General features: G+C 34.2%; 5 protein-coding genes across 5 annotated transcripts in view; 3 read left to right on the top strand and 2 right to left on the bottom strand.

Annotated features, from left to right (window-relative positions):
• LOC113769098 (probable serine/threonine-protein kinase PIX13) overlaps positions 1-10,208 on the top strand; it is an 11,131-nt gene extending 923 nt beyond the window's left edge. The window contains exons 2-7 of the mRNA XM_027313576.1: positions 2,595-3,014; positions 3,867-4,192; positions 8,670-8,805; positions 8,909-9,051; positions 9,588-9,711; positions 9,892-10,208. Coding sequence (XP_027169377.1) covers positions 2,595-3,014; positions 3,867-4,192; positions 8,670-8,805; positions 8,909-9,051; positions 9,588-9,711; positions 9,892-10,208 — 1,466 coding nt within the window. The remainder of the gene's footprint in view (positions 1-2,594; positions 3,015-3,866; positions 4,193-8,669; positions 8,806-8,908; positions 9,052-9,587; positions 9,712-9,891) is intronic.
• A 1,424-nt stretch (positions 10,209-11,632) lies between these two features.
• On the top strand, positions 11,633-19,554 carry LOC113767606 (protein EXECUTER 2, chloroplastic). The gene is made up of 11 exons (XM_027311759.1): positions 11,633-12,106; positions 14,808-14,924; positions 15,004-15,069; positions 15,826-15,932; positions 16,025-16,106; positions 16,636-17,337; positions 17,639-17,765; positions 17,906-18,072; positions 18,152-18,226; positions 19,046-19,138; positions 19,266-19,554. The coding sequence occupies exons 1-11, from the start codon at positions 11,717-11,719 to the stop codon at positions 19,365-19,367; spliced, it is 2,028 nt and encodes a 675-aa protein (XP_027167560.1). The 5' UTR covers positions 11,633-11,716; the 3' UTR covers positions 19,368-19,554.
• A 7,071-nt stretch (positions 19,555-26,625) lies between these two features.
• Positions 26,626-29,470, top strand: LOC113768848 (CASP-like protein 4A3). The gene is made up of 3 exons (XM_027313355.1): positions 26,626-27,479; positions 27,711-27,846; positions 28,838-29,470. Exons 1-3 carry the CDS (start codon positions 26,788-26,790, stop codon positions 29,030-29,032), a joined length of 1,023 nt encoding a protein of 340 aa, XP_027169156.1. The 5' UTR covers positions 26,626-26,787; the 3' UTR covers positions 29,033-29,470.
• Positions 29,471-43,405: 13,935 nt separating this feature from the next.
• LOC113769097 (putative disease resistance RPP13-like protein 3) lies at positions 43,406-45,693 on the bottom strand. The gene is made up of 5 exons (XM_027313575.1): positions 45,660-45,693; positions 44,813-45,460; positions 44,481-44,706; positions 44,271-44,369; positions 43,406-43,625 (listed from the first exon to the last, which is right to left on the bottom strand). The coding sequence occupies exons 1-5, from the start codon at positions 45,691-45,693 to the stop codon at positions 43,406-43,408; spliced, it is 1,227 nt and encodes a 408-aa protein (XP_027169376.1).
• A 6,287-nt stretch (positions 45,694-51,980) lies between these two features.
• Positions 51,981-52,846, bottom strand: LOC113769096. Its single transcript, XM_027313574.1, has 3 exons — positions 52,823-52,846; positions 52,648-52,726; positions 51,981-52,507 (listed from the first exon to the last, which is right to left on the bottom strand). Exons 1-3 carry the CDS (start codon positions 52,844-52,846, stop codon positions 51,981-51,983), a joined length of 630 nt encoding a protein of 209 aa, XP_027169375.1.
• Between the last annotated feature and the right edge of the window lie 19,243 nt (positions 52,847-72,089).

The following is a 72,089-nucleotide window of genomic DNA, read 5'->3' as shown; positions in this document are numbered from 1 at the left end:
AATTATTTCTTTTTGTTCTTCTTTTACTTTTTTATGTGTCATTTTTTAACTCTTGACCGTTCCATGATGGGATTGACTTGTCATTTGGCATGATTCTGTTGTCGGACTCGTTCAAGAAATGTTGAAGCTCGCAGTATACTCATTGATGAAAACTTTGAAGCGCGGTTAGGGAGGCTTTCTGAGGTCTGTACTGAGAAAAAGGAAAAATATCAGAACATGATTTCAAGGTTATTGCAGTTGCAAAAGTAAGTATTTTGTCTTGTGGTGAAACTTCTGATTACTTGATGTTTTTGTCATAGTTCTAATGCCCGAGAAATGCAATTTTGATTTTAATGTTTGGCCTATCTGCTAAATTGGTCTCTAATGTTTCACTCAAAATAAATTTGGTAAAGGTAATTTATGAAATTTCCTTTTTTTTTTTTTCTTGTTTCTCCTTTCTATTCAAACTTAATGTTCCCACGATAAAGATTTAAAGTAACTATTTTAATATTTATGTATGTCGATAGATTTATTGAATATTTCAAATAATTTTATAATATACCTATTTCATTTGAAACTTAATATATAACGAATTGCAATCCAAAAAATAAAATTTATTAGATTGTCAACTTAATTTCCAGTATATACTATATTGCTTATAAACTTTAGGGGACATTTAATTACGTGTTCAATAATCAATATAAGCGAAAAGTGGTGGAACCCGTAATTAAGTTGAACACGTAATTAAATGTCCAATTTGAACCAACCATACAGGCGTAAGGAAGATGTGAGAAACTAGTGGTATGAATAGATAAAATCAAGAAACTAAAGAAAAGGAAGGAAAAATAAGTTTAATTAAATTTTTTAGTACACAATTAAAGCAATTTCAATCTAATTCGTTATCACATTTCATTCTAAAACCTCAATATCTTGAAAGTTAAGAAACTACATAATATTTCAAACTGCAATTAGTGGTGGGAAAAAAAATTGTAAAGTAAAAAATGTTGACTAACGGCAAATTAGCCACTGAAGGCTTGGTACAGTATTATATTTTTCCCTTCAAACTCAGAGGAGAACATGTACATTGACACTTTTTCGAACCAGAGATGCTCAATAAATTCATTTATCTAACCCTAAAAGGAAACTAGTGATGTTACTGGCATCAGATTCTTTATTCAAATGAACAAACTCAGCATTATGTTAATATATCTATCATGCCCTACAATCTTATGTATCCTTATCGAATATATTGCATATCTGAGTTTTATTACACTACTCTTTCTTCTATTCATGCAGGAGCTCTGAAGGGGGCGCTTCTGGTATGCAAAATTGATTTCAGTATAGTTCAGTTTTTTTTTTTTTTCAAATTTTCCGTATAGTTCACCACCATCAGCCCAAATGGATGCTTAAATTTTTTAAGAAACCCTAAATTTTTAGAATATAAATAATGGGATTTGATCATTTAACCTATATCCAAGTAGAGTTTTAAATCTTTGTTGATGGCCAACTACCAAGTAGTTGGTTGATCTTTCTTTATACTTTCTTACTTGAAGGTGTAGGTAAACGCACTGATTTCAAAGTCAATCTCCCTTAATGCGCTATAATTCAGGGAAGGAAAGAAGCATAAGATAGTTTGTGGACCATTAAGATTTAAATTCACTTTGCACTTTGCATCCTCAATTTTAAGTATCGACATATAGCACTCTAATCTTTTATATCTATCCCATTTTAATCCAACGATTAACCGTGTTAAGAGAATTATAGGAATTTTTGTCCGTGCACATCAAAAACCTATCAGTTAAGCCAGTTAAATTTCACTTTGCACTTACAAACTTTTCTATTTTGCTATTTTGTACTTTTTTATTATTGGCTTCTATTTTGTACTTCCAAACTTTTCTGACTTTGTTTTCTTCCATGGTTACAATTTTTATTTTATTTTATGTGCAATAGGCATACATAGATTTTTATATGATGTCTCACGCCTTATCACCATCAAATTTATAAATTTACTCTTGCAAACCATTTTTCATATGTGTGTCTATCTATAATGGCCACAATATTTCCATAATCATGAAAAATAAATTTATCATTTTGACTGAGGCAAACTATGTCAAATATCAGGTAAAAGTCTACGTACATCTTTTGCAGATTTAAAAGGTCTATAAGAATATATTTAAACCAAATTGAGGGTGCAATTTGTCAAAAAAGCAAAGCAATATTGGGTAATAAACTAGGAATACAAAGTAGAATTTGAGAGGCTGGTGCGTGTGAACATTGATAGTAAGGGAGCAAATTAATTACCTATGATTAGTTAGGGGTGTGCAAAAGTAGCATGAGTCCTAAAGTTGAACCATGAACCGCAAGAACAACGTTGAACCAAAAAGAAGAAAAGATTAGTGGAGTAATGCAAGAAAATTTAAAACCTTAGAATATATAATCCGTCCTTTACAGAGCACTATCACCAGTTAGCTTTATCACTTTTAGGCTCAAAATTCTGCATTTGCTTAACCCCACCTATCATGCTTCACAAGAAAAGTTTTCTAAACGTTAAATAACATAAAGAAAAGCATAACATTAGCGATACTTTTTGTCTAAATCTTCTCTTAAATGACCAGGTGCAACGAATGCGATGTGTGCCTATGATGTTTATTGCTTTGGAAAGGTTTTGCTTGAACTAGTCACAGGTAACCCTGGTTTGGGCGATGGCTATGATTCCAGGATCAAGGAATGGATGGAAAACGTACTTCCTTACATCACTACATATGATAAAGAACTCTTATTGAACATTATGGATCCATGTTTAGTTGTCGATGAGCATGTTTTGATTGAAGTGTGGGCAGTGGCAGTAGTTGCAAAAGCCTGTCTCAGTCCCAAGCCTTTGGAGCGCCCTCAAATGGCATGTATACTCAAGGCTTTGGAAGATCCTATGTCGGTAAGGTTATCTACTTATGAAACCCTTAGGATCGATGCTCAACTTGGCTTGGTATGTTCGGCTCTGGTGAGCACAAGAATGACCGAGGGAGTATCTGTATTAGGTAGGTTGATTGAAGATTGAACTAGATCTTGAGATTCATGCAGTTTCTGTTTCTGACCAGACCTGAATCTGTTTTTAATTCATGCCAATGCCTGCTTGATGAAACTATTCTTTGTGATCAAGACTGGAGACCATTGGGCTTTTCTATTTTTTTTCATGAATAGTATTCACTGTGGTCTTCATGTGTTTACCGCAATTCTTTGAACATATATGTGAAAATTATCAGCAATAGTCAACATTTTTTGCTGCGTACATGTCTTAGCATGTTTCATACTGCTGCTTTGATCGAAGTTCAGTTATTTTTTTGCTTAGTCTCTTGCCTTTTTCTTCTTCCTGTTTCAAGAGCCTAATCATGATTTTCAGATGATCTTTTTTTTTTTAAGTTACAATAGATGATAAAACATAACTAGATGAGGATTCAAACCAGCCCGGTCGCTCAAACCCTCCCATAAACTAGCATAATCAAACCAAACACTCTTGTATTCAAACTTGTTTGTTTGTTTGACGAACTTAAATTGTGTTTAACTTTGACTTTTTTTAATTTGTATTATTTATTTATCCAAACGAAATAAAAACGAGTTTTTATTGAGTCGAACTCAAGTAATATAAACTCTGTATGTACAAATTTCAAATAATATGCTAATAACTTGAACTAAATTTGAAAGTTAATGGAACACAAAATAATGTTCATGTTTAGTTTGATTAGTTAGCAAACTAAATTCAAACGAATTTTAATCAAACTAAGTATCAAGTAACTTGATTCGCCTTTCAATCCTACCCCACTTCCAAAATTGCAAAGATAGCATCATTGGTCCATGAGAAAGGCCAATAAACTAAGTATATTTTGGAGCAGGTACATCACAGGCAAACGCAAATAGAACATCTTCAAACAACAACATTGTGGTATCTAACAGCCGAAGTTCAGCAGCTGGTGGAACTGAGGAGACTAATCCACACGGAGTTATCTGGGACCTGCCTAACTTAAGGATTTACTCTCTCTCAGAGCTCAAGGCTGCAACCAACAATTTCAGAAGTGATAGAGTGCTCGGAGAAAGTGAATTTGGAAGAGTATACAAAGGTTGGCTTCATGAGAAGTCCACATCAAAGACTGGCAGTCAATCTCTTGTTGCAGTTCAAAAGTTGAAAGCTGAAAGTCTGCAAGGATTTGTAGAGTGGAAGGTAATACAAACTCGGCTCCTAACTAATCCTTTAAAGTCTTTCGGATTAGTTTAGCATGGTCTTTCTTGTTCCTTCGCAGATAACGATCCAGTCACGTGAAAAAAAAAAAAATTTGGAACATAAAAGGCTGGAGCATTGCTTTTCCTTCTTGTGATGCCATCTCTCTTGAAATAATTCATTTTAGGACAAGCTTTCGGTGTATCATTTCCAAAAGGTCAAAATAAAAGGATAAATTATATTTTACCCCCCTGTGATTTAGTATTTTTCTACATAACCCCCCTATGATTTCAAAAGTTATACATAACTTTCTCATAGTTTGGATTAAAGTGTCAAAGTAACGGAAATGATCATTCATAATGGAACCTTTAAAAATGTTAAAATTACCCTTATAAATACATGACACACTTATCCCGTATGGCTTTATGTTTTACCATATAACCCCTTATGGTTTAATATTTTACCATATAACCCCTTTATGATTTTCAAAATATACACATAATCTCCCTTGGTTAATAAATAATTTTCAATTTTACATAAGGGTATTTTTGATATTTTATATGACTCCATTACAAATTATCATTTCCGTCACTTTGACGCTTTAATCCAAACTATGAGGGGATTATGTATAATTTTTTAAACCCATAGGGGGATTATGTAGAAAAATACTAAATCACAAGGGAATAAAATGTAATTTACTCAAAATAAAAAGATTTGGATGTTTATATATAGGAATTCATGGAAACCCAAAATTTACTGTATTCTTGTCACAGAACTCATGAAAGTCTGGATTTATTTATAGAGGCAACTATGAATCCACCATTCAAGGGTCCTTACCTTCAATTATCAATCATAGGGAGAAAAAAAATATGTATGATTATAACTTAAAAATGTGATTTAGGTGTTAATAAATATCTATTAGAAAAATTCTTATTAATCTACTACAAGAAACTTTACTCATCTATTAATATAAGGATAAATTTTTTATATATTAGCACTATATACATTAGGAGTGTGCAAAATCAAAACATTTCGATTTAGCGACCAAATTCGAATTGAATTTGGAATTTCGAATTCAGTAATTCGGTAATTTGGAATGGATATTGGAATATTCGATTTAGAATTAGATGAAATCGGGTTTAATTCGGTAATAGGATTTTTCAAATAGGAAATTCTAATTTCGAATTGTGAATTCGAAATTGAAATCAAAATCGGAATTCAAAATTCTTATTTCGATTTCAAATCCGTTTTTCATATATATATATATATATAATATTTTTATATATATGTAATATAACATTTATATCATAATAATAATTTTTATATTCTTGAATTTGGTAATTCAGAATTTCTATTTCGATTTCAAATTCGTTTTCATATATATATATATCTATAATATTCTTATATATATGTAATATAACATTTATGTAATAATAATAATTTTTATATTCATAAATTCAGTGAAATCAGAATTTACCGAATTCCGAATTGAATTCGAAATGAATTCGAATTCGGAGTTGGTGAATTCCAAATCGAATTCGGTCGAAAATTCTGATACAAAAATTCTGATTTTAAAGTTTCGAATTACCGATTTCGATTCCGATTCACACCCCTGATATACATTAATGAATTTAAATACATTTTACATGTAGAAAAAATTAATTCTTAATATAATGCAAAAAACTTTACCGCTTAAGGTCCCCCCTAAAGTTTTTTATCGGTAAAGTTTATTTATCGGTAAAGTTTATTTATGCAAAAAACTTTAGGGGGGACCTTAAGCGGTAAAGTTTTTATTCCCAAATACTTAATACTAGACTTCTTTATTTATCGGGACTGATTGTCAAGGGCAAACCCGAATCCGAACATATCCACTTGCACATGATTCGGACAGCATTATGGGTGGGACCAAATGCGATGTCTGCCATTCCCACTATCACATTACAAACTTCCTCGGTCATGGAAATTTTTTTTTAAGTACGAGGCTTAAATTTAAAATTTTCCACTTACACTTTATTTCTGAATCATTCAATTCATCATTATCAAACTATGCATTTAAGTCAAATGAATAGTGTGACAGTTGATTTCACCAGGTTTCAGGAGCATTATACGAGAAACTAGTCAAGGCTAGCATGTGGCCTCTTCATTGAGAGAACAGTCTGCGACTAGTGAATTTATTTGATCATACTAGGACTAAGCGTCTCTGATGCTTGAAGCATAACATAAATTTCTTCTGCAACATATTCATAATCATGTTATTTATGTCAAAGTTGGTTAACCTGTTAATAAATGAGTATGGTATGAAGTCATGATGCAAATGGTTTTCCTTTGTCCTAACGTCTATAAGGTTTAATTTTTTTTTTCCAACAAACTAAAGGACCTGGCCCCACTTCAGACCCCAATTCTTATTCGGGATGTTGGGTTATTCCTCATTTTTGTGACAAGACTCGAACACTGGATCTCGAGTGTACTAACCCTTAGTGAGACCAACTCGGCTCCCTTGGAAGGGCCTATAAGAATTAATTAACTACTTTCTAGTGATGCTTCCTAATGTCAATATTTTGAAATTCGGACCGGTAAGTGAATGGGCCGACTATTCGGTTCCAATCTTGATCGGGGTTTCGACCACTTTCAAGCTTTCTCATTCAATCAGATTGGACCATGGACAGTTCATGATTGAATAGGTAGAACCAGTCGATCCGATCCATTTTTCAAAACACTGCATGAGGTTGAATTAGTTATAACCATCACTGACACAACAAAAGTAGCTTAGTATTCCCTCCGTCCCACTTTAATAGTCCTGTTTCTTTTTTCACACAGTTTAAGAAAAAGTAGTTAACTTTGTTGGAAAAGTAAATTTAGATTGTTATTTTCTTAAAATACCTTCACATTAAATATGGTACAACTTTATGGGAACTTGAATTGATGGTAAAAAAAGAATCAACTCTTATTAAATGGGATAGGTTTATAGTAAGAACTACTTATATTGAATAAGGGTATTTTAGGAAAATTAAAATACAACTACATTCTTCAATTGGAAAGTGGACTACAATTTGGGACAGATGAAAAAAGAATACATGACTATCAAAGTGGGACGGAGGGAGTATTAATTTGTCATTTCATGCATGGCACAACTAAAAGTTATAAAGGGCATAAAGTAGTTAGTAGTATGGAGTAGGCCTGTCAACGGGTCGGGTCTAGACCCGGATCCGGACCGGATCCGTGAAATTATTGCGGGTATGGGTAGGGATTTAATTCCGTTTCCCGGATCCGGATCCGGATCCGTTTTGTCAAACAAAAAAACGGGTTGGATACGGAATATAGTATTCCGACCCGTATTAGATCCGGATCCGGATATAAATGAATTAATAATTTAAAAAATATATATTTATCAATATAATTTGATTAGGGTGATGTATTTGAATAAAGTCAATTTGATTTCTTTTCTTAGTTGGTTTTTCCTTTGCATTAGTTAGAAATTAGTTTACAAATATATTTTTGTCTCATTTTTATTAGAAATTATAAATTTTGCTAAATTTGTTCGGGTAGACCTGACCCGGATCCGAGACCCGCCGGATCCGGATCCGGAACATAGAATAAAAGACCCGTCGGGTAAACGGGTCGGATCCGGGTCCGGTATAGTAATTCGGGCCCGGATCCGGAATAATGAATTCCGGCCCGAACCCGACCCGTTGACAGCCCTAGTATGGAGTCCTTAAATTATTTCAATTGTCAACCTTTTGGCTATCATATCATATATTTCAAATCTCAAATTGGTTCCTAAATAATAAGAAATATCAAATTTGATTAATCTTCAATTCATTTTTGCTGATAGATGTGTCAAATTTTATTCTTAGATCCATCAGTTTTAATGGTGAAAATAGTTTGAAGGATCAAATTTTAACACTTTAATTTTGAGAGGTTAATTTGAGACTTGAAATAATTGCGAGGCCAAAAGTTGACAGCTAAAGTAGTTTAAGGGCTAACTAGGTAGTTTACCCTTTGCCCTATATCGTTTTGGATCCACACGGTGAGAAAAGCAGGAACAACTTTACTCAACTCGTTGCTTGTATTATGAATTACACACCTTGTGACATTATAAGTGTCCCACGGATTAATTTTTCTCTAACGTACAAGATCAATTGCATTTGAAATTTTGCAGGCATTTCCCACATCATAAGGCTACATAAAGTTCAAATTCGTGGATTAATTTCAAATAAATAAAATAAAGTAGCATGCCAAGTTCAGTTTTAGAACCAGGAAGTTGGTGGATTCAATGCTTGGTTTTTCCTGAAGAAATAGAAGTTTGCTACCATATCTTCTGCACTTCTACTTAATAGAGGAAAGAAGAAAGATGCATGGTTGAGTTTGTCTGAGATATGCATATGACTCCTCCTACACATGATTCCTGATGAAATTTCATAGGGTTTCTGTTTTAAGACTTTCTCTAAGTTGTTTCAAAAGTTTCTTCACATTTTTGCAGACAGAGATATGCATGCTTGGAACGCTTTCTCATCCTAACCTTATTAAGCTCCTCGGTTATTGCTGGAAGGGTAAAGATATGCTCCTTGTCTATGAGTATATGCAAAAGGGCAGCTTTGACAACCACTTATTTGGAAGTGAGATTTTTACCCTCCTTTAATCTTGGAACAGCATAGCGTCATATCTGAGGTAAAAATCTGCCATTCCAATAATTTCTAGCTGTTGGTTTTCTGTCTTTAGGGGGTTCTTCTATTCAACCACTTCAATGGGATGCAAGGCTTAAAATATTAATTGGAGCGGCTCGTGCTCTGGCATTCTTGCATGCAGTAAAGAAACAAGTTATCTACAGAGTCTTCAAGGCCTCAAACATATTACTTGATGCTGTAAGTCACACTATTATAACACGTCAAATTTTCTTAACTTATTTAGTAAAACTTGGAATTTAATTAATATCGATATACTATAAAAATTGGAATTGAGACAGGTACGATCAAGTAGTGTTGTTATATTTACGCGATTGAATTGGTGTGCATGAATAAACTTTACAAGTATAACAAAGTTATATATCATATTGTTCAAAAAGTATAATAACTTGACAACCGAACGAAAATCCCAACGGCACCTATCCTTACTCCCTAAAAACTTTACTTGCCAAATTAGGGTTCCGTTTGGCAAGTGAATTTTTTGGGTATTTGTCTAAAATTTTACTGTAACTTACTGTAGAAGTTTTTAAAAATTTTTTTGAAGTGTATAGTTTAAAAACTTTGAGAAGTTTTTTGAGATTACTGTAGTTAAAGTTTTTAAAAAACTTGTAGCAGACAAACTTGACAAAAAACTTGTCTGCCAAGACTTTGAGGTTACACCCTAAGAAGCCTCATTCCTTTTTTTTTTTAACGTGGAACAATCTTTTTCTTTTCAGTCTTACAATGCCAAACTATCAAATTTTGGCCTGGCAAAGATTGGTCCCTTGAACGGTCAATTAAATGTAACAATACAAGCAGGGCGAACACTTGGTTATGCTGCTCCCGAGTACATTCGAACAGGTAAAATCACTCTTAACTCCTAAGTAGACCTCTTGAGCCTTCAAGCTATTCATACGGCAGTAGTAAAATTGCTGGCAGTAACTGAGCTAAAAGTTTTGAGTAAGCTGGCGGCTTAGACTGTCTGAGCAAAGATGCCAACTGAATGATCATAACACAATATTCCTCATTCTTGTGTCCCAGGGCAGCTGTGTGTGAAGAGCGATGTGTATGGTTTTGGTGTTGTATTGGCCGAAGTGTTAACAGGTTTAAGGGCTCTGGACACTTGTCGTCCGAAGGGGAAACACTACTTGTTTAACTGGATCAAGTGTCAGTTATTTGACAAAACGAAGATAGAGGGCGTAATGGATTCTCGGTTAGAAGGCAAATACCCAATAAAAGCAGCCGTTGGCGTGGCTAAGCTTGCTCAGAATTGTCTTGCTTTTGATCCTAAAGCCAGACCATCAATGAAGCAAGTTGTGGATGCACTAGAACACATTATTGCATCTGTTAATTATTAGCCAAAAGAACTGAAAGGTCAAGCACCTTATCTAGTATAGTTACAGAAACAAGGACTTCTGGGCTGATCTCTTAATTATCAGTAAATTTTTGGAGATGAAAATGAGTCGCTTGTGCTCATGTTTCTGTAAAATGTTGAGAAGATTTCAACTGTTTGATTGGTTACTGCACATTTGCACCTGCTATTTAGCACTGGGATGAGGATCGATGATGCTTTCAACAGTTTACATAAATAAGATTTCAATTATTCTAATTGTACTTTGGTAAATCGAAAATGCCTCTACCTTGAGAAAAGTTTACATGAAGATAACTTGATGAACCTTGAACCTGCTAAAATTGGTTATATACATGCATGCCATATGCAAAAAAGTGAGAACTTTTTTAGTTTAGATTACAAATGCAGTAATTTGGATATCACAAGAACGAAGGGGAACAGCATTGATGTGGTAAAATTACTCGAGGAAAGAACGTAGAGAAGCCTGCAAATTGACTCCCACCATGGAAATTACTGGTCCTTAGTTTTGGTCCTTTTGGATCTATACAAATTACAAAGACGAAAGGTACTGGAAAAATTTAAAAAAAAAAAGAAAAAAATGCCCATGCCAGCTTATTTATTTATTTGGAATACTATTTGAACCTCATTGAACCCTCTGGAAACTCCTTAATTGTTTTACTAGTAAAAAAACCTAAGTTGCTCAAACATGAAGCTTATGTTCCAAGTTTATTTTCTATAAAAGGAAATCCCTTTTCTAATTACATGGTGAAGAAATATAAAGTTGCTTGATATTTATTGTAGTTGTCTTTGGTGCTTTTCATCTTAGTTTCCTGCAATAACTAAAATTAGTCAAAGGGTGAGCAATGTCGTAAATTCTTTTTCTACCACCCAAAAATTTATAAAAAAAAAGAACATCTGAAATTGTTTCAATTTAATTGCACAATTTTATTAGGGCGAAATTCAGGGATTGGTATTTAGAAAATACAATTTTTTTGACAAAAAATTCAAAGGTTACAAACAACTCGTGATTGAAATTAATGATAACATCTGAATGATATGTGCATGTATATATGTATGGAAGAAAAAAATGTTGATTTAGCTTCTTCTAAACCTCAATCTTTGAAACTGAAACAAAAAAAGAGTTTTAGCTCCTCGTAAAATTCTTTTGCTATTAAAAGTATTTACTACTATATTTCATCATTGTATGAAAGAATCCATAATAATTAGAAATTAAAAGAAAAAAAATGAAGAATAGAGACAAACTATAGAACCACCGCAAAAATATCCATTGCGACCCATAAACAAATCTAAGGCCTCCTGATTCCTGATCCTGACCCTTGCTCACAGATTGGACCACATGAACAAAGAATTATCCCAAAATTTTATCCTTAATTCCATGCCATAAAATCCATAAAACCCGCAAGAAACTTCCCTCATTCTCCCATTTTTACACACACAACACACAGTGGCACACACACAGATATCAAGTGCTGAAAACCTCATCCAGAAACAGAGATGGCTGTGGCCAACACTTGGGCCACAGGGCATTCTTCCACTGTCCCAATTCATCAATTAAGGCCAACCCTTAATTCTTCTTCTTCATCCTCATCATCTTTGTCAGAGCAGTTGATATTTGCCAAGAATAATAAGAAGTCTATTAGCAGTCTTAATTTTTCAAGAAAAGGGTGGTTGTTCATTGGGAAGAACAATAAGAAGTCAAGGCTTTATTGCCTTAGCAGCAACAATAATGATGAGGGTTCTTCTTCTTCTTTGGCCTCCTATACTGGATTTGATGATGAAAACAGCAATAATTCTCCTCCTCCAGCATCAGAATGGGATTGGAATTTGTGGGTTCGCCATATTTCAGAGATTGAGCAAGCAGAGAGCTATGCTTCTGTGTTAAAGGTTGGATTTTTCTTCAAATGGTTGTACCCGATATCTTTACTCTTTGGGTTTTTCATATCATTTTTTTGTAAAACTTTAATTTTTGTTTAGTGGTTTGTAGGTGGATTTTAAATTTGTAGTAACAACAATTATAGGTTTATTATTATTTTTAGTATTTGATGTCTATTTGTTCATACTAGCTGTTGAGAGTTTGGGGAAAGCTGTTACTGTTTGATGGTAGTGACCAATGTTCAGTGTTTTGATGGCTAAAGTTTTGTTCTTTTGCGAAATGAAAAGGGGAAGTTATAGGAAGTTATATTTGTAATTAGGATTTTGGTTGTTCTGTTTGGGAAGATGTTTTATGTCTCTTTTCGTACAATTATGGAAGATAGTGAACTATTGAAAATGATAGAACTGACTATAGATTTAGACCACTTGAATGAGAGCTGCTGAGATGTTGTAGTTGAAAGGTTGTTTTTACAAGTAGTTCCTTAGTGGAGTTGGAAGCTCAGGTTTCTTATACAGGTAGAATATTACAGAGCCCATGGCTTGCATTCGGGAGGACTTCTGGAAAGCAACATAATTTTCTGGTTTAATGTTTTCATGGCTGTGGCTGAAAGCAGTCTTGTTGAGAATTGGTCTGATTAGTTTCGCTATGTTTATTAGTTTAAAAATGTGGAGAGAGAGAGAGAGAGAGAGAGAGAGAGAGGACTTAAAAGTTCATTCAGATTGAATGTAGGGAAGAGAGAGTTATTTTCTTCTCTTTCTTTTTTGTTTTGTCCAATGAAGAAAAGGAACAAAAAATAAAATTGTACAGGATGTTCTATATAAAATCTGATTGCCACAGATTCTTTCCTCAATTACTTTCCAGTTTTGGAAGGATAAAATGCGGTCTTGAAGATTAAGTCTCATGCTCCCTTCTCTCCTCTCTTCTCTCCGCTTTAACATCAAGTGCAGTCTGTTCTCTCCTCTCTTTCGCCCTTTCTTTGTAATTGGTTTGTCATATTTTAGACGAGAAATCTATGGGGTGCAAGGAAAAGATCTTGAGTAATAGCTAAGGATAATGTGCTGATGCTTACATTCTTGGACTTGAATCTTCATGCTACATTTATATTTTGGATAAAGCTTGTGTGGAATTAAGCAGTTGTTTTGTTTGACTCAATGTTAAGGAATCATCGCTGACAAGTCTTGGCTTTTGGAGAGCATGCTGTTCCATACAGCTTCTTTAATCAAATTGGAAAGCAAAATATTTGTTTTATGCTAGAATTCATTTGTTGTTTGGCTTCGACTTCGAGAATGTTGCATAAAGGATGGTATGATCTAGCTTGTTTAGCTGAAAAGAGAGAATTTTGCACCTGCTGAAGTTTGGTTTTCTGGCACATTGTGTTCTTAACATCTCATGTGATCGCCAGTTCATAAACATGTCCAGTATCTTGGTAATGAAGTGCAACTTTCATAATTTCACTGAGTCAATAAGATGGAAAAAATTGGAATAGAAGAACTCAGAAAACTCCTACTTTAATTTGGCAGAGAACTCCATCTACATAAGGCGTACTGAGCAACTTTTAAGTTTCTTTCTCATGTATAAAGTGGTAGGGGTGCAGGATGAGAAAAAGGCTTAAGGGACGAAGCATTACTTGTAAAGTTGGATGCCCTCTTCTTTTGAAGTCCAAATATGTATGAATAGACTAATAGTTTATGAGTTGAAAAGCGCCTGATATTCTTTTCTTTCGAATCCTGTACCAAGATATACTGTGAAAAGGGGTTATGTGTCCATCTCTTTAATCCTCTTTCTGAGCTAACTTTTTAGAGTCTAAAATCTGTAGCTCACAATTCATATTGATTCTTAGTTTAAAATATAATGCACCATTGAATAAAGGAAGCTTCTAGAAGTCATAGCCGCATCATGGTAGAGTCATTAGATGGCTCAACCTTTTGTCCTTGACAAAAATGCTATTGTCCTACAAAATTGGACTGTTGCACTTCTAGTATTAGTTATTACTTTTTAATAGAAAATGATGTGTCTTCAATAAAGTGGCTATTCATTTGTTCAGCTGTGACATTAAACAGAACTAAATATTACAGCATTTCTATTGTTCTTGACATATCTGTGCAATAAACTAGCTTTTGCTATAGATGAAATAATGTTTTAGAAAATTTTAAATTCAGTCACTTATCAGTGGATACCACAACACTATATTAAAATGAAGATGTTTTATCAATCATCCCACTCTGACTCCCTGCCTCCATATCTAACCCCCAGAATGTGTTCCAGGTCGTTGGTTTAGCAGCCAGAGTTCTGGCTCTACGGTAGCTTTTTCGAGTCCACTTTTCTTTTTTGTGATTTCTGTTTGTGCTTGATCATTCTAAACTTTCCTGTTTCCATTTAGAAATAATATACTTGAGTTAGTTTCCTACCGCATTTCTTTTGTCTAACTGTGCAACTTTGTGCTGATGTTTTACATTCTAACTGTAGCAAAAGGTTTGGAAGCCTTCTAGTGAATCTGTTTGTTGCTGATAATAGTTCTTAAACAAGAGCAGTGCCGCATGGGATTGCAACATGTAAACATGGTCATTACCATCTACTTGATCTAGATATTCATCTAATAGGCATGAAATCAGAGAGGCAAATCAGAATTGAGGCATGAATTACTGACATAGCAACTATTTGTGGTAACTGATACTTGAAAGTTAATTGCTCTGCATCGTTGTATATTCGCAGTTCCAACTAGAAGATGCAATAGAGAGGGAGGACTTTCAAGAAGCTGCAAAGTTGAAAACAGCCATTCGAGAAGCAACATTGAAGGATAGCATTGCTGAAATTATGTCAGAATTGAAGGTAAAAGAGTAGTTTAAGCTCAATTGTCAGTCATGCAGAGAATTGGATATGAATCTTTTTGCTTTCTGTTCCTGTATAGAATGCAGTAGATGAAGAGCGCTACCACGATGCTTCGAGATTGTGTCGTACTACGGGAAGTGGACTGGTAATTCATTTGTCCAACAACCTCTTTTTAGCCCCCATTGTAGCCTCAATTGTCGCTTCTCAATTTTCTTTCTGTATATGGGCATGCTGTGTACTTGCTTCTTAGTTTTTCTTTTTCCTTCTTCTGATTTCCTTATTTTGGTTCAAAAGTTTTTACTTTTGCCATTGATTTTTTTTCCTTTTAATTGTTTACTGTTCAAAATCTTTAGTAATTGGCCAGTAAATATACTCATGGAGATGGCTTAACTAGGATTTTGCATCTGATTCATTTGTTTGAGGATATTGACACAGGGATGTTGTTACAAGAGGTGAACTGGGGTATTATTGACTATCGGAAGATCAATAGTAAATCTTTCTGGTCCCAATTTCAGATTATTATTCCTTTGGATGAACTCAGGATAGGCAATTGTCATTGAGATTGAAAGATAAATCTCAGGAATTGCTTCTTAGGGGGATATTGGTATAATATATGAACCATGGAATTCTTATGGTGATATCTTGTTGCTGTCTCTTCCTCCACAGAAATGTTGGGATTTTTGTTTTCTCCATACACTTGAAGCAATATCGCAATTGACAGAGAAAAATTGGTCCAGAATTGCTTGCAATTTGTTTCTCTCTCTCTCTCTCTCCCCCCCCCCCCCCCTCCTAATTCCTAGATGGGATTGGGTTGAAATCGAGAAATAAATTATTAGGAACCTGAATTATTCCTATTTATTACATTCTTTTCTTCGGAATATTCTTATCCTTCCATTTTCAGGTTGGTTGGTGGGTTGGCTATCCAAAGGATTCTGATGATCCCTTTGGCAGACTGATTCGTATAACTCCTGGAATGGGCAGATTTCTTGGAAGATGTTATAGTCCAAGGTAACATCATTGAAGAATGGTTAAGGCTGCAAAATTTTCCTTCTCATTTTTATCTTATTTGCTGAGAGACTAGTGATAATTGGTGGCTGCAGACAACTTATCAATGCATCTCCTGGAACACCTTTATTTGAGATTTATGTAGTGAAAGATGTGAATAACACATACAAGATGCAGGTAATTTGCTTTGTCTGTCATTCTTGTGATAAGAATTCTCTGCCATTAAATTATCCATTCAAACTGTTGCTTTGAGTTGAAGATGTCTATGTCTGGTCGGTTCTTAATGGTCTTATATTTTATCAAGTTGACCCTGTCATAACCTAGTTTTATCATCATGCATTATGTTAAACGTAAACCTAAACCTGGCAATCTGATGTCCTTTTCATGATGTTTGCAGGCTATACATGAGATTAGAGTTTAATAGTTTGCACTGATCTTCTGCTTCATGTCATTGAATGCTTTATTTTTAATTTTTTAACAGAATTTTTAAGTGCAGGAATTAGTGTGCTTTTGAATTTTGATATATTACAAGTATGGGGGTGTCCTGCTCAATATTTCTGAAAATTTTTTCTATGAAGGGGAAAATGAAATTGGGTTGGTGCTTGGCAATGCCAAGGAATTGTTTATTGTCCTTAAGCCTCGGACTGCGTATTTGCTGATATAGTCATTTACTATGTACCCCTTGCAATATTTTGCATCTCCACAGGTAGTATTCCTGCAACGAGTCAAGGGAAGTGGAGCAAATTCAAGTTCATCATCTGATTCTAAATCCACTAAGGGTCTCTCAGCTGCTGAAATTGAGAATGCATCAGTTGTTGATGTTGAAGCGAATGAGAAGGAAGCTGAAAAAGTTGATGAAAAGAGCATAGAAGTTGAGGAAGCTGCTGAGGAAGGAATACGAAGTGTGATAAATTTTCTCAAAGACAAAATTCCGGAACTGAAAGTGAAAGTGATGAAAATAAATGTCTCAGAAGAGGTAACAGAGGATGGTGATGTCAAGCGGTTGATGGAAGAAGACAATGAAAATGCAATTTCAGCTGAAAATTCTGAAGAGGAAGCTAGTGATTTGGGTGGTGTACAACCGGATCAAGTTGCTGCTGGAGAAAATAGTGACACAGTTGATGAAGGAAAAGATTTAGATTCAAAGCTTTTCATTGGAGGAGTTTTACACAATAAAGAAGACATCTCTACCAAGGATGAGTATGTTCGTGTACCAGCTGAAATTAAAGACATGGAAAAAGATTCTTTTATGCTACATATTTCCAATAGACATCAGGATGATGATACAGAAGAAAATATTGCCTCCAAGGTCAAATTAGCTGCTGTTGCTGCAGCACAAGATGTTTCCAAACTTATGCCTCCAGAAGTGGCTAAGGCATTTTGGAGTTCTGATAAATTTTCTTCCAAGGTACAAATGGAAAAGGTTGAAAAAAATCCTTTCATTTCCAAGATTGAGAAACTGATTTAGCCAAAATTATGTTGTAGTTTCTGCTAGAGGTCCTAATGTCATTTAGTTGAGAAGATCTGGATCTTGTCCTTCAAAAACTTTAAAAGTGTCCATTTGTTTTTACTTTTTTCTTTTGATAATGGTTTGCCCAAAGTGCACTTGTATTGGAATCAAGAAAATTTCGTTTTGGTGCTTATTGGGTGAATTCAATGCCAAAACTACTTCTCTGTTGATAACGTTGACCAAATTGTTGTTTTTGTAGATTTCAAGAGATGTACGTGAAATAGTCAAGCTTGCTGTCAGTCAGGCACAGAAGAGGACTAGATTATCAGAGTACACAAACTTCAGTCGAGTTACCACCTCTAAAGGTGATCTAGATCCATTTGATGGTGAGTCTCTCTCTCTCTCTCTCTCTCTCTCTCTCTCTCTCGGCATGAGTGTATGAATGCTCTTTTCTTGTTTTCCTTGGGGAGGGGGGTTGGGGGATAAAGTTCATCCAACATAATCCCCAATTGTTCTTTCTGTGCAGGTCTATATGTTGGTGCTTTTGGACCATATGGTACTGAGGTGGTTCAATTAAGGCGTAAGTATGGTAATTGGAATGCCACTAGCACTAAAGAATCTTCGGATATGGAGTTCTTTGAATATGTTGAGGCAGTAAAGCTAACGGGGGATCTGAATGTTCCTGCTGGCCAGGTATACGCATTTCACATTTGTTCCTGTTTATGTTTTATCAGCTGGATTGCCACTAATTGCGAATCTCCTTATTCCTTAGGTCACATTTCGTGCTAGGATTGGGAAAGCAAGTCGCATTTCTAATAGAGGAATGTATCCCGATGAATTAGGTGTGGTAAGTGTTTGTTGCTAACAATCTCATTGTCTTTTCTTCTTTTTTTTTCTTCCTTTTTTCTTTTTTTCTTTTTTCTTCATTACTGCACCTGGGTATGAGAATAATGTGCACGCTTTGATGGTTTCCTTGGCTGTTTGTTTTCTTTTGCCTGATTTATCCGGGTACCATGCACGAGTGTTGGAATTTTTTTACTTTTACTTCTCTCTAGTTACCTGTTTATTGAATGTGGAGTTATGGTGGTTTTATCCAGCTCTTGAACTGATTATTTGATAAAGTTTATCTTTTTATTTGTTGGTCTTTACATTATTCGTCTCTATATCAATTTGAAATTCAACTTTGTATCTATGATCACCAATTCTTTTAGACACTGGTAGATACTACTATGTTGTTACTTGCTGGGAGGATTTGGCACTCCTGTACTAATTTTATTCATTAGATAAGGCTCTTATTGAGAATGTTGCTCCCAGTCTGAACGTTTTGAGCGCATATCTGGTTCTTGGCATTTTTTTCACTAGAATGCTACTATCTTAAGCAAATCATCCCCACCTCCACCCACACACTCCAACCGTACCCCTCCCCTCCAAAAAAAAAAAAAAGGAATAAGGGATCTGTGGTTTTTCACCATTTTGGAAGGAAAAATGACCTCGGAGGTTTGATTTAGATGTATTTCTAGAATTAGTTGCGTGACATTGTAAGGCACTACCAAATACATGCAAAGTCTAGTATTAAGGTTGGGGTGCTTTAAATCTGAATTATTTGAATCTTTGTTCATATAGGTTCCTGATAAGACTAAATTAATTGACTCTACTATCTATCTAGGTGGCCAGTTACAAAGGTCAAGGAAGGATAGCTGAATTCGGGTTCCGAAATCCGAAGTGGGTTGAGGGGGAGCTTTTACAACTCAATGGCAAGGTAAGGATGACTGGTTTACTTTGTAAATTATTGTTTTGCTTATTCTTCATGTCCTTCTTATTTTTAGCAGCTTGATGGGATTCGTGTACTTTTTGATACAACTAGTTTTGTTCCTTCCTTTGTATAGGGCATGGGGCCATATATTAAAGGTGCAGATCTTGGTTTCCTCTATGTTGTTCCAGAGCAAAGTTTTCTTGTACTTTTCAGTCGCTTGAAATTGCCCGATTGAGTCATAATCATGGGGCTTAGTAGTACTACCACTTGATACAGAAAAACTCCGAGAAGAGTTTCCTTCTTTCTTGGCTTTTGTTGAGATGTTGAGACTTCACTTTACCCTGTGAGTTTCTCTGAGAGCATTTTCCGAAGCTCTCTAGCACTTGGGATTTATTATAATGTCCCCTCCTCTTCCTTCCTAATTCTGGTTAATTTTCTGTGGTTTTTGATCGATGGTCGGTCGGGTTAAAATAAAAAGGTGGATGATAACTTAGACAATAGTAGAAGAATGGTAAAAATTGTTTTCCCTCTTTTTTTGTTGCAAAAGGTCCAATTGTCTGGAATACTTTAGTGTTGATGAGTGATTCCTAGTGTCTAAGGGATGTTCTTAGATGAAGTGGATTATGCTAAAGCATGCAAATTTCAATAAGAAGATTTGTTCTGGAGGTGAAAAGCCCACTTTTCAAGCTGTTTCTCTTAGGGCTTTGTTGGCAGCTTTTCAAGCATATAAAATCTCTTTGGAGTCTAATATGAAAAGTTAAGATGGCAATGACATTAAGTATGATTGTTCATGCTAGCCACTAGGCCTTTGGCCTGGTGGTGGTGGTGGTGGTCTCACCAATTTGCCACTATATGTGGCGGCCTTAATTGGTCTTTTTCGATGGAGTTTGTACTCACATCGAGTCCCCCATCCCCATCTCCTAGACTAGGCTAGATTAGATTATAGAAATCCTATTGTTGCGAGAAAAAAAATTGATTGTTCATGCTAAAAAAGATTTTGTTTTAGATTTTTCAAAATGATGAAAATGATATTCGAATTTACGTTACATCGGGAAAACTTTATGAGAAATTTTGAAGGCTTGCAGATTCTGGGATTTAAAATCTTGTGAAATTTCAGATTCTAGATTTTGATGTAAAAGTATGGATATGAAACTTCATAATTTTTGGAATTGTTAGTAAATATAAATCATATCACAAAGTCACACCTGTTATGCAAGTTCTTTCTAACATGTGAAGGTGGGAATAAGTTTTTGCCTCATTTTGACGCAATTCTTTGTTTCAAGAATTCTTGATCTGCTGCAGAAGCATAACTGCACGATACTCTAAAGCCCACCACTCTTTTACCTCACACCTAAAGGAAATATGGACCACTTTTAACACATGAAAAAATTGTCAAGGAGTGGAATACATGCTTTTAAATTTTTTAAAGGCTTTTATATAAAAAGTAGAAACTTTTAAAGATTTAATATAACAACTAGAGAGATGGAGAAAATGGTAGTAAAGTTACTCAAACATAGAGGCTTTTGATGCATGGATTGTTATAAACAATATATTGAAAGCATTTCTAGAAATCTTTTGATGCCTCAATCTTTTCTAGATAGTGCCTTTTGTTTTTCTTTTCAATTTTTCTATTTAGTTCTCCCGCTCTTTTCAAAGGTTTAATAGTTAAGAATGCTTATTTTTGCAATATATATCTCTTGCATACTAACGCTGGATTAGCAAATATTTGATGTACTTTATCTGGCTGGCATGCTGAGAAAATTGTATCATAAGGTTTAATTTCAGGCAAACAAAAGGAAGCGTTTGCATCCCGAAAGGAATTTTTTTTTATGGAACAAAGTTTGGGTGAATTCGACTCCTGTCACCATTATAAGTTAGGGCATGTTTCTAGAACCATAAGTCACTTTCAACGGTTCTTACAAATCGTCCACCAACACAGTCTTCACATTGGCAGCGTAATTCGAATACATGCATATTTTCTGTGAAAAAATGACTCATTCTTATCAATCAAACTAACTTGTGTTGTCCAAAAAGAAAAGATGCCAAAAGTGATTCCGTCTTGCTTTAAGGCTTTTTCTTTCTTTCTTTTTGCACTTTTTTGCGTCTTTCTTTTTTGTGTCTTTATCTGACTTCCATCCATGGGCCCTCAAATGCATTTTGCTAACTTACTATCTTGAAAAATGGGTAAACTCAAATGACAACAACAAAACTTACAACAAAAAATGCTTCGAAAAAAAAATTAGATTTATGAGGTTAAAATGATTGAAACTCCATCAAGTTTACATCCTATAAGATTAATCTGTACAACTTGCATAGCTGAGAGGAATTATATCTGCTATATTAATTGAATTTGTGCAGCACACTTAAACATTAGAAAGCATACATTTGTGTTCCAAAAGCTCATTTTGCAATTTCAGAGCCCGATTTGTATTTTCGTATGATGTACTCTAATAAATAATTTTCTGGCAAGATAATATGACACCATTGCTGTATTATATTAAATATTTTGTCAAGTCCAAAAATACGTAAATTTCAAATAACTTTATAAAGTACGAGGTTTATTACAATGGGAATTTAATCAATCACCACCACTTGACACTCACAATCATTTTATATTTGTGTAATAAATCTAACTTAATTGTATCATAACCAGCTAATGAAGTTGTATCTGTCATAAAAGAAATAAGTACCCCACAAAGTATAATTAGGAAAAAATCACAAGAAAAAAAAAGAGAGAAAAGGGGAATTCAAATTATAGAAAGACATAGCAATTTGTCTGGTTTGGATATATATCCTTTGTGCTTGATTGTGACCTAAAAGAAAAGCATTGTTTGAGGATGAACAGCACTTTCTGGGCTCCTCAAAAGATTTTGAGCATAGGATTAAGCAATCAAAAGCTTACTTTTTCTTTTGGGGTGGGCTGGTTAGCTAAGCTTGACAAGGTAATATACCTACTTCAATTATTCCAAGTCAAAAGCTGTGTCCACAAAGTATTTTTAACTTTACAAGCTTTCTTGCTTAGGTTGTTTCTCTTAGTGCAGTTCCTTTTTTCCACCAAGCATTATTGATCATACTTCTCTGGTAAAAACTAGCACAAGATCCAAAATCATTAATTATTAAATCACAATGACATTGACCTCACTAAGAAAATGGGATGCAAGTAAGATAAAGAAAGATCCAAGCTGTGTAGGTTTTGAAAATGACAATTGTTGTATAATTTAGGTATTCAATTATGACGGCATGATTCAAGAAATATTTGTGATCAATATCTAGCGAGTTTATTCGTTCTCTTATTTGGGTAAGTCCTAAGATATAGTCCTTCAAAAGTAATATTTAGAAGGATAATTTTATACTAATCGACACACAACTTAAGCGATGGATGTAAATTAAAAGACAGTCCACGCATTTTCGATTATAGAAACTTCTTTATTTGTGTTTATCACTTAGAAACGCCGTGAATTTCAATCACTCTAGATAAGTGGACTCTATTTAAAATACCCATTTATTTCATTTACTCAAACATTGTAGATGGAAATCTCAAAGTGTTGCAAAGTAAATTTTGGAGAATTGAATAAGCATTTAACACTTAGAAATGTTAAAAATACATCCATTCATATACTAAGTTCAAATAAGTTTTTGGAGAATATAAGTCATTGTTGCATCAAACGTGTGAATTTAAAATGAAAGAGTGATAATGTAATATTCCTATAATGGAAGATATTTTTATTGAAGAATTTATATGTTATTCGTCTAGCATATCCTTAATTATTTTGGAAATAGTACGGGAGTAGCATGGTTTCACTAGGGTATAATTTTATGAACTTTCTCTAATAAAATTATCTATGTTTTCTATTAAACAAAGATCCTGCAATTAAAATTTTGAATCTATGACTAATGAGTTTGGGACACCATGCTTAATTCCATCCCACTCCTGTCTTTTATTTCGTTACACAAAATGGCACAAATATCGAAAATTTAAAATTCTTTTGTAACAATTTAAATGCCAAAAATACATGGGAATGAAACAAAATAATTTCAATAATCAAGTGGTTACTTTTTAATTGATACACATAACTACTCGTATGTGGTTTTCTAGTTATGAAATTAAAAAAAAAATGCAAAGCTATCAAATACTCAGACTATGGGTCGGGAGTTTTTTTTTCATTTCATTATTTAGGACAAATGTCTTAGCTTTTACGGAAGAAGTATACCATGCAATCAACAAATATAAAGACGTAGTACAACAACAATTTCTTGTCAGTGTTTTTTTTAAAACAGCTTGATGACAAGTGCTAGTATAAAAAAAAATAAAATGTGAAAGACATTTGAGGACCATTTTCCCCCTCTTATATTAAAAAAACAAAAAAAAAAATTTAGCTCCTCATGTATAAAATGGTCCAAAGAGATCCCTCAAGATATGGTAAATGTCCAAATTTGGCCTGATTAACTATGTTAAAATAAATTTCTAGCTAAAAAATGCATGTCCATGTTACGTGCTCATACTTTCAAGGTCAAAATCGGAGCAAAAATAATATGTTTTTCTGGAAAAAGCACCCTTACCACCCCCTTTCTCTCTTTTCCCCAAAAGTGGTAGTGGGAAGGTTTTTTTGAAAGCAAATATTATTATTTTTGTTCCAGTTTTGCTCCTTAAAGAACGAGACACTTGGGCGTGCATTTTTTGGTTTAAAAATGTAAAAAGGTAATTGAAAAATATATTTGTAACAGATCAATTTTAAATCATGATGGACCATTTTGGTCATTCTCTCTATTCAAAATATGCACTTATATCTTTGCTCCCAAATTCTTAGTAAATTGTTCTCAATGTTCGAATAACAACAAAACTCTATGCTAATGACAGGGAAAAAATCATTGGCATATTTTCACAAGGGATGTTCAATTTTTTTTTTTTTTTTTGTTTGCAGAAGATCATTGAGTGGTTTAAAGTGAACAATAACTCTATAGAAATTTTTTCCTATACCCTTATTGATAGTCAAAAGATTTTTAATACTAGAACAGTTGAATGCATAACAAAATATTTCTCTATTAATATAAAATGTGTTTCATACACACCTGACTTGCATTCAAACTCATTAAAGTTAAAAAAAAAAAAAAATCTTAGATAAGATTGATCCCTACTCTATTACTAGCTTCGTTAGGACTTATTCCCAAATATGTATTCTTGAAGATTTTTGGGTATTATTCTTTTCTCCGTGGCAAATAATGGTACCACCAGATGGCAGTTCATCCAAGTTATTTACAAGGGAAAAGCAAAAGAACCTTCGACGATTCCGGACCGAGGACAAAAGCATAACAAAGTCATCCTTATTCATTAACCTATACAAAGAAAAGAATCCGCACTTCCACGAAATTCAATAGGAATCTGGGCCAGCTGCTATCCTGTAAAGACGGATCCACTCTACCATCCTAAACTGCCCAATGACTCTCAACCACATCAGTAACACCCATGTCGCTACAAATTTACAATTACCCTTTGGTTTACTCTTTTTAAGATGTTTTCATAGAAAAATAATCACTATAGCATTTTTAATGATGTAATGTATGTGAAATAAAATGGTTAAAAATATTAAAAGCTCGATTGAAAATTGTATTTGTAAGGTAAATAAAATAATATTTGGGATCCAATGTTTTTTGTATATGATGGATACATGATAAATACATGATTGAAAAGATAAAATGATAGTTCAATAATATATTTAATGAATATTTGAAAACTTTATTATCTTTTTTTAATATATAGACAAAAACTTGATTCTAAATGAAATAAATTTTTTTTTTACTTGTTTGTTCTAGTTCTTCATATCATGCACCATTAGAATTATACAACATTTGATAAAATTGAATTTTGAAAACTGAAATCTGAAGTGTAAAATCCGAAATCTGAATTTATTAAGTTATTGAATTGTTAAGTACTAAATTTGAGGGGAGAGGGATGGGTTGGGTGATTTAGGTAGAGGGAGTGTAAGTGAGAAGTTTCAAATCTTAATTTTGATATATTTGAGTGTATATCATATTATATAATAAATGAATAACTTATCATTTATTTTTTGGAGGAAGTTCTGTTTAGAAAATTCAATGCTACTTAATTAATTTAAATATTTTAGTTTCGATTATCAAAAGCATATAAACACGTTAAAATCTAAACCTATTAAATTTAAGCAAACACCGGCCGACTTTTTGTCATGCATTAAGATTTGCAATCCCATTATTACTAAAGAAAGATTAATATAGAATTCGCACAGGCCATAAATTTCTTTATATTACAAAACAAATCACATATCCATCGTTTATTTCCCAAAAAAAAAATCCTCGATTTTGAAGCTTGACTTGTTGAGGTCTCGATCCAATTTGAAGATTTTCTTTGAAGTAATGTTAAAATATGATTTTCTCTGAAGTAATGTTAAAATATGATTTTTCCTGTCATGAAAGTAAAACAAAATTCCACATCCAACGGCCGGTTTCAAATTTGCAAGACTTTGTAGTCAGATGGGTCTTACTCAATGGTCAAAGTCAACCAGTTCCCGCACCTAATAAACCCTCAAATTTGATTTGCTGGCGAGGGAATTTTTCACCATTGGCCTCAACTTAATATCAATTGTAGTTTATCCCCAAATTTTACTCAAAACAAATTTATTTTCTTAAAACGAGAACTTAATTCTACTTTGCCCCCATAGTCATGTATTTTGGGATCCAGATTTCAGATTTCACTGCATTAGTTTCCAAATTTCACTTTTTCTCTTACTTTGCAAATATTAACGAAGCCATTTGATTTGTGATAACTCACGTTCATAATCTATTTTAAACAATTTACGTTTTATCTTTCTTTGGAAATATCAGCGAAGCCATTTAAATTGTGGTAACTAATACTCATAATCTATTTCAAACAATTTACTTTTTCTCTTTCTATGTAAATATCAATAGAGCCATTTGATTTGTGTTGACTCTTGCTCATAGACTATTTTGAACAATTTAGACAGCATTAATTGCCCCCTTTTTTCTTTCTTATCAAAACATTAACGGGACTATTTTTAATTCGTACGATCATTAATTTTCATTAGAAATCTATCCTTTGTCAAGTGTGTCAAAATAAAAAGAAAAAATTACAAGATTTAACATTGTGAACTAACATATATTAAAACATCATATCATCTTCACAAGTGATTTTACTTTTCAAAAAACACTTGTTTAGATTATAGTTTATTTGCTTGTATCATCAACACATCTTCCAATTAACTTTTTATCTCACATACATTATATACAGTATTTTTTTAAAAAAAAATTTATCTCAAATAATCTACTATTTAAAAGTTTCTATAATTACATTTAACTATTAATCGAACTGGGGTACTAAATTGAAACAAGTACATAATTCAAGGGACAAACTAGTCTTCTCATTACTTTTGAAACTTCCCCAAGGCTTCCACAAAGTGCACAACCCCACACTTTGCTCTGCCACTTTCTTTTCCAAAGTTCCCACAAACTCAAAAGAAGAACCCCACCTCCCAACCCAAAAAAAAGGCTTTCATTTACTTCTTCTCTTTCTTCCCAGTTCCCACTTCTGAAATTCTTAACCAACTTTTGAAATTTCCCCGTCAAAAACAGAACAATTCATCGAAATAACTAAATAAAGAAAAAAAATGGAAAATCCAAGTCCTAGTCCAAATCCAAGTTCAACCCCTCCAACCGCCGCCAACCACCAGCACCAGCACCAGCACCAGCACACCAATTCCTCCTCCACCGCCACGCCCAGAAAAAACTTCAAGAGTGACAGTCACAAGAGCACTAGATCAACATCAATGTCGGATACCGAATCTCAAGTCGACTCGTTCCACTCCCCACTCCGATCAATCTCGCCACTCCACTCCGACGACCCTGTTTTCAAATCCCCTTCCGATTCTAAAGCAATTGTTTCGGTTGATAAGTACTTCTCCCCTCTCCGGTCACCGAAAAAGCCATGGTCGGAGAATTCGAGTTTTCCGGCGACTCCCTTGACGGCGGACGGAGGAGGGAAGGACGGGACTGGGAATCCGTCGCAGGGGATGATGATGTTTAACCGGTCGGTGAGAGATGGAGTGCAGCCGGGAGTGGAGAAGTTGGAGATGGGGCTCGGTCGGAGAGGCGAACGTGATGAGGTCGGCGGAGAGCGTCCGTCCAGGGCGGCGGTTGATTCGATTTTGCGGAGGTCGAATAGGGATGTGATGGTGAAGAAATCGGCGTTAGGGTTTAGGATTTGTGAGGTGATTTTGTGCTTGATTGCTTTTTCAGTTATGGCTGCTGATAAAACTCAGGGTTGGAGTGGTGATTCTTTTGATCGCTATAAAGAATATAGGTTCCATTTCTTTCTCTATTTCTCCGCTATTTGTGAATCGATTCTACTGTATAAATTGTTTATTCAAATAAGAAAAAAAAAGAATGAATGGAGGAAGAATTTGCCATGAGTTATACTTACATTACCATCAAACGTTAACTGTAAAAAATTCTGTGCTCAAGCAAGCATGTAAGCACCTGGTAGATTTTATTAAGTTTATTTTACAGTAAAGATCAAATTTTTTTGGCACAGGTACTTGGTTGGGGTAAATGTGATTGGATTTGTATATTCCGGGTTCCAAGCTTGTTGTTTGGCTTATTATTTGGCTACTGGAAATCATGTCATTTCAAGCCCACTGCGTTACTTCTTTGATTTCTTCATGGATCAGGCAAGTAATGTTCATGTACTGTTCTTCACAATGTTCATATGGTGATTTTCTCTTCACCCCTTTTCATGAGTAAATGTTTGCTCTTTATGATGTAATTACAGGTGATCTTGTGTGTTCTCTTCTTTGTTTGTTTGTTTGGATTGTTAATTTGCATGTTTGTTACTAGTTGAATAAAGGCTGGTATAGGAAAGGATTGACCGAGCTATTGTCTGCTTGAGCTAAATTATAAGTGATCTGACTAATATTTGGTTCAGAGTAAGATCAATGTCACCTACTTGCTAGAGTGTTGGGGAGTGCTATTTTTCTGCTTCTCACTTATATCTTACCGCTGAAAATGTATGATTTCTCGAATGATGAAAAATATCCAGAATAAAACTTCTTTTGTTCCTGTAGTTGCATCATTCTGTCCATTTTTGAGGGCTGATTCTGCTGTTCTGGAACAAACAAATTTTGAGGTCTGATTTTTGGTCTGTTCAGATGAGGCTGTTTTTGGCATTCAGTGCTTCAATTTTATTTTAGTCAAAGCAAGTTCAAAAGGAGCGATATACGTAAATTTCAGCAGGAAAAAGACCTGTTTAGTAGTTCGATTGCTAGCAATTATCTTTCCAAATGTGCCTTCAAGAATGTTTGTAAATTTCCTCCGTTTGGATTGGCCATTTTTTCAATAACAAGTTTTTCAAATACAATGCTATAGTAATATACAATAACTCAAAAAAGATCTCATCCATACAATATTTCAAAAAAATTTTATAGTAAAAATTTTTCATATACACTGTTACAGTAAAATTTTTCAAAAACACCTAATCCAAATGGCAAACTTTTGTTGGGCATGCCTCAAACACCTGACTTGTACACATTAATTTGTTGAGGCTCCTTTATACAAGTATTGTCAACCTCTACTTAATGCTGCTATCTATGGTTGCTGCATATTTGGGATAATTATACATGCTTCCTTTGCTTTCTGAAAGGATTTTATCCATTTCACTCGCAGATACTTGCATATCTTATAATGTCAGCATCATCCTCATCAGCAACCAGGGTGGATGACTGGGTGTCAAATTGGGGTAAAGATGAGTTCACAGAGATGGCTGCTGCATCTATTAGCATATCCTTCCTGGCATTTTTTGCATTTGCCTTCAACTCTCTCATATGTGGTTACAGTTTATGCAACCGTGACTCCAGTTGATCTTCATATCGATTGGTACTTTCCTTTCCTGCAAATAACTCTGAAGCTGTACAGCCCTAGTGGTATAATCAAGATTAAATTTTCCTTCTTGCTGTAGATAAAAGGAATTTGTAAAAATAGATGTTAGGTGAAATGGATTTCGACTCTATTCAACAAAGATGCCTAATTACACCTCGCATGCTTGGGGTATGTATTTATTTTTCAATGTTTTCCCAATCTAGGATACTGATATAGCCAGGTATCTTTTTGATGTCTATGGGCATGAGCATTTTGCTCAAGTGACAGAGGAATTCATGTTTGCTTCTTGCAAGTTTAGGATTTGTTCAGGAATATCCGCTCCCAAAACCAAATTGCTTGATATTTGAAAGAGCTGGAAATTTTCCATGTAGAACAGAATTACCAATGAGCTAGCTACTCAGGGTGCTATCTTCTCTTGTTTCTTTGAAGCTTAATCATCTCTTGACGGTTGATCTCGTTAATCCTGGCTTCTCCAGAGGAAAAACAGTGGAAAGAAGAGGTGTGAAGAGAATCAGTTTTCTAAGACATAAATTAATTGGATCCTGTAATAATTGGTGTATAATCTGGGATGGAATTTGGACAACTCCATTTAAATTCCCCTGATCCCCACCTTGGGCTTTCTGGTTTTCTGGATGGTCTGCTATCACGATTTTGATATTTTGACATCATTCCTCTGAATGTGGTAAACGCTTTTTTTTTTTCCTTTCTAATAAAAATATAATGAAACATGGCAAGATCAATTAAATCCAATCTTTTTCCATCAGTACATAATGATGAACGATAATACAAAGGTTCCTGAGGGTTCTATTTAAATTGCATTGTTTGGATGAGATTTTAGAAAGAGTGTATGCGTAATCAAAAAGAAGATGGAAACATGTTAAAAGAACTTTTCCCAAAAATCAAAAGGGATTCATATGGATAAAGTGTGATTAAAATATTGTTTGGAACAGCTTTATTGAATATTTCGAAAGTATTTTTGAGTTTATTGCCAAAATAACTCTTCTTTTGAAACATATACCCAAAGTAATCTAATTTCAAAATTTATTACCTTTATAATTCTTTTTTTTTCCACATAGGTTGCATATATGGTAGGATAGAGATAGAGGCACATACTATCTCTTTTTCCTAATTAATATCTTCCTTGATTCTCTCTCTGAACCTACCCACTTTTTTTTCCTTTATTATTTTTTGTCCTTTCGTTATTTTTCCTTGTCAAATGCAATTGTTAAAAGTCAATATTTATATTAACAACATCTAAAACTTCATTATCATTCCTAATATTGTATCTGTAGATGAAAATATTCTCCTCGAATTGATAATTTCAAGGTAAATGAAGATTATTCTTTTGTCTTTTCTGTTGTGCAGTTTTTGGAACATTCCTATGGCCTTCAAAAAATTTTGAATACTAATTGCTTTAACAAATGATTTCTCACACCGTGTGCTTGATAAAATGTCTAAGAGGAAAACTACGTAACAACATAAATTCATACTCAACATAAACATGTTCATTTGTAGTGCCTCTCTATCACATAATCAAATAATCTCTATATTTGAAGTATTTTTGCACATTTATTCAACATCAATTAATGGCTCGTGTTACTTTTGAGAAACTTTAGCATTATCTTAATTGCAATAGTTTGATTACTTTTTGTAAAAGTACTTTTCAAGGAGTAGAAAACATAACGTAAACAAATATGATAATCTTGAAGTTTTTTAACTTTTTCTTATTATTGCTTATAATGTTCATTGCAATTTTTGTATTTTGCAAATTTATTTTTGAAAAAATATATGCAATAAGTTTGATACATTTAAAAAAATTGCAGAGAGCAATAATAGCAAGATCAATAATGGTAAAATTTATTTTAAATAATTATAAGGAAATTATCAAAGTTATGAAATTTTCTTGTGCCTCTATAATAAAACAGTTTAAATTTTTAGTTTTTATTGGAAACTATAAACTAGATAAAAACTTTCCTTTCTTGTTATCCTACATTGCAATCAGGGTAATTAGGTGGCAACAATAACATTGATTTGAGAATAAAATTTGAAAGTGAATCACATTGGAAATATTTTTTAGAAAGAGTGTTATTTTGGCAAAAAACTCAGTATTTTTTATAATGGGCGTTTATTTCACGTACATGAGTTTATTGCCAAACTAACTTTTTTTTTTGAAACATATTCCCAAAGTAACCTAATTTTAAATTTTTTTACCTTTCTAATTCTTTTTTTGCCACATAGGTTGCATATGTGGCAGGATAGAGATAAAGGCACATTCCATCTCTCTTTCCCAACTAATATCTTTCCAACTCTCTTTCCCAACTAATATCCTCCCCAATTCTCTCTCTGAACCTTCTTTTTTTTTGGGATAATTTCAGATACCTCCCCTGAAGTTTCTGACAGTCTCACTCCCCTCTCCTGTGGTTTCAAAAATACCACAAACTTTCCCTAAAACTAAATAGGCAGTCTCAAAGTAGACCCAATTCAAAAATACAAACAATAAAAAATGGAGAGTTGGAGAGAGAAACAACTATATACCACAAATGCCCTGATATTCACTGAATATTTCGTAAGTATTTTTTATAATGGGCGTTTATTTCACGTACATCATGTTGTAGTGAAAAATGTTTTAAAGAAACAATAATTCAAAAAATGTTATTCTCCTATTAATTTACTGTCCATTCTTGGTTCAGTTTGCAGTTTGCGTTTGTGCTCCTTTAGTAGGTAAATTAAAATTTTAGGCACATCGGGCCTCCCCTGCAACCATATTAGTTCAGCCCAATTGAAATGATCCAGGTTGGATACTCTAGACAGCAGCCCAACTGTTACATCAGTGACAGATATATTGGATTGGACCACAATGGATTGATTTCGGAGGTGCGATTTATTTCACTTTGTACTGACAGCAGAACGAAAATTTAATTAGTGCATATACTGTTGGTGTATATAAAATTAATTCTTTAGTTATACTATGTCAAAAGTATCAACAAATACTATATCAAAAGCATCAATATAATTTATTGATTTAGTTTTTCTTTCCATTAATATCCTTAACATAAGATAATAAGACTATGGCACGCATGCATATTTGAATGCCTGTTTTAACATTATTGAAGGTAATTGTGTAATATCAATTGAATTATATCTCCTTATGAAGTAGAATTATATTTGTATTGAAATTACTCGAATTTTAATTTCTAAAGAGAAAAGGAACACAAACAAGAAAACGAACAAAATAAATCCAAGTGAAATCTAGAAACAATGAGCAAAAAACAGAGATGCAGGAATTACATTTAGATTTTGAATCAAGTTACACAAGACTATCATACGTAAGTTAATTGTAGAATATGAATAGCTAGTAGTCAGTTCTTATTGCGGGCTTTCTTTGATAATTAATTCGTTCCTATTGGCAATTGGATTCCGTCCTGTTTTCTTTTGAACGTCTGTTTTGTTTTGTAGTTCAGCTGGAACAAGGTTCATCGGTACTCGAATATTATTTAATACTCGAATTGAATTATTTTTAAGTTAATCGATTTTTATACTATAACTTAGGGGAGATAAGGGACTGTACAATTTTTTCCTAACTTAGGTTTTCCAATTAAGAGGCGTTAGCAAGGATGAGAAGAATGTACAAATGGTGCCAAAATATCGCAACCCTGGGCACTTTCTGACCCATCAACATTCATTAAGGAAGAAGAAGGGTACATAGGTCAATATAGTCAAGTAGAATCCTTTTAATAGCAACACATAAGTCATTAAAATAAATAATTTCTTCTAGAAGCTTATATTACATAATTAAAAGATTAAATAGTGAGCTAAGACAATCAGATGGGAGGATTTTAAAAAAGAGAACATTTGGCCATATTGCCAAATTGTCCTGTAATCACCAAATTTAGATATATACTGTGAAACCCATAATTTAGATTTTACTAAATTATGCAAATAAATTGAGAAAATATGTGTTCGTACTTTTTATTGACAGAGTTTATCCTAATCGATTTTTAGAAATTTTCCTTATTTTTCGTCTCACTCAATTGACTTGTAAGACCAATTTGTTCAATCCAAAAGAGCTCAAGTTGACCTCTCCTTCAATTTTTTGGGCCTAAATGCATAGTTTGAAACTTTGATGACAATATTCTAATTTACCCCAAGCTAAAATTCAATGTTCAATGTTTTGAGAGGGGCCCGTTTTACCATTTTTACCCCAATACTCAGACTTTCTGCCTAAATTGAGAATTAAGTACAAGTGTGGGGTACAATTAGTAATTGGACAAGTAATTGGAGGGCCAAAGTGCAAGAAAAGTTCTTGATATCTACCCAGATGTTGTTGCTACCATTCTTTCTTCTGTTATCAAACTTGAATGAACAGAATCAGGAACCGTGAGGAAAGACACAGAGCACAGCTCGGTATCATCAAACTTTCAAGAACCTTAAGGAAAGATTCAAAGATATTTCCAACGATATAAAATTCCAGCTCTGGTTCATTTTCTATAGACACCAGAAAATCGCAAATTTGGCTGGAAATCATGACCTGCACAGCTAATGACTGGAAAATTGTAGTCACTTGTCGCTTAATCTAGACTAGCTTATAATCTGAATTGAAAAATGATGCCTTCTGGAGATTTGTAGCACTTGGAGTCTAATTCCTAGCGGCACTAATTTTACAGCTTTTCGACAAATTTAACTTGGGCTATGTTGATTTATTGAAGTACTGCTGTGCTGCTACTGTTGCAATTTTGATGCTCCAAAAATTAATGGAAAAACTGGTAAGATATTAAGATGCAGGGATGAAGGAGCATGTTATTCTCAGACTACAATCTTGAAAATTATGTGTATAGAATCGGACTAGGAAAGAGAATAACAAGGAGAGCAAGCTAGGAGTTGATGGAGTTGCGGATAGCTTCGGAACCGTGAGGAGACTTCTCAAATTGAGGTGAGCAGTTTCTCGCTAATTTATCATGTAACTGGTCTATTGTTCTTTAAAAGTTTTTATACATGAGTTCTTGATGAAATGTCATGAAAATTTTAAGTGAAACAACATTTGAAATTCGTGACCAAAACTTCGAATTTGGAACCCGTAATCGCAGGAGTGGCAGTCAGCTTTGAGCAGTCTTGGGAGATAGACTGTAACATAGTGTAGAAATATCGGAATCATTCACCTTTTGTTTTGAATGAAACTAGAGTCATGGATCTTTCTGTCAATATAAAAGTTCTCACTAGTTCTATGCATAAAGAATTTGGTGCAGCTCCAAAATTAGCTGAAAATCAGCTCTGCTTGGTGGTGAACGGCTCCTGAATTGATGATGCTCTGTCCTCAGTCAATTTCGAATAGGTTCTAATTAAAATTTTGGTTGAACTGTTTGAGAGATGTTTAGTTGTCTGCTTCTAGTTTCCAGCTGTATAAATATCATAGCTATATCAGTTCTATTACTCAAGCTATAGGGGCTTAAACAGCAGACTTTGATCAGCCTGGTATGGTTTTGACAGAAAGTCGTCCCAAATTTACGTGTGATTTCAAGTGAGTTAAGTTCTTGATTGCACCTTGGTTGCTTCATGAGAGTTTAAGGACTCTGAGTCTAATTTCTGAATCTTTAAAAATCATAGGCATACGACCTTTACATCTCTGGAATTTGACAATGACGTTCAAAATGATAGTATAAATTTGTAGTGTGTTTCAGGCCCTTTGGGATGTTAATTAGACTGCCCCATGACATACTTAATACATTAGCTGCAGTTTCCATTGCTACAAGTTTCATAGCTATACAATTTTTGCAAATCGAGTTCTGATAACTTGAAAAGAAAAACCAGACCAGCCTGATTATCTGTGAAAGAAAGTTACAGTAAATTTAGGGGCAAATATGACGAAGATATGAATTGAATCAGTCCATGGTCACTTCATGAAAGTTATATTATTCTGAGTCTAGTTTCCAATGATAAAAGATTCATATTCATCCGACTTATATATCTCAAGTTGTGATCACTTTAGTACCACCTAGCAGTTGTAGAATTCTGCTCTAGTTTTTCTTTGGAGGAATGGGTCGAACTATTCTTTCTCGCATTTGCTTAAGAGCTTTCCCATCCTAAACCTTTGAATCAACGAGTTAAAAAATTGAAACATTGTTCCAGCAAGCTATGCTAATTAGCAATGTGCAAGCTTAGAAACTTAGCTTGGACTTGACATTGCACGGTAGCATTTTAAGTTAATTATAGATAACAACCTTCAATCTCGAATGGAGGTGTTTTAAAATAAACCTATGTAACTTTCAAATTTTAGGCTGGAATCAGACAAAGGAACTTGTTACCGTCTGAAACATGTTTATGGTAATACTATCATCTGTTCATTGAGTTTGGTTAATTAGTAAAATATTTCCATATTAAGTACTGATAATTTGTGATGATACTTTAGGTTCACGTTATTGGTTATTATATCTACCTATTATATAAGAAAGAAGTGAGATTACTGTAGCAGTCTCTATGACTGCCAAGTGGCTCCCATCTAGTTTGACATGTGGCTCATTAATCCTTTGAGGAAGCTATCTATATTTTTTTTCCTTTTTCTTTTGGTTTTCTTTTTTCCCCTCATTTCCTCTTTCCTTTTTGGCAAAAGACAACAACCACAAGAACCTTCATCCTCATCTACACTATCACTTGCACGTTCAATTTTCACTCTGTACTCTTTTCATTTTTTCCCCTTTATTTTGCTTCACCCTAATCGTTTACTCTGCTTTTGTTTTTTCTATTGAATTAGTTGATGCATTTTTTTTTCAAAATTTCCATAATTAACTAAATGAATGGTTTTTGTTGTTGGAGTGGATGAGGGAAGCTAGCAATTTTTGTTGAGGGAAGATAACAATTTTTCCTCAATTGAAATTCATTCCAATTTTAGTTTTCATTTATTAAAATTGCTATTTGATAATAGGCTGATAGTGCTGGAATGAAGGAGGAAGAATTTGACAAGTGAAGATCCAAGATGAATGATGACTAGGAAGGAAATAGAGAGGTCTATTGAATTTAAAATTAATCAAAGTCTCTTAATTTATAGATAGATAATTATATTTCCATATTTTGATTTATTTAAAATTTCTTCATAGCGACAAATGGTTATTTACTAGATGAGAATGATGATATGTAAAGGAATTGTTGGGGCTACCAACTTAGGATATGAATAAAATATTTCGTATAATCTCTTCATTTTGGGTTATTGACTTGTATCCATGATAGGTGGTTTATTTTCATGGTATGATAGTTGAGAAGACAAGAAGTGCAGAATTAGATTTTAAAATCATTTGCTTAAGTTGGTTCTATGAATTTGTTTTTTTTTTTATCACTTTTATTGTCCTAATGATAATATAAGCTAGATGTGGAACTGGATATATCATGACTATTTGGCTGAAGGAGTTGATAATTTTTTATAAACTCAAGTAGCTGAATTGATTGCTGTTGTTAAGGAATTGCAATTGGTGGTGGAAGTCAAAATTGAGACTTTTAACCTAGAGAGTGATTTGACAAAAAAATTGTTAAAAAATTCAATCTTGATTAAGAAGATATTTTTGCGATCAAACAAATGGTTGGTTTCGAATTTGTACATGTATATTTGCAAACATGGCAGTTCATATTTTTATCTAATTTTGCTATTTGTATTCTCAAACTGTTTGGCAGATAATGTTATCACCTGTTTGTAATGCTATTAAAGAGGATTTAAATGGATGGATTAACAACTCGCTTTTTCTCTGAAAAAGACAAAAAAACAATGTGTAGGTTTGTATGTTTTGAAAAGGATAGAAAAATGTGCAAATTTGTATGTTTTATTGATGTTGAAAATTGTGACAGATCTTGGCAATTTTCTAAACTTTTTCTAATTATTAAACTGCTAGAAGTATTATGACTACTTTTGGTTTAGTCACAATTAAAGTTATGCTGCCATTAAATTGGCAATGTAGTGTACTTATTATCTCTCCTTTTTTGGTATTATTATACACACATAGAATTGGTTCAAAAATCTTTGTCCAAATCACGATAAATAGCGGACTAACTTCATAAACGGAATTTCTCTTCATAGCAAATTTTGATTGTTTTGATGCTCAAAATTTCTCCTGTATTTACCAAAAAGATTTATTGCTCTATGTTTAACTAAACTTCAAAGGGGCACAACACGGCCAAGATACATCTAGTCTACGTATTATATAAGACAGAAGTGAGATTACTGTAGCAATCTCTATGGCTGCCAAGTGGCTCTCATCTACTTTGACACATGGCTCATTAATCCTTTCAGTAAGCTATCTTTATTTTTTTTCCCTTTTCTTTTGGCTTTCATTTTTCCCCTCATTTCTTCTTTCCTTTTTGGCAAAAGACAACCACAAGAACCCTCATCCTTATCTACACTATCACTTGCATGCTCAATTTTCACTCTGTACTCTTTTCATTTTTTTTCTCTTTTTTTTTTTCCTTCACCTTAATCATTTACTCTATTTTTTTTCTATTGAATTAGTTGATGCATTTTTTTTTCAATTTTTCTATAATTAACTAAATGAATGGTTTTTGTTGTTGGAGTGGATGAGGGAAGATAGCAATTTTTGTTGAGGGAAGATAACAATTTTTCCTCAACTTATTTTCATTCCAATTTTATTATTCATTTATTAAAATTGTTATTTGAAAGTAGGTTGATTGTGCTGGGATGGAGGAGGGAGAATTTGACAAGTGAAGATCCAAGGTGAATGATGACTGGGAAGGAAATAGAGAAATTAATCAAAATCTCTTAATTTATAGATAGATAATTATATTTCCATATTTTGATTTATTTAAAGTTTCTTAATGGCGAAAAATGGTTATTTATTAGACGAGAAAGATGATATGTAAAGGAATTGTTGGGGCTAGCAATTTAGGATATGAATAAAATATTTTGTATAATCTCTTCATTTTAGGTTACTGAATTGTATCCATGATAGGTGGTTTATTTTCATGGTATGATAGTTTGAGAAGAAAAGAAGTGTAAAACTAGATTTTAAAATCATTTGCTTAAGTTGGTTCTATGAATTTGTATTTTTATATAAGCTAGATATGGAGCTAGATATATCATGACTATTTGGCTAAAGGAGTTGATAAATTTTTATAAACTCAAGTAGCTGAATTGATTACTGTTGTTAAGGAATTGCAATTGGTGGTGGAAGTCAAAATTGAGACTTTTAGCCTAGAGTGTAGTTCGACAAAAAAAATTGTTAAAAAATTCAATCTTGATTAAGAAGACATTTTTGTGATGAAACAAATGGTTGGTTTCAAATTTGTACATGTACATTTGCAAACATGGCAGTACATATTTTTATCTAATATTGTTTTTTGTATCCTCAAGTTTTTTGGCAGATAATGTTATCACTTGTTTGTAATGCTATTAAAAAGGATTTAAATGGATGGATTAACAACTCGCTTTTTCTTTGAAAAAGAAAAAAAAAACCAATGTGTAGGTTTGTATGTTTTGAAAAGGATAGAAAAATGTGCAAGTTTGTATGTTTTATTGATGTTGAAAATTGTGACAGATTTTGGCAACTTTCTAAACTTTTTCTAATTATTAAACTGCTAGAAGTATTATGACTACTTTTGGTTTAGTCACAATTAAAGTTATGCTGCTATTAAATTGACAATGTAGTGTACTTATTATCTCTCCTTTTTTTGGTATTATTATGCACGCATGGTATTGGTTCAAAAATCTTTGTCCAAATCACGATAAATAGGGGACTAATTTCATAAACGGAATTTCTCTTCATAGCAAATTTTAATTGTTTTGATGCTCAAATTTTCTCCTATATTTAACAAAAAGATTTATTGCTCTATGTTTAACTAAACTTCTAAGGGGCACAGAGCACGGCCAAGATGCCTCTAGTGCCATGTTATATTTGGGTGAGTTTTACCCCTTGGCAAGACTTGTCCACTTTTTGAACCCTTAATTTCTCTCTGTGTAAATTAATAGCTGCCAGCAGAAGCGTTCCCAATCTTGATATTATCCATAAATGTGTACTTTGGAAGTTCATGCATGGGTTTAAAGTAAGATCCTTAGCCATAATGTTATCTCCAATAACTGGGGTAATCTCTTAATATGCTAAATTGTGATTTTAGCCTTGGTAAAATATTTGATTAATTTACCTTCATTTGATATTAAGTGACATTTACCACAATTCATTCTTCGTAAAAGAAAGTCCGTGGAGAGTCTACATGTGTCTCCTCCTTTAACCTATTTATTTTCTCAATTTACTTGTAAATTTTATCTGTGAATGCTGATGAAACCCATAGTGTACTTTATCACATGGGGGGATGTTATTCAAAACATTGATGTGATTGAACTTCTTCTTATCATAATATAGTACTTATGTGTTTGGATTGCTGAATTATTTAACATAATATTTCACTTGTATCATAAACACATTTTTCAATCCACTTTATTATATTTCTAACTACTTTTTTTATCTCACATACATCACATCACAAAAAGTACTATAGTAATAATTATTGCAAATAATATTTCAACTAATACTCTATCCAAATATCATTGGAAAGTTGAATCATACCTGAAGTTACATGTGCATACTTGTAAATTCGGTTATGTACTTTACCACATCGGGGAGAACTGGGCCTGCTATGTGCCAGTATTAGGCTTGGTCGAAACACTTTCGTTACCATGGTTTCGCTACCCACTTGTTAGTCAGGATGCTTGGGGGCTTATGGGTGTGCAGAGTGTTATTTGGGCATCTCGAGATAACTTCCTCTTGTTATGGTTGGAGTTGGAGACTGTTATATTTTTTGGAGTTGGAATTGCTTGTGGAGTTGAATACTGTGCGGGACTAAGTGCTATATTTGAAAATGGACAAGAACCACCTTTAGAGCCTGTATCAGTTCATGTTTTTCATTGGAAGTTAAATACTGAGTGGGGCTAAGTAATATGTTTGAAAAGTGGGAGCCACTTATAGAACCTGTATCAATACTTCTCATGTGTTAAATTGTATGACTCTTTTTGTGTAATTTTGTTGTTTGTTGAAACTCAACGTGTATCAATTGAATGTATTGTGAAATTCTTGTTCCCTTGGTATATATTATTGAGAAGTGCTTTTACAAGTAATTTTTGGAGGTTCAAATGTTTTAAAACCTAAAACTTCAATGAGGATAAGCTCATGTTATTCTTTTTCATTTGTTTTCCTTAGGTGAGGGAAATTAAGGGTCAGTTTTAGAATATGATAGTTAAGATATATTGAGAGTTTTGTATCACATGCTAAAGTGTAATTTGTAATAATGCAATTTTTTAAAGTTTGAAGGTTTTAATTTTATCATTAGCCTTGGCTAGAGCAACACATATACTAACAGTGTATCTAGAAGATTAATCTACAAGAATTAATCTTATATAAGGGGGGAGGGGTGGTAAGGTGGAAGAGATTATAAGTATCACATGCTAAAGTGTAATTTGTAATAATGCAATTTTTTTAAAGTTTGAAGGTTTTAATTTTATCATTGGCCTTGGCTAGAGTAACACATATACTAAGGTTCCGTTTGATAAAACTGAATCTGAATTTTGAAGTTTGAATTCTGAAATCTGAATACTGAAACAATTAATTTGCTGAATTTTAAGCATTGAAAAAAAATGTGAATGTCTGAATTTTAATGCTAAACCTATTTATACTGTTTGATAAATATTTATAGCTGAATGCTTAATAAGTTTAATTTGACAATTTTGCCCTTATATCCTTTCATTCAAAAAAGAAATAGAATCTATGATTTGATTAGTTTAAAATTGTTAGGTATGAAAATGACAATATTTATTTTTAAATCAAATTAATATAAAAGATGAAATATATTATATGAGGAATATGGAGAAGATGTGAAAGTCATTAAAAAGGGAGAAAAGAGAAACTAAAAATCGTTAGATAGAGAATATTAGGTTGTTTAATTAGATAAGAATTTTGAATATAATTAACAAACAAGGGTAGATTTGGTAGATAAGATAAGGTAGTTGAAGTAATTCTATTGATTCTTATCAGAATTAAGCATTCAGTTAGGATTCTTGTGCTGAAAAAAATACACACAGGTTCAGCACTGCTTAATAAGTTCAGCAAATAGATTTTCATTTATCAAACACTTAAAACATCTGAATGTCTGAAAAAATTCAGATTCAGTACTTTTTTATGTTATCAAACAGACCCTAACAGTGTATATAGAAGATTAATCTACAAGAGTTAATCTTATATAAGGAGGGAGGGGTGGTAAGGTGGAAGAGATTATAAGTAGGAGATTCTCGGTTCAAAACATCCTACTTATAAAAAAAAGAGTTAATCTTATATATCTACTGTCAGTTTATACACTATCACTGTTGGATTTATGACACATATGCAAAAGTTGAATTTTAAATTTAAGTTTTGCATAATTGTTATTCATCTAAAATTAACGGTGTCTACACTATTTGTATATAGAAAATTAATCCATAGGAGTTAATTATATACATACAGACAGTGTATACATCATCACTATTGGATTCATGACATATATGCAAAAATTAAATTTAAAATTTAAATAATTATCATTCATTCAAAACTGACAATGTATACACTATTAGTATATAGAAGATTAATCCAATAATTTATCAAGTCATGTGATTATAGGTAGAAAGAAGATTTGATCAGGCATTTTAATGAACATACAACATATATTTTTCTTCCTTTATATATATATATATATATTTACAAAATTTAGTGTTTTCCCAGTTAAATTAATAACATGCATGATAATTTTGGGTAGCAAAATTAGGATTTCAAATTATTTTATCCAAAAAGTTCAAAAAATTATTCTTTAGTAAAAATAATATCTTGTAATTTGAACTTCTAAGGAATCTTGGGGTTTTTATGCATAAACCATGCAGAAGAGCATTTTTGTTAACTCAACTATTTTACTAGTTAATTCGACGAGTTGGAGTGAAATAGGAGGTAATTTTTGGGGTTAAACTGCAACTTTGACCAACCTCTAAGGGCAGTTTTGTAATTAGCCCTTGTTTTATGAAGTTCTTTTGAGTCCAACAATTAAAATAAAATAAAATAAAAATTTTTATACGCAAAATTATGCTTCCTTTTTTCGTGAACTATGAACATTTCCTTCAAGGCAATACATAACATGTTATTGAATCGAAAAACCAGTAATCAAGAAGAGTTAAAAGGGATTGTCGAACTTGTAAACAGTGAACAATCTTGGACTATTTATTGCATATAGAGGTGGCAATTTGTCCCAAGTCTCAATGGGCTACCCATGCCCAAAAGGACTTTAGGCGGGATGGGTATTGTAATTTGGTATTGGATTTAAAATGGGATGCATCCTAATTGTACCCATTATTTGATGGGAAATGTTGAAAAATACTTGGGTACCCATTGGGCCCAAATATCTTCCAAAAAATTTTCATTTATCCAAAAATTCATCTTTGATTTTTTTTTTTTTTTTGCAAAAATCTGATTTTTTTTCACTTCCATTTTCTTTCTTTTCCTTTCTTCACTTTCCTACAAAAGAAAACCAGTTAAGTAAAAATGATTTCATTTAAACAACTTTAAAAAAATAAAGATAACAATAAAAATAAAATGAATTGGTAAAATTTTGGTGTCTACAAGAATCAATGCTTTACTAACTGTTGGCACCATTTACGTTGATTTTATGCTAATTGTTGAACTATCTACATAGATTTCTATATGCAACCCTGTTATCAATTTTTAATCAACTTCTTCATTTCTGTGCTAGCTTTATTCAGCATTTAATGTGAATTTCTTTTGTATCAAATTTTGGAAATTTTAAGAATGTCAGCAAGAATGAATTTGGTGTTAAAAAAATCTTGTTTCTAGTCCTTGTGTCAGACAACATTATGGGTAAGGTTGGAATATGGCTGTATATCTATCTTTTTCTTTATTTGTTAATCCAATTTTTGGTTTAATTCAGGGAGAAGATATGTTCATTCTTACCAAAATGTTATGTCTTTTAAAAGTAACTGTTGATCGTTCTAGAGTGTAAATGAATTCAGAAAAATATAAATTCACAATAAAATCAAAAGAAATTTAATAAATAAAAATGTTAAAGTTATATAAAAAATAAAAAGAATTAAAGGAAAAAAAATATAAAAAATAGATTTGGGTATTGGGCGGGATCAATCTAAACCCATCTCAAAGTGATCCCGCCTAAATTAGCCCCAAAACACATATGAGTAAGGTTAGACCCAAACCTATATGATTCGGTTCCGTTTCGAATCTAAACAAATCCCGCCCATCTCACCCATTTTGCCACCTCTTAAGCCAATGCAACCAACACCAAACCAGGATCGAAGATAGAAAACTAGGTGCATGCAATCAGGAGTCAAAATATTTTGAGGTAAGGGACATTGGATACCAACCCCGCATCAAGCCTACTGACAAAATCTTTTGACATGTCCACAAGCTCAAGCTTATCAAGAGTAGATATGTGCTTCAGCTCTTTCGGCAACACGCGTAATGAGCGGCAGTTCCTGATTCTCAGGCACTGGAGCTGTGGCAGTGCAGCTTTCTCCACCTGCATGTCACGCAAGTCTTCTTGGTCTCTGAGCACAAGGAATTTCAATTGGTGAAAGCCATGCCTAGAAATGGTTAGTGTTTGTCTCTGATATGCAGATTTCATTTTGAGGCACGACAACTGTCCCAACTTCTCTAGTATTGGCATTGGATCATCAAAAAGAGATGTTTCTTTCTAAGACAAGCGAGAGAGATTTGTAGGGAAATTGGGAGGGAGCATTATCATCCTTTTGGATAGCTTAAGCTCTGTTACATGATGGAGCTTAGAAAGTCCAGCTAGAGATTGTGGCCCTCCCCACTGAGTCTGAAGATGTAAGGTCCTTAGGCTTCCAACCTTAGATAAATGCAGGCAGAATTTATCTATGTCTGACCTCTAATCTACTATAATCCCCAATTTCCGAAGACTTGTCAAAGTTGTCATGTTGTTATGCATAATGTGATCGAAGTGTATGCATGACAGAGTTAGGAGATTCCTCAATCCTTCAATTTTAAGAGACTCATTACATGTCATCTTATACGCATATAGATGCCGTAAACTGTCAAGCTTCCAAATGAAATTTGGAACTTCCAGTTTTTCAAACCAATACACGTGTGTGTCAAGGGTTTGTAGGTTTCGTAGGCAACGTAAGGAATGAGGGAGATTTTCAATTAATGTGCTTCTTAAACAGAGGTACCTCAGAAACCTGACTTCACCAATTTCTTCTGGCACGGAATTAATCCTAACATTCTCAAGGTCTACTATCCTAAGCTTTCCGAAAGTTTCGAAGCTAAGACTAACCTTTCCCCAGTAAGCGTGAGCATTAAAAAAAAGTAGAGACCAGAGACGAGGGGTTGAAGAGCCGAAATATTTTTCATCCTATGGGGGGATATGAATAGCAAGGTACCTGGATTCTGCTAATATTTCACCATCCCTGATCTCATGGATCTGAAAAAAATTTTCTTCCTTTGCCTTGCTGATTGCAAATTCTCGCAATAAATCATGACAGCTTTTAATCCTCTGATCAACAGCTGTCTCTGCAACCTGAACCATATTTCTGCTAAAAAGTTGTTCCACATAATATGCTGCAGTTTCCTCTAAATTTTCTGCATCTCTTTTCTGCATTACTCCCTCTGCAATCCATATATGGATCAACTTGATGACGGAAATCACAGTCATCTGGAAATAAGCTCAATTACGAAAAGCAAAATTTTAGATTGAGAGGAAGATCTGCATTACTCAATTCCAGAATTGCTGATACTCTACTCTTGCTCCTTGATAGGTATGTATTAATGTTGTTGAGAACTTTCTCCCATTCACTCTCCAACTTCTTCTTGCCCAGGAGCAGGGCACCTATAACTGTGATTGCCAGTGGTGGACCGGCACATCTCCTTGCAATCTTTTGGCCTACTTCGTGGAAGTCCAGAGGACACCCAACATTAGCTCCATGGCCTAAGGCCTTATTGAGAAACAACTGCCAGCTGTCTTCCTGCCCCAAAGTTTCCAACTCATGTGGGTGGCTCAGAGCATCTGCGTGTTTGGCAACATCGCGATTACGACTTGTAAGTAGCAATCTACTTGATGTATTAACGTCAGGAAAGGCCCTGGCAAGACAATCCCACCCTTCTTCCTTCCATATATCATCGAGTACCACAAGATAACGCTTATCATGTAGATCTTGATGGAGCTTTTGTTCCAAATCTTGCTCTTGCATCCTTTCCAACATTTCAAGTAGCTGATTAGTTATCGGATTCAATTGCTTTATGATTGCTCTCAGCGTCTCTTTGTGATTGTAGCTGGAAGAGATGCAGACCCAAGCCCGGCAGTTGAATCTTGTCCTGACATCAGCATGGTTATAAACTTTTTTGGCTAGAGTTGTCTTACGGTCTTACCAGCACCTCCCATGCCAACGATTGAAACCACACAGCGATTTTGGTCCTCTTTCAAAAGTTCTGCCACGAGCGATTGTGTTATCTTCTGGAAACCCACTATATCCTTGTCCTCGTTGAAAAGAGAGGTTCGCCGAAGGCGTTGGAGCTATTCTCCATGCGAATTCATCCCTTCTCCAAGATTTCTGATACCATACCTTTTGCAGCTATCATCAGTTTCATTGAGCCCATGGTTCAAAGACTCGGCCGAGTCATCTCCGAGTCCGAGACGACTTCGCCTGGTCATCATTATCTCGGGCCTTTCCGATACGATATTGGAACGATACAATTTCGAGATACTTAACTTGTCGAGTTGTCACTGTGAAGGGTTGAAATGACCGAGTCACCCCGAATCACTCCGAATCAACTCGAATTTTTATTATTTTTACTAATTTTTAAATTATTTTTTTATCATATTTTTTACAATTTTTAGAATATTAAATATTTCAAAAATTCGCATCTCGTCGAGACCACGACCGATATGCTGAGATCGATGTGGAATGGTCCGGGCCGCGACCGCGACTTTGAACCATGCCTCATCTGTAAAGATTTGATCTCTTTACCAATCTTGTAGAGGTTCACAATTTTCAAGGGTCAATGTGCCAATTTGTTGATGAATCCCTTATATTCTATGAACTCAAATTTGCTGGCAAAGATCTCAATGATATCCTCCGCATCTTAGGTAGCAGCTCTGATTTCAGAAACCCAGTTGCGAATCCCATCATCTTCATCTTGCCTTTGATCTGCATCTTTCGGGAAACACCGCATCTGGACCAGATCATTTTTGAGTCTTTCAGCTTTTTGTCGAACACCTATCAGAAAACCAATTTTTTCAATCAGAAGATTGCCAAGTCTCTCAATAACAAGAGGGGTAACAGCGTCAGCCATCTATTCTAAGAAAGCTTTGTTTTTCAAGAAGAGTAAGAACCGGAAATGTAGAAGAGGCTCTTATTAATCCTTTAATTGCAGTTGCAAAGCCAGATTAATATCTGCTAGACCCTACATATTGTCTACAGGTAAGGAATCAATGACTTTACAAGATATCTATATTCTGTTTGTACGTAAAGGATGATTCCAACTTTACTCACGCAAGAAGAAATCCACACTCCTCCTCAGTGAATCAAATATTTGCCAATCTCCGAGTGTCCTTTTAAGTGATCTTAGAAGAAAGTTTCAATTCCATTGTCCCATTCTCCCTTCTAGTAAGATCCTGTAGCTTCTTAAACAAGAGCAAATAATCCAGTCAAAAGAAAGCAGGTTTTGAGGCAAATGGTTTTACAATCAGGCAGAGAGACGTGGGAAATCTAATATCAAAGACGGAAAAAAAAAGTAAGTGCTAATTGAAAATGTTTTATGCTTCAGAAGAATGGCAAACCAAATTATTTAGTACGTAAAGGCCACATTCAACTTTATTGCATTTTTCCAGCTCCAAACAGCAATCTCTTATGCAGCTCCTTTATCACGAGATCCCATACCCATTGCTTGAAAAGCAGAGTTAAAGAACATATTAGAAAACGCGCCTAAAACGGATTTACTTGCGTTAGCCCAGAGTTTGATTTCCCATCTCTATACCTATATTACCACCCTGGGATGCATATCTTACAACTGCAGTGGCAGATTAACTTTGCCTTCTCTTCTAAGAATCGTAAAAAGCCCCCAAACTTCAATTCTGTTAAACTAGAGTATAAGCCTCTTCAATAACACTCACAAAATTCGTTTCTTTGTTTTTCAAACACACCCTTCTGTTAAACTTTCAGTGTTTTCTTCTAACGGTTTATGACAAGTGCATGAAGATAAAGGATATTCAGCAGAACATAACCAAGTTACCTTTACCAGAGGGAAAATGAACATTAGTATAAGATTCCTATCTCAATTTTCATTACGCCTGCTTTTGCTTTGTGGGTCAGAGTGGAAACCTGACCTCGTCAACATTCCACATTATTGGCCAAATGTATAGCAGTGTCACTGGTAATATGAAATAACTCTTTACGAAAGTGTTTTTGCTTTTTAAGCTTTTGCTTAGGCGTCAAACAAAACTTGAATACTAGAGTCTTGAACTTGCTTTTATAAACTAAAAGCGATGTGAGTAGCAAACATAGTTTATGAAGAAGGGAAAATAAATTCTAATTCCGACATTCAATCTATATATCTTTGAGAATCAATTAATTTCAGTGAACCCTCTTACATTGACGGGCAAAAGTACCCTTAGCAGTTTAGAAAATTTTAGTGTTTTCCTCTTCCTTTTCCTTTTCATTTTCTTCCTGTCTAATTGTGTCTTTAAGATCTTAATTACTAGCATTGAAGTACCTGTTTGAAGGTACAACTAAAACAGTAACACAGGAATCAACAAAACAAGGATCTCTCTCTCTCTCATTCTTTTTTTTTTTTTTTAATTTTTTTAACCGTGTTGCACTTGCTGAGGATGCATGCTACATAGTCATTTACGTGACCTTTGACCCCAAAGTTTAGCACAGGGACCGGGGAAGGAAAAAAAAAACCCTACTGCTAATGACTTTGGACCTAATAAGCTTAGATTTTCATCTCAAAACCAATTAATAAGGAGTGGAGAGGTTCAAAAATGTTTGTTAATTAATTAGGAAGGTCCTGGAAAATTGATGTAAAATTAGTTTATTTAGCAAAACTAAGCGATTGATCACACTTTTGGATGTAGGAACTTCGAGAGTGCGTCATGAAATTAAGAATATCGAGAACATCCATCAAAAGTTAGCCAAATTACATTCAATCAAAGTAAAGATCTTCAAATTAAATGTGGGAGTACTAGAATTACTCCTTTATTGTTACAACAAACTCTACTGATTCTGCATGATATCTTAATTAATTTCATACATCTTTCCTCACAAATATAACTCAATGCCAACAGATCATGGCAAGCAAGCTGCATGGTGCCCTCATGGCATATTGCTTTGAATTTCTCCTTGGATAGGACCACTAGGTGCACCACAGAAACAGCGGCAACAAAAGCCTGGTTGTGGAGGTGGTGCACAACAAACACAAGCAGGACAATTTTGACGAAGTCCTGGATGCATAAACAGGACAAAGAAAAGATCAACTAACATGACAAATAAAGTTAATTTGATAAGATATATATTAATGGATTAATCTGTTGTACACTAATAGCACATACACTGTTACCATATGATATATGATAACGAATCTAAATTTGAGCTCGAAACTCAAATTTTGTGTATGTATCATGCATCTAATTATGATAGTATATATACCGTTAGTGTATACTCTTAATTAACAAGCTTTAATTACCTCGAGATGGTCTTGCTGCCTCAGATGGTAACATCACCATGGGAGAGAGAACAATGAAAAACAGAAGAAATGTTGCCACAATGGACCTCGTAGAAGAACTTAATGCCATTCTTTTTTGTTTTTTGGTTTTCTTTTGAAGGCTTTTGAACAGAAAGTTTTGCTGAATTTGGTAACCAAGCCTGGGAGTATTTATAGGGCTTGGACACCAAAACGTGAGATGATTTGAGTGTTCATGATTTAATTTTTAATTTTTAATTGGAACGTGGAATCCTCATCCAAACTTTGCCATTGACCAGATAATGCAATCCAATAAAAGTAATAAGTTTAGCTCATTTGGTTGAATTCGTTCAAGTTTGAATTAAATTATTTGCACTTAAGGAAATCTTAAAAATATAAATCTATATCTAATATCCTATCAAAATCCTCCTTCTCTCTAGAAAAAACTTTCTAACTAAAACTCCTTTCAACTCTCCCATGAGAAAAAGATTAGATTTTTTTGATCTTTTCTCGTGAGAAGAACCTTCTCTATAGTTTTTTTCATTTGTGTGAATAAAATTTTTCTTGTAGTAAGAGTTTCTTTTCTCTTGCGGGTTATTTAGCTAGTGAGAGAATTCTTCTCTCCTAAATTTTGTAGTGAGAGTTTTTTTCTCTCATAGGGCTTCTTAGTGAAAGTTTTTGATAATTTTCTCTTTTCTTTTGTTAGATCTGAGTTTTTTCAGATTTTAATTATCGAATTTGGAATTTCTTGAATCTATTCGGCAAATCTTACTATAATATCTTGACTTGAAGCAGTTAATTAGAAAATGTGGTGATTGGAAGCATGCACAGATGTCCATGGAGTTACAATTATTTTATTTCATTTTTTAAATTTGAAGCTTTATAATGTAATTTTTATTGTTTTTCATATCTTTGATATCTGTGTATGTTTGACGATATAATTTATGTTATTAATGCAGGTTTTAATGAAATTATAGCTTTTATCAAAAAAAGGAAATCTTAAAATATTGTAATTAGAAATTTCCAGCAATATTCCATTGTTTTTCATTTTCTCTTTATTTCTTTGAGAGAATCTGATGTACGGTACAACAAATTATAACTTCATATTAGCATTTGCGATTCAAAGAAAAAAAAAAATCTTACCATATTAATTATCATTGGCAATTTGGCATTGAATTAATAATCAAGGACTTGATAACTTATAAATAGGGTATAACCATGTGATGAAATTACAATAACTCGTGAAGTAGTAGTTTTTCAATGACATCCACAGAGAGAAAATCAAATCAATTGTCAAAGATTTTGATTTTCTCATTCTAGCAAAAGAGCCCGCGGGCTGCTTAATGGTCAAAGAGTCTTGTCTGGCATGCGGCCGAAGTCTACTATTCAATTAAATCAAGCTCAGCCTTCGGCATCAAGAAAGTAAACGAAGACAACTTGTCTCTGCTATTATCCGCTGTCTAAACATGTCTTTCTTTTCATTTTACCTTTAATGCATATATAGAAATTTGTTCTTGTCTTCTGAATCAAATTTGTGCTGCAATAGTCTGTTGTGAGGACTCGTGTGATTTAAAGTTGGATATACGCAATTGATTGTGAGACACAATTTTCACTAACAAAATTTGTTGTGTTGCACGTTGCAATATAAGTATTCACTTTGTTGTTTTGGTGTTCAAATCTGTTCATTATTGCGTATATTATATGGTGCAATTTACAATGGCTTTTGAAAAAGCTGCTAAATCTTGGTGTCATTCCAAAAATAAATAAATAAATAAAAGCGTATTGAAAAAGCAGCTATTTCCTGCTGTAGCATTCTCAATTTATATTTATCTAGAAAAAAAAGGCATTTAAATTTATTTATTTTTCTTTCATGTTTGGTGAGATCGTTTTAAATTGAAAAGCTTATTCTACCTTTTTCTTTCTAAAACACAATCTCTCAACAAAACTTAGGCAAAAAACCTATCCAACTTTAACCAGGAAAAATCCAATTTTTTCCTTTTTTTTTCTTTTTTGTTTGGGAAGGGGGGGGGGGGGGGGGTTGGCTGTTCAGCCACTGCTTCCATTATCAAATTGCATAGCACTTCAGAGTGATGAGCATTTGCACAAGTTTTCCAGTATGCTTCCCACAATATTGCTTTCTTTCTATGGACAAGAGCGTTATATCACGGAGATTCAGAATTTTAATTTCAGGGATCACCTCCAGTTTCTATAATTAGAACTAAATATCAAAATGTCCAAAAATCAAGAAATAATAGCACAAAAATTATAACCTCAAAATGACAAATCTAAATATCAATGAATAAAGAATAAATAAAGTAACCTTTCAAATTATTACTGCCAAGATATAGCATCTGAAGTAAGCATTTTCAAGTCCCAAAATCAATATACTCTAAGGTAGAGATTTTAAAGACTGTGAATGGTGTAGAACCAGTGATCTGGTTAAATGTTATATCCAACTCTTCAAATTAGAAAGACTGCAAAATCCTTGAGGAATCTTCCCACCAATGAAATTTTGCATTAAATTCAAAATTGTGAGTTAAATCCAGCTTTGATAAACCAAAGAGAGGAAGAAGGAGAACACCAGTAAGAGAATTGTTTAGAGCGATCAATCATGATTGAATTTCTCCCATGAAATTGTTGTAGCCATGAAACTTATTGGATGAAAGTGAGACAATCCATTTGGCAAATGACAATGAAATTGTTGTAGCCATGAAACTTATTGGATGAAAGTGAGACAACACTTTTGGCAAATGACAGTGAACATGGTTGAATGAAACAAGAAATGAGTGGTTTCTATCTGCGGATTGATGAATCATATCTGGATAACCCATGCTGGAAATATTTAAGGCGATCACTCTTTTCATAGCTTGTAACTAGAGTCGCAAGTAACTCCAATCAAATTACAGATAGAGGAAGATATGGGACCAATTTTCATGGCAATATTAGTGGAAATGTTGATAGGAGAATTTAGAGAATCTGCAAAAAAAAAAAAAAAGAGATCTTTCTAGTGTCATGAAACTTAAAAAAGACCAATCCAATTCACTTAAGAACATGTACGAACAAGTTACTAATTGTATACTGAAGAATTGAAATTTTAGTGTAAAAAATAGAGATAAGCAAATTAATCAACGTCAAAGAAGTAAGAAATGATATTGACTAGAACCCAAAGTAGTGCTTCAATACCTAAAACCATGATACAACTACTAGTGGGGAAAGTGATCAAATTGAGACATGGGCCTCCTCCCCCTGAACGGACCATAGAAATAAGATGAAGGTGGCGGCGGCGGCATTCTCCATCGTGGATGGTCATACGGAAGTGGCTCCTCCCTAAACCATCTCGAGTAATTTGGATTCCTAGCATCATGCCTTGAACTTTCTGGACAAAAATGTGTCTGTCTAGGATAATCACTGTGGCTCCCAAAAATGTTTTTACTACCCCATGAAGGCATATTTTCCTCCCCACCATCATCATGATCATCACAACAAAAGTGTTTGTGTCCATCATCTTGTCTAACATTTTGCTTATGATGATCATCTGTGGACGGATGCTTTCCTTGAGCGAATCTCACATTCTTTTGGTGGTGTCCTTCAACTTTAGGCTCCTTGTCATAGAACATGAGTTCTGCTCTCTTTCCCATCCTGGCAATTTCCTCAATCAGCATGCAAGAGTTTGCATTGCCTCTAATTGATACCGATTTCTTTTGTGGATCAACAATAGCTTGATTAACACCTAATATAGATGGCAGAACTTAGTATACACATAATATACACATAAGATAAAGAAAATTTAGCTAGTTATTGACATATTACGGCTTTAATTGAGATAAATTAAACTAAATAATCAGTTGAGCTTAGAATTTGTTGACTTACCATTAATCTCCAACAATGCTTTCTGCAGTTTTCCCGAGCAATCATCACAGCAGTTGGTGTCGACTTTTAGAATAATAATCTGAATTACTTCGGTTTGGCAAAGTTACTTCTAATATACGTAGAAGCTCAAGATAATAAAATTTAGAGAAATTAGGAAGAAGCAAATATAATTTACCGGATCAGGAGCACGCTTATCCATTGCCAAGATTTGATGAAGAGAAACTAAATCAGGATCTCTTTATCTGATCCAATATAAGATATAGTCACTTGAGAGTCATTTCTACAAAGCATAAATAATTTTTGTGAAAACTAACACACGATTATTAAATATCAAGAGATAGAAATCTAGACAGTATCATGACTTATGCATTAAAACAAAAGCAATTTAATGGTTTATGTGAAAATTTTGCCAACAACATAGTAAAGTTCAAATTTCCCAACTGGGGAGACCCTTGGCTCTTCTAGCATCAAGAAGAAAAGAACCTTAGAATTTGGCTAAGATGGAGGCCAAAGGATATATTATTGGCACGAAGAATCCCCGTGCACACAGCAGAAGCAATTCTAACATATATAAAAAATATGTGAGAAGAGAAGGAGAACAAACACTCAATAATTTATTTAACTCAAAACAAATATTAAGTCTTAACCTTTCGCTTGACGACAACTCACAAATCTCAACCATGAGATTTTCTCTCAAGTCTAATCTCTAGATTCAACTCAACTCACCACTTCACTTCTCTTCCCCTAATAACCTACTAGACTAGTAGTATTTATAGACTCTAAAACTTCCTAAAACAAATATAATTGTAAACCAAAATTTATTTGGAAACTGACTTGAGATTTCCTAATTTAATATGGAAACTAAACAACTAAGATACCAAATAGAATTAGAAAACTAAATACTAATATAGCTTGGTTTAATGTCCTTCATATATGTCTATAACTTTTTTTCTTGTGAAAATAATGGTGAAGTGAGATTAATTATGAAAGCAAAAGGTAAGCAACAGAGTGTCTAATTGTATTCCTTTGAGCGTAGCATGCATCTCTACAGATAGGATGCAGATTTTTCAAGTGCAGATATCAAAACCAACTGTAATATGACATTCACATTTCTTTTCTCAAACGAGTCCATTACTAATTTGAGTCATTATTTCAATCATATTAATTGTTACCCAACATAATTTTGACGAATACTTGAACTGTATATATTTCCTTGAATACTAGCCATGGCTTATGTGAGATAGAAGGCGAAGAAATGAGATTCAATTTCTTGAATTAGTTTATTTGTATGCCTTAGATTGGAAAAGAAAGGATGTAGCAGCCAGCTGCAAATGCCTAACAAACCCTGGAAAAAAGGTCTACGAAAACAATATATAACTGTCCCTATGTTTTGGGCCTCTCTGAACGGTCACCCAACTCCCATCCCTATATAATTAGACATTTATCAAGAATTGATCACCGAAATTTTTAGAGTAATTGAGGTCTCAAATTTTATCAGTAATACACTGTAAGTAGTCCAATACACAAAGAAGGGAAAAAAGTTTATTTTTGATACATTTTATACACAGTGCCATTCAATGTTCCTGCTTTTGGCTAATAGGATCGCTGTTTGCTAATACTTTTGCATCAATTCAATTACAAACTACAACTCCTCTATTAGACGTATTATCAAAATTAACAACTTAATCTGGATCTCCATAAAACAAAAAAAGAAAAAAGACAAAGACAAAGACGAGATGTAGGGAAGAAAATCACAGATAAAAGAAAAAAAAATGCAAATATCATATTGAGATTTAGATTAAAAAAAATGAAGCAGAACGTTACCTCCGTTATGATTGTTTCAAATATCTGCAACTTCAATATCTGTTTAAAGTTCACAGATGGAGAAGGTTTACAAAAAATTAGAAACCAAAAACATCTAATATGTCATGATGTTTCAGATTTCTCAAAAACATTATAAAACAAAGTAAATCTGGAATAGTAACGCTCTCTTCAGTTTTTCTTGAGTAACAATGTCTTGCTTATATATCGTACTGCAAGAGGTATAAAAAAGAATTCACAGACTAATTTAGTGTCATTGGCTCCCAATAATTAAACCAATATTAAAAAATATAGATACAGCACGCTTTGATTATTCAAGAGAATCTGCCAAATAAAGTTCAGAATATGAGAAGAGATGTTGGATCTGTACGGATGCCATAGTTATTGAAATAACACGATATGTTTTGCAACCAAAACTACTACTGATCATGTTGAAGATGAACAGAATTAAATTACTAGAAAAGAATAGAAGGGAAAAGGTTGAACAGAAAACGTACTCACGGCAAGATAAAGCCAAAAGGTGCATGGTGCAAAATATTGATGAAGTTAATATGAGGGGAGGTAGGGTTTCTGGATAAAAACATATTGTCTTCAATGTGCATCACGTGATAGAGGGTAGGAGGAGAGGCAGGCTATTATGGAAAGAAGTAGGTGAGTATCAATTAGGGTTATTAACGGATCCGGTTTGAGTTTGGATCCACATATGTTGATTACCCTCTTATCTGTTTATATGCATCCGAAACGGATCAGATATTAATGGATCGGGTTTGAGTATGGATCCACATATGTCGATTCCCCTCATTATTTGTTTATTTACTTCCTCAACGGATCGGATATGGGCTTACATGTTCCGACCCATTTATGAAAAATTATATTTCCAAATAACGGATCGGATACGGACTTATATGTTCCGACCCGTTTATGAATAATTATATTATCAAATGTAATCAAGTGATTAGGATAAAAATTAATTTTTATAGCAGTAAAATTAGAAATTCAAAAGATGACAAAATATTTGCACTAACTGCCATTACCCAGGTATTATATATTGTATAGATATTAATTAATAAATAAATAGTATATATTTATTATGATTTGTTATTAATCCACTTGTTTTCTCTTGAAGAAAATGTGTCCTATGAATTAAGTAATTGCTGGAATTTTCTGATTATAATATTAGTGTTTGATTAAACAAAGTTTGTGAAATATAGAATATTGAATTTATATGTTGTGTAAAAATAGCATATTGATGTATGTTAGGACCGGGCCAGGAATAGACAAACTCAAGTTAGCACAAAGTAGGCGGTATAACCGACCATATAATAGATAGGCGGTAGATACCAGCCATATAATAATTAGGCGGTAAAACCGACCATATAAAGACGGATAACAAAGCAAATAAAAGACACAGAAGATTTACGTGGTTCGGTCAAATTGACCTACGTCCACGGGCGAGGGAGGAGCAATATTTCTACTATGAAGAAGAAATACAAAAGCCGTAGGAAAGTGGTTCCTAGGCCAATAGGCACTTACAAAAGAGTTTAGAAAATATTCCTAAACTCAAATCAAGAGAGCCTAAAATATTTAACTGAATGGGCTAGATGACTCAAGAAGCTAATAGCCCATATAACTCTCTTGAGTGGTGCAAGTTAAATCCTTCAATGGACCCTTCTATTTATAGGCCTCGAGTAGCCGGCTTCTCTTCAGCAGGCTCCGATGTGGGATGAGAAGGAAATGAAAAATTATGCCACAAGTCAAAGCTTGCGGCTCTGACAAAACAACAAATCTCCACCTTGGCATAATTTTGGATTCCACCCAAAAACTGCTCCACCTTCTTCACATAAGCCCCAATGGGCTTAAATCACCAATAATGAACACCAACCAAATCCAAGCACTGCTTGAACTTGTAAACTGGAAGAGGTTTCGTAAACATATCGGCTGGATTGTCCTTAGTATTGATTTTCTGAATAAGGACTTTTCCCTCAGCAATGATATCCCGAATGAAGTGATACTTCACATCAATGTGTTTCGTCCTCTCATGATACATCTGATCTTTAGTCAAGTGTATGGCACTTTGACTATCACAGTGAATATCAATAACACCTTGATATAGACTTAGCTCGCTAAATAAACTCTTCAACCACAAGGCTTCTTTGATTGCCTCGGTCACAGCCATATATTCTGCTTCAGTAGTAGACAAAGCTACGACAGGTTGTAGAGTAGCTTTCCAACTAACAGCACAACCGCCAATGCAAAATACATAGCCTGAAAGTGATCTTCTCCTGTCAAGATCCCCAGCGTAGTCTGAGTCTACAAAACCAACCAAAGTGTTATTATTTCTTCCAAACTCCAAACATGCATTTGAAGTACCTCGCAAGTATCTGAGAATCCACTTCACAGCCTGCCAATGTGTTTTACCAGGACAAGACATATATCTGCTAACAACACTGACTGCTTGTGCAATATCTGGACGAGTACAAACCATTGCATACATAATACTGCCGACTGCACTGGAATAAGGAACTCGTGCCATATAATCTTCCTCTTCATCTGATTTTGGTGATTGAGCAGCAGATAGCCGAAAATGGCTAGCAAGAGGAGTAGATACTGGTTTAGCATCTTTCATGCCAAAACGCTCCAAAACTTTCTCAAGGTAATTTTTCTGGGTCAAGAATAACTTCCCTACTCCTCGATCTCTCTTGATATCCATGCCAAGAATTTTCTTAGCTGCTCCCAAATCTTTCATTTCAAATTCACTATTTAACTGCAGTTTCAAAGTGTGAATTTCTGACAAATTCTTGGCAGCAATGAGCATGTCATCAACATAAAGCAGCAAATAAATGAAAGAACCATCATTTAACTTCCGGAAGTAAACACAACTATCATACATGCTCCTCAAATAACCATGACCCAACATAAAGGAATCAAACCTTTTATACCATTGTCTTGGAGACTGCTTCAATCCGTATAAGGATTTCTTCAATAAGCAAACATGGTCTTCCTTACCTTCAATTTCAAAACCCTGGGGTTGCTTCATATAAATTTGTTCTTCAAGTTCGCCATGTAAGAAAGCTGTCTTAACATCAAGCTGCTCTAACTCCAAATCATACATAGCAACTAAAGCAAGCAAAACACGAATAGAGCTATGTTTAACAACAGGTGAAAACACATCATTAAAATCAACACCTTGTACCTGACTATAGCCCTTTGCAACTAATCGTGCTTTATACCTTGCATCTTCAACCCCTGGAATACCTTCCTTCTTCTTGAAGACCCATTTGCATCCAACAATTTTCTTAGCTGACGGCGGCTTTACAAGAACCCAAGTTTCATTACGATGAAGAGATTCAATTTCTTCATTCATCGCAATCAACCACTTTGCAGAATCATCACAAGAAACTGCTTCTGAATAGGTGGAAGGCTCACCAACTGCATCAGTTTCTTCTGCAATAGACAAAGCATATGCAACTAAATTTGCATATCTTTGTGGTGGTCGAATGTCTCTCCTTTGTCTATCTCTGGCTATGGAATATTCCTCTTCTTCTGAACTATCTTCCACAGTAGACTCAGGTGCATCTACTGGCATTTGTTGAATAGAAGATTTGGTCTGAGAAGGACCAGAACTGCCAATATCAAGCTCCACCTGCTTCTGTGTACTATCAGTAGTACAAGGACTGGAAGACTTCTTCTTGGAAGATAACATAGACAATTCATCAAAAGTAACATCTCTACTGATCACAAATTTTGGAGATTTGGGATCAGGACACCATAATCTGTATCCTTTCACCCCAGAAGCATACCCAAGAAAAAAGCACTTTTTAGCCCTAGGCTCCAATTTTCCATCATTCACGTGTATGTATGCTGGACAGCCAAAAACTTTTAAATTGGAGTAATCAGCAGGAGTACCTGACCAAACTTCCTCAGGAGTTTTGAAATCAAGAGATGCAGAAGGAGAACGGTTGACAATATAACAGGCCATATTGATCGCCTCTGCCCAAAAGTCGTTTGTCAACCCTGCATTGGAGATCATACATCTTGCTCTCTCCAAAAGAGTTCTGTTCATACGTTCAGCCACATCATTTTGTTGAGGCGTCATCCTGACGGTGTGATGCCGAACAATTCCTTCATTCTTGCAGAATTCATTAAATTCACCTCCACAAAATTCCATGCCATTATCTGTTCTCAACCGCTTAATATGCTTTCCTGTTTGTTTCTCAATCAAAACTTTCCATTGCTTGAAAGTTAGGAAAACATCATTTTTATGCTTAAGAAAATAGGCCCAAACTTTCCTTGAATAATCATCAATGAAAGTCAACATGTACCTGGCACCTCCTTTAGAAGGAGCACGAGAAGGCCCCCAGAGGTCTGAATGAATGTAGTCTAAAGTTCCTTTGGTCCTGTGAACTGCCGGCAACTGGAAGCTAACTCTCTTCTGCTTTCCAAAAATGCAATGTTCACAGAGTCCCATCTTTCCAATACTTTGACTACCAAGAAGACCTCGTTTGCATAAGATAGATAAGCCCTTCTCGCTCATGTGCCCCAATCTCATGTGCCATAATTTGGTAAAATCAGAATCAGACAAAGTTGATGTAGAAACAGCAGCAGCACCTGTAACAGTAGATCCCTGCAAAATATATAAAGTACCAGATCTGTGTGCCTTCATAACAACAAGGGCTCCTCGACTGATTTTGAGAACTCCATCTCCACCTGAATACCTGCACCCAATAGACTCAAGAGTGCCTAAAGAGATGAGATTTTTCTTCAAATCTGGAACATGTCTAACATCTGTGAGCGTCCTCACAATACCATCGTACATTTTAATCCGGATTGTGCCTTTGCCAACAACTTTACAAACAGCGTTGTTGCCCATTAAGACAACTCCACATTCAGTTGATTCATATGTTGAAAACCAGTCCCTATTGGGACACATATGATATGAACAACCCGAATCTAAAATCCACTCATTGTTAGACCTAAAAATATTTTCCGTTGCACAGAAAATGGTTCCATCATTCTCATCAGCTGCTATACTAGCTTCAGCGGATTCAGTATTTTTCTCAACAAATTTCCCTTTTTGCTTTTCTTTATTTTTCAATTTAAAGCAATCAGAGATAACATGGCCCTTCTTTTTACAATAATTGCACACCACATTTTTATGTCTGGACTTGGATCTACTTCTATTTTCTGTGTTTCTCTTTTCAGATCTACCCCGAACAAACAAGCCATCGGCTTGACTCCCACTAGTTTCCCCAGTAATATCCCTATCTATCTGCTCTTTAGATTTTAATGCAGATTTAATTTTTCGATACGAAATTGTTTCCTTTCCATAGATCATAGTATCACGGAAATGCTTAAAAGATTGGGGAAGGGAACACAACAGTAATAGGGCTTGATCTTCATCATCAATTTTCGAATCTATATTCCCCAAATCCATAATAATGGAATCAAATTTATCAAGATGGGAGAGTATAGATGTACCTTCAGACATCCGAAGCATGTACAAACTCTGCTTCAAATATAGCCGATTCTCGACTGTCTTCTTCATATACAAGGCTTTCAATTTATCCCACATAGCCTTGGTCGAAGTCTCCGTTGCTACCTCACGCAATACCTCATCGGAGAGATTTAAGATTATGCTGGATCTGGCCTTCTTATCCATATCGGCGAAATCCGCATCCTTTACATCTTCTGGTTTGTTCTCGATTCCGTGAATCGCTAGATCAACTCCGTCTTGAACAAGAATGGCCTCCATCTTGAGCTGCCACATTCCGAAGTTGACATTCCTGTCGAATTTCTCGACAACCGTCTTTGTTATCGTCATTGTTGCCACAAAATCTGTAACGTGAAGTTTGTCTCAAAAAACTGGCCAAACAAATATGCAAGTCTCGTGAGCGGGCCCCACAGGGTGAGCGGACCCCACGAGATAAGCGGGCCCCACGGGATGAACGGACCCCACAAGGTGAGCGGACCCCACGGATGAACGGACCCCACAGGATGAGTGGGCCCCACAGGATGGACGGACCCCACCAGATGAACGGGCCCCACCAGATGAACCTGTCTTGCAAAATATAACAACCAGCTCTGATACCAGTTTGTTAGGACCGGGCCAGGAATAGACAAACTCAAGTTAGCACAAAGTAGGCGGTATAACCGACCATATAATAGATAGGCGGTAGATACCAGCCATATAATAATTAGGCGGTAAAACCGACCATATAAAGACGGATAACAAAGCAAATAAAAGACACAGAAGATTTACGTGGTTCGGTCAAATTGACCTACGTCCACGGGCGAGGGAGGAGCAATATTTCTACTATGAAGAAGAAATACAAAAGCCATAGGAAAGTGGTTCCTAGGCCAATAGGCACTTACAAAAGAGTTTAGAAAATATTCCTAAACTCAAATCAAGAGAGCCTAAAATATTTAACTGAATGGGCTAGATGACTCAAGAAGCTAATAGCCCATATAACTCTCTTGAGTGGTGCAAGTTAAATCCTTCAATGGACCCTTCTATTTATAGGCCTCGAGTAGCCGGCTTCTCTTCAGCAGGCTCCGATGTGGGATGAGAAGGAAATGAAAAATTATGCCACAAGTCAAAGCTTGCGGCTCTGACAAAACAACAATGTACATGAACTTTTATATTAAATTGGTTATACGGATTGAATACGTCCAATCGAGTCAACCAAATCCATCGTTATCCCTTCGGTCATAGAACCTTCCTGTAGAAGTCAAGTGAGCTGATTCTCAAAATTAGCATGCATATTTGCTGATTCTCAAATTGTATGGTAGGCTGATTTATTGAATATTCCATAATAAATATTTTTTTCCGGAGCAACATTACCTGGTATGAAAATGGTGACGTAGTACGATTAAAGATTATGAATTTCACGGAATGAGATACTAATCTTTCGAACTTTTGTCATCGTTACAACTTCGAGTACATAATGCAATGTTAACGGGTTGGCTTTTACCTAGATTCAATCCAAATCCAATATATTTGGGTGGAGTTTGAATTTAACTCTTCAAATTCATACCCTACCCAATCTCATATGTGTTTGTGTGTATATATATTAGTAAATTTATAAAATAATTTAATATTCTCTGGCCATTGGATCAAATATAGAAAGATTTCGTGATGATTTTCTATTTTCAAACTAATCCTAGTTGTCATTGTAATTGACATAAACTTTTTGAGGAAAAGGAGAAGAAGTAAAGGCAAATAAATGAAAGATTAGACGTGGATACAGTTGAAGTTTTGAAAATAAATAATAACAGTTAATAATAGTTCTTTTTTTGAGTTCATAATATTACATTCAATTTTTCTTGAATATTAATTTTATGATTTGAAAATAAAAATTGATTGGTATTTATAATTATTTTGGAACTCTATACATTTTTAATTAATTTTTTCTTTATTATGTTCAATAAAATACAATGGGTACTTATTAGATATTCACAGTCAGAAAGGTCAAGATTTGGACTTACTTTTGCAAACTCATAAGGGTTTGGGTATGAGTTTGGGTCTAATTAAATAGAGAGAAATGCAGTTTTGGCACCCAAATTTTGACACATGAAAGGTTTTAGTTCCAAAATTTTGGACAAAAGCAAATCTGGTACCCAATCTTTCAACTTTTGAGAACATTTAATATCTTTGACAATTTAATCCCAAATTGCAACGGAAAAAAGTCATGTAATAGTTACATGTCTGACAACTATTGCAAAAAAATGTCAAAAAAATATAAAATATTCTTCTGACACTAAGTCTAATGACTAAATTTAACATTTTTTTGATATTTTTTATACAATAGTTGGCGAATATGTGACTGTCACATGACTCTTTCAAGTTGCAATTTGGAAAAAATCTGTCAAAGATACTAAATGTGCTCAGAAGTTGAAACATTGGGTGTCAGATTTGCTTTTGTCCAAAGTTTGAGGACTAAAATCGCTCATGTATCAAAGTTTGGATACCAAAATTGCATTTTTCTCAATTAAATATAATGGGTTTGGATTTGAATTAAAAGGATCCAACACAAACTCTACCCATTGACATGCTTAATAATGGAATAGCTAGTGATTAATTTCCATTATTTTCATTCAAATTCTTGTATTCTAAATTTATTTTATACTTAGTCTAAAATCATCTAATCATATGCTGTACTAGTGCGAAGATGCTAAACAGCTTGTTGAAAAGGTTTAAGCAAGGGATAAGGATGACGTGCCTGACAAAAGTTTTCCGGATAATATGTTATGATAAGATTCCAATTTGAAGATCCTAATGCAATTGTGTCTTTAAGTTAAAAGAACAAGTAGAAATTGATCTCGAATAGCTTCTCTTAGTTTTTGGACTATCTAATAATTTTTTCATTGATCAACATTTTCATGATGATTTTTCTCTTATCATGGCCATGGTTAGCCCAATTGTGTGACAAGCATCTCTGTACGTTATTCTTGGCTTAAACGAAAAAAGTTTGGGGTCCTGATTATTTATCTGCAGAATATTTTCTTTCGTTTTGTTTACTCATTGATAAGTAAAATGGAGTACACAAGGTTAGGGGAAGAACCCTTAAACAAGTACAGCAAAGTGTATGAAAAAGGAACCTATAACTATACAACTGTACAAATAAATGGGAAAAATTCACTTTTCGTACTTGAACTTTGAGTTAGAAATCATTTTATTTCCAAATTTTTAGACCCAACACATTTAGTACATGAATTAATAATTTATGATCACACTTAGTCCAAAAACTTTAAATTGTTTAATTTTGATGGAAAAGACTCACATGTCTAGCATGTGACCGTTGATTTAACTGAGAAATTGGTTTTACTTAATGGCCACGTATTAGATATGTAAGTCTTCTCCGTCCAAATTGAACAATTTACTGTTTTTGGACTAAATATAGCCAGAAATTATTAATTTATGTATTAAATGTGTCGCACCTAAAAGTTTGGAAACGAAACATGTTCTTGTTTCAAAGTTGAGGGACGAAAAGTGGATTTTTTCCCATATAAACCTACCTAACAACAATACTTGTTTATAAAAGTTAAGGTAGCAATCTCTAGAATCTCAAAACAAAGTTACTCCCAATTCATAGCATAGACTGATACTCACTGAACTTTTCTCCACTTCTCTCCAACCTGAAACAATAATACCCTCCATCAGGATGGTTCGAAGGATAAAGTAAATGCTGAAAAACCTTTTTTTTGGATGAGTTAAAATTTATTCCCAAACAGTAAAATGTACGTTACAATCAGTACAATAAAACTGATTCATAAAGTGGGATCAGTCAAATAAACTCAGTCAAATAAACAATGAGACATGAAAACCCTGCTTATTTCTGCTACATCAAACATGGTGTACTGTAGCAGCAAAAGCCACTATGAGCACAGCAAGCAAAAGAGTTCTTGGAGCAATGTTGAACCATCTATTGCACCTTATGTTCCCAATCAATAGCTTTCCTGAAAACTAAACATCTGCTTTGTGCTACCTCTCATCTATAAGCAAAGCAAGGACAAATGAAAAATAAATGACTTAGAGATTCAGGAGCTGCAAAACAAAAACCACATAACGGAGCTATATTCACACCCTATGAGCCAAATCTATCTTTAGTGCTGAGTTTTCGTCTACAGGCAAGCCATAAGATAAAAGAGAGGCGGATATAGTGTTTTTTGTTCCAAACAAGATAGTACCAAGGACTTTAGCACCAGCTGCATTCAAATGTTGCATAGCAGACTAAGCTGAATATATACCCTTGGGATCTATATTCCATCTAATTGCACCATTATCATCAGGCATAGGAAGGAAATGGGAAGGTGTAGCCTCAATCAACTGCAGCTCTTCTCCTCCTCCTTTCTGTTAGGGAGAAAAGTTTGAGAGAGTTCACCAAAGTGACCCAATATGTAAGTAAAGAACTCAATATTAACCTAGAAGTTTAAATTGTTAGATCTCAGGCCCCTTGATTTACATATTAACCGCTCTTTCTCCATCTCTCAAACCAATGTAAGAGACAATTCTTTACTTATGAACCTAGCAATCTCCCCCTTCATAAGCAACTTCTTACATTGTGATAATGACTAAATTTGTGATCTTTTTGAATGTATTTCATATTATCTTTGAGTCAATTTGCAAGATTAATCGGTATAAGTTGTTCATTTTTTGTCTTTAATTTGCACCGTAAGTGATAGATAAATTAGTTGTGATTTTGTCATTTTACTTGGAAAATCTCTTTGTTTTTGTATGTAAAATGATTGAGTTCAATTGGAAGCGAAATGGTGATCTGACAAAGTGAGGACTAGAAGTTTGAAAAGTCACAACATTGTCTAAAAGAGGTGGTAGAATTCAAGGATGAAACTTCAAAAAAAAAAAAAAAATAGAGAGAGAAACCCTCGAGGGTTACTCAGTGGACTTTACCAAGGATTATAGGCAGAATGTTCATTTCACAGAGAATTACAAGCTCTGCATAATCCCTAGGAGAATCCCTCAAGGGCTTGAAGGATTAGTGACGGCTGCAAGTTGCCAACTTTCATGACTTTTGTTTCTTTCTCCATCTTTGACAAGATATAAAGGGACAATTTGTACCAAATTTTGGGGGATCTAGAAGCTTCTTTTCTTGACTCTTAGCAAGAAAGAAACACATCATTGGAGGGAGAGGTTAGCTCTTGACAAGAAGAAGAACTTTACCTTCTCTTTCCTCTCAAACTTAGCAAAGTGTAGTTTTAGATCTAGTTTTTATTTTTCTTGAAGAACTTGAAGGACTCTTGATGTAACAATGTATTTTTTATGGCAATGAAGATACTAAAATTTGGAGATCTTATTTCTTCACTTGAATGAGCATTTCTTCCTCTTTACTCTTTTTGCTATTTCATTAATTCTTGGTTACATTGAAAATATGAGTTTTATTGTTAAATCTACTGTCTAACTAAATCTTTTTGTTTTAGGGATAGATGAAGCTATTTGTGCCTTGATTATGCTTGAATAAAGTTGATATTGCTATATCTTGTACTTTCCAGTTCACCTATTCTTACTTTCACACTTGTGAATGCTTGATCACCATTTACAAGCCATGATAGTTGTTAATCTATAAGCATAGTTGACAATAATAGAAATGAAATAGGTGGAACCTAAAGAGTAGGCACACGAAAGTAGTGTTATACCTAGATGGATGTTTTTGGCATTGATAAGTGCATATTCTGTGTATTTTTAGTGTATTTTATTAGTTAGTTTGGGTGTGTTTTATTTAGTTTTATAGCTAATTATCTAGGATTCTATTGAAAATATACATTTTGTGGTTTAAAGTATCAAAAGTTGCATTTCTATGGATTTTAATAGTGAGTATTTCATGTTTGTATAAGTTTAAGGATTCAATCATCAAATGGCATTTATTGAGAAGATAATTGGATGATTGATGATGATTTTAAGTGATTTAAAGAAGACATGAAGTGCAAAATAGTCAAAGGATGAAATGCAAGTTTTACAGTTTTGACACATTTTAGTATTTCGGCTATATCTTGAGTTACAAGTATCAGATTAAGGTGATTCTTGTACTATTTTCAAGCCAAGAGATAGATCTAGATTTGATATGAAGAATCAAATCTAGTTTAGTTATTTTCATTATCAAAAGGTCAAAATACAGAAGTTCATTTTCATTGTCGAAAGCTAAAATAGAATTCTGACCAATTGAGGGTATTTTGGTCATTCTCGGTCCACAGAGTTCCAAATTGGATGATTCTTGATGCATTGGAAAGCTAACTCAAAGGATACAACTTTCATGTTTTATACAAGAGTTGGTTTAACCTCTATCATTGAGAAAATATCAATTGAAATTGGACCAAATACAGAGCAAGGATGAAATCTGCCTAGAATGAGCAAACCTGCAAAAAGAGCAAAACGGGGGGTCAAAACGCGAGCATAGGCCGCATTTTCTACCCGCAAATTCTCTAATTTTGGCTGAAACTTGCTCTGCAACTTGTGTTCTTTTCACACAACCTTTTTGACCATTTTTTTTGCAAAGATTCTGGCCGGGAATGATCAGATGAACATGAAAACTTTGAGAAGCAACCTTTGAGAGTTTCAAGAGTAAAAAATGACAACTAAAAACAATTCATTTGGCTCTTGAATTGTCTATAAATAGAGGCCTTTAGGGAACATTTCACAATTTTGAAAGGCTAGAGAAACTCCACAAAAATATAGTCTTTACTAAAATTTCCTTAGTTCATTAGTTAGGGTAGATTAGTATAGTTAATGTAGTTTATCCTTCTTGTACTTGTAACTAAACTTGGATGAAAATAAAGGAACAAGATGGAGAGTTTGACCTCATGTAATAAGGGTGATATCTTCTACTACTTTCTCTCTTGTATTGATTTCATAGTTAATTATTATACAAGTTTGGATTTGAGTTTAAATATGTGTTTCTAAAGTTTATGCGTTGGATCTTGGTTGAACTTTCTATAATTGTTTGGTGTTGCTTTCTTGACTAATTGATGCTATTATCTTGATTGAGTTATTCGGAAATTTTACTCTTATAATCATGATTAATTGGCCATTGATTATTATCATTTAAAGGTGTTAGATTTGCAATGAGAATTGAAATTTGACACTAGTTTATGAAGTGTTAAACTTAGGGAATATACTCACGAAAGTAGAGGTACATCTTTGTGGATTTTGCGGCTTTGTTCCATGTAATTTCATAGAAGTTAATGAACTTGTAATTGATTTCACAACCGCGAAAGTAGGTATGAATTAACTAAAGGTATAGTTGGTATGCCGGCGAAAGCGAATATCATGTATATTAGGAAATTACGCCATGACTTAACCGAGATTTTGGTACTCATTTCGTTAGGGAGTTGCATTAGGATGAATAGGTTTGGATTCCATTACCTAAGGAGTTTTATTTTCATTTATCTATCCATTTATACCTTAGTTTATTTGTTTTAATTTGTTGAACGTCTAAACAATAGAGGAACTTTAGTAGTGCCGGTAATTGTCCATCCTTTCTTGTGGGATCGATCCTTAATATCCTATATCACCTCTCGACTCGTATACTTACGAAAAATCGCGTGTGGAGTATTTAGAATTTTATAAATGTAAAATTTGACTGTGAATGAGTTAATTGTTATATGTATATCCCGCGCTTATCAAGTTTTTGGCATCGTTGCCGGGGAAGATTTGGCAATATCGGCGTGAAGAACAACTTTATTAATTTAGACATTTTACTTCTTATTTTGTATTTGTTGTGTCTTGTGTGTAGTGTTAGTGTCTTGTCGCGTCTTTTGTTTAGTGTTTAATGTCTTATTTTTGTGTGTGTCTTTGAAACTATTCATCTTGACTAATCTTGCTTTTGAGATTATTTGAAAGCATTTTTATATTTTAAGAAAGATAGTTAAAGGAGGATCAAGGCTTGAGAGAAGAAAGCTTGGCAATAGATTGTTATCAAGTGCAAAGCTTCTTGAATAGAGGTAACAAAGAAATTACCGAAGGTATGTTGTTTGAAGGTGCTTTAAGGAGTTTAAAGGCTAAGCTTGATGTTATAACATTAAAAGTTCAATTGGACACCATTATGCATGGGACTGAACAAAAGAGGAATGTTAATGCTTTTAATCGTAATCATATAATATGTGACTTATGTGGAGATTATCATGCTACTCATATATGTAGGCAAGCACAAAATGTGAATTATTTTAATGAATTTGAGCATTGCAATCCTTATTTTGAACAATATGGTCCGAATTGGGGTAATTTTTATGCTTATGGTTGTGATAATCAATGTACTAATAGTGCTTTTCCTTGTTTATATGATTACCAATCCGATGTGTCCAATATGAATCTAAACCATCTTGGAAATTAGCAATAGAAAGATTAGCTAATGCATTTTTACATTATGAATTAGAAAGCGAACCATTAGCTAATGATTTTAATGCATTTTGGGAGATGGCCATAGAAAATTCTTCTAATCAATTTGATTTAACCATAGAAAAGCTAGCTAATGCAACCTCCAATCATTTTGCTCGGGTTAAAGAAAGGTTAGATGAATTAACTTCTCACTTTGATAGAATACAAAAACAATTACACGCTTTGTGTGAAGTCATTTCTTCTAACAATATGCAAAATGACCCAGCACAAATGATAGGAATGTTTTATGTGAAAATGAAGCATATAATGTGTGTTTCAATGAGAAAATGTTCATTTGAAATGATAATGCCTTTGGAATGATATTTAAACCTCAAGGGGCATGCATGCATGATTCATATTTAACCTCTCTTGAGGAGTGTGTTAAATGTGAAGGTTCCAAGGTCATAATAGCCCAAGAAAGCCATATGGACGTTCCTTTGGTGAGTACTTAAGTGACACACATTCAAGGCAAAATTTATGAATCACTTGAAATATGTAAGCCACTTCCATCTCTCTTATCATTTGATTATACGGCTTTTGCAATCAAGTTACCTTTTAATGATCCACCACAATCTAAAATAGTGGATTATTCATAGACAAACGCTCCTTAAAAAATGAGATTATATAGTCGAGCCAACGACTATAAACAAAAGCGCTAATTAGAATGCAACCCAATGTTTTGAAAATTTATGTTAATTTGGTGTGATTTTGTGTTTAAATTATGCGTTTAAGTTGATTAGTTGTTTTTCATTTGTACGATTGGGAACTAGAAGCAAAGGTGGTCAAATGAGATTAAAAAGACGAAATTTGACCAATGATCTCTGTAACGGCCCCACTTCTCCCTAGGGCGTACCCCAGGGTATCGGCGGGCCGCCTGCCCAGCTCTCGCCGGGACTCAGTCAGTCACTATAAGAAAAGAGAATAAAATCCACACAACCATCGAAATAACAATAATTCCAAACTTAAACGTCAACTTATATACATTACTGTCTCAATGGAAGTACAACTGTCAAAATATAGGTTCTCAATTCCCCATACAACTAGCCCGTGCCAAGCACTAGGGCGAGAACCTTTACAAAAGAAACCGAAGTACTAAAACGGCTAATCTATTCGTAGCTTCCATCCTCGCACGTCTTCCCCTGCTAAGGAAAACAAAACTAAAGGGATGAGCTGGAAAGCTCAGTGAGGTTCCGTACACATAGGCAACAAGAGAAACAAATGCATGTAAACAACAATTCACGATACAAGTACAATAAAGCGATAAACACATTCATTAAAAGGATACGTGCTCACAAGGAGCCATTCGTGCATTCATTCATTCTCCTTCCATTCTCCTTCCTTCAATCATTTGAAAATACATTTTGTATAAGTAAAACCCCTCATTCATTCATTCATTTCATTCACCCCGTCCCTGGCTTTTGGCCAGGCTCCACCAACCTACAGGGTAATACTCGAGTATACCGAATCGTTCACCCAAGTTCCTAATCGCTCGACCGAGTCCGACTGGCTCGAGACGACCGGTAACAAGGGGCTATGGCCAGTTCAGCCCGAAGGCCTACATTCATGCACAATTAACATTTCAATCGCTCAATCATTAAAATTCACAATCATTTAGGCTAAGTGCGGTAAAGTACACACTCGCCTCGAAAATCGTTTTAGCAATCATTGAAAGCGTTTAACATGTTATCAATCATTCAAACAAGCCATATAATCAGGAAATATAACAAATAAGGAACACTCACCTATACACGCAAAATAACGCCCACTTCTCAATCACCACGGAAACCTAAAAGGCCACAAAGACCACATTACAATCCATCTAACATGATTTAGATGAAAACAACCAAAACCCGACTACTCGCGAGTAAACGTATAAAAGGACTTTCAAAGTGTAAAGAGGGCGTTTGGATCCGTGAATAAGAAAGGGACTTCCAAACCAAAAGGGTTATCAAATCTCTAACGAAAAACATTTAACCATAACAAATCAAAATCCCAATAGATAGGCTAAGGAAATATTCTCTTGGAATTGTAAAGAATCATTCGTGCAGCTACAAGCCACTATATATTCAAGTAGTGGTTATATAATAAGGGTTTTGATGAGAAACATATGGAAAAGAGGACTCGTAAAACTTTACTTGAAAGTAGTTCACTTGTGGCCGAGAAAACCCTAACTTGGCCGATAAAACCCCTAATTCAAACCTCTTTATTTTGAATACAGGGTAAGTAAACATTTGGTGGTTCAAATCGAAGAGGTAACATGTTTTCGAACGGTAAAATGGTCACATTAGTTGCCTTGCGGAAATATACAAGTTTAACTAGAACTTAGCCCTCGAATCAATATTTGAAAAACCCAATTGAAATTCTCAAGGAAATACACCCAATTGGATACAAGATACATTTCCAAAACCACTTTAACTTATTCAATTTCCAAGAAAACAAACGGACGGCATGTCCCTTGTGTTTACCTATTTTCCAGCCATTAATGGCTTCATTATTTTTCTCAAATCAGTCCCAACGTGTCATATAGAATAATCCCATCCAAAAGCCATTCACTAGGCTTACAAGACATATAAATACACAATAAATACAAAGAGCAAGCTAGAAACATTTCCGGATAAAACCAGTTTTGACATCATTTTTGCGGTTTTGGCACCAATGGTGCTACGATTATCGGATGAGGGTGCAAGACCCACCATTTCGAAGCTAAAAGACAGGGCTACAACAATGTAGAAGGCTACTCAGTCCAAATCCTAGCACAACTAGGTCAAACGTGCCAAATACTAAACCAGAATTACCAAAACAGGTTTGCAAAACACACAAAACTGTAATGAACACAACTCAGTCTATACAAGTCCAAATGCCGAAATTCCAAAGGCATAAGTTAGCTAAGACATCCAGCTACATTTCATCAGAAGACAACAACTTCAAAATCCAAACCAATTCCAGTCAAAACAACCAAATACAAACGCAGTTTTCACAGTCTGAACAACCCAGATCAGCAATAGTAAAATCGATATATCTCTCTCTACACTAATCCAAATGACCTGAAATTTTGCAGGCACTTTAAACTCATCAATACCTACAACTTTCATGTTTTGAGTAAAGTCCAATTCGGCCTCTATCTATGAGATATAAATTCGGACAGAATTGAGGGTAATGAAACCCTAAGTTTTTTCCAAATTTCCTTCCAACCACAAATTCTTGCAATTAACCATCCTTCATACCAACTAGCCTCATTCTATAACATTTCCATTCATCATACTTGGCCACATAGACAAAATCATATGCAAACAGAAAAATCATAATTAAATAGAAAACTTCACCATAATCAACTAAACCCATGAAATCATTAACACTATAACAATCTTAACCACTAGAAACCACCATGATACCATTAGTAAAACCAAAGAGAAAGTTTCTTAGCATCTCACCTTAATCCCAAGAAAGATAGCACCTTAAGCTTTGCCCTTCAAAATCACTCCACCAAGAGCTTTAATCCCTCTTAACTAACACTTGTATGGAGAAGCATAAAGATCTATTGGTGAAATTTCAAGATTGAAGCAAAAATCAAAGATGGAGATTGAAGAGTTTTTCTCTCTTTGCTCTCAAAGCTCACGGCTGGACAGGGAAGAAATGGGATATTTTGGACCAAAAAGATGGGATAAGAAGGAAAGAAACAGCCGGTCAAAGCTGCTGACCGACTGTGCCACGCCAGAATCCGGCCAGTTTCTGGCCG

This window comes from Coffea eugenioides, chromosome 4 (genome assembly GCF_003713205.1).
Source record: "Coffea eugenioides isolate CCC68of chromosome 4, Ceug_1.0, whole genome shotgun sequence".
NCBI classification, from domain to species: Eukaryota; Viridiplantae; Streptophyta; class Magnoliopsida; order Gentianales; family Rubiaceae; genus Coffea; species Coffea eugenioides.
This window is presented reverse-complemented; position numbering and strand designations above follow the sequence as displayed.

What these genes read in the sequence shown, in the direction of transcription:
- LOC113769097 (XM_027313575.1), bottom strand. Translation starts at nt 45,693, where the DNA reads ATGGGCTCAATGAAACTGATGATAGCTGCAAAAG. An exon ending in ACTGATGATAGCTGCAAAAG is followed by an intron (nt 45,461 to 45,659) that starts GTATGGTATCAG and finishes GGTGCTGGTAAG; the next exon opens with ACCGTAAGACAACTCTAGCC. An exon ending in ATCAGCAATTCTGGAATTGA is followed by an intron (nt 44,707 to 44,812) that starts GTAATGCAGATC and finishes TATGGATTGCAG; the next exon opens with AGGGAGTAATGCAGAAAAGA.
- LOC113767606 (XM_027311759.1), top strand. Translation starts at nt 11,717, where the DNA reads ATGGCTGTGGCCAACACTTGGGCCACAGGGCATTCTTCCACTGTCCCA. An exon ending in GCTATGCTTCTGTGTTAAAG is followed by an intron (nt 12,107 to 14,807) that starts GTTGGATTTTTC and finishes GTATATTCGCAG; the next exon opens with TTCCAACTAGAAGATGCAAT. An exon ending in TGAATGTTCCTGCTGGCCAG is followed by an intron (nt 18,073 to 18,151) that starts GTATACGCATTT and finishes CTTATTCCTTAG; the next exon opens with GTCACATTTCGTGCTAGGAT.
- LOC113769096 (XM_027313574.1), bottom strand. Translation starts at nt 52,846, where the DNA reads ATGGATAAGCGTGCTCCTGATCCG. An exon ending in ATAAGCGTGCTCCTGATCCG is followed by an intron (nt 52,727 to 52,822) that starts GTAAATTATATT and finishes GAAGTAATTCAG; the next exon opens with ATTATTATTCTAAAAGTCGA. An exon ending in AGCATTGTTGGAGATTAATG is followed by an intron (nt 52,508 to 52,647) that starts GTAAGTCAACAA and finishes CATCTATATTAG; the next exon opens with GTGTTAATCAAGCTATTGTT.
- LOC113768848 (XM_027313355.1), top strand. Translation starts at nt 26,788, where the DNA reads ATGGAAAATCCAAGTCCTAGTCCAAATCCAAGTTCAACCCCTCCAACC. An exon ending in GATCGCTATAAAGAATATAG is followed by an intron (nt 27,480 to 27,710) that starts GTTCCATTTCTT and finishes TTTTTGGCACAG; the next exon opens with GTACTTGGTTGGGGTAAATG. An exon ending in TTGATTTCTTCATGGATCAG is followed by an intron (nt 27,847 to 28,837) that starts GCAAGTAATGTT and finishes TTTCACTCGCAG; the next exon opens with ATACTTGCATATCTTATAAT.